The sequence below is a fragment of the Triticum urartu genome, chromosome 2A (genome assembly GCF_056163025.1).
Source record: "Triticum urartu cultivar PI428250 chromosome 2A, HENAU_Tu73, whole genome shotgun sequence".
NCBI lineage: Eukaryota > Viridiplantae > Streptophyta > Magnoliopsida > Poales > Poaceae > Triticum > Triticum urartu.
This window is the reverse complement of record NC_141874.1, coordinates 685,638,575-685,710,663: the sequence shown is the minus strand read 5'-3', so window position 1 is coordinate 685,710,663 and position 72,089 is coordinate 685,638,575.

Below are 72,089 nucleotides of genomic sequence, written 5' to 3'. Positions count from 1 at the left end.
GAGGTTCCCCCCTGCCGCTGTATATAAACGAGCAAGGGGGAGGCCGGCCGACCCTTGTTGGCGCGCCTAGGAGGAGGAATCCTCCTCCTAGTAGGAGTAGGATTCCTCCCTTTCCTACTCCTACTAGGAGGGGGAAAGGCAGGGAGAGAAAGAGAAGGAAAGGGGAGCCCCCCTTCTCCTAGTCCAATTCGGACAGGGGGAAGGGCGCGCTGCCTGCCCTAGGCCGGCCCCTCTCTCTTTCCCTTATGGCCCAACAAGGCCCATTAGTCCCCGGGGGGTTCCGGTAACCCCTCCGGTACTCCGGTAAAAGCCCGATTTCACCCGGAACTATTCCGATGTCCAAATGTTGGCTTCCAATATATCAATCTTTATGTCTCGACCATTTCGAGACTCCTCATCATGTCCGTGATCAAATCCGGGACTCCGAACTACCTTCGGTACATCAAAACATATGAACTCATAAAACAAATCGTCACAGAACTTTAAGCGTGCGGACCCTACGGGTTCAAGAACTATGTAGACATGACCGAGACACGTCTCCGGTCAATAACCAATAGCGGAACCTGGATGCTCATATTGGTTCCTACATATTCTACAAAGATCTTTATCGGTCAAACTGCACAACACTATACGTTGTTCTCTTTGTCATCGGTATGTTACTTGCCCCAGATTCTATCGTTGGTATCCCAATACCTAGTTCAATCTCGTTACCGGCAAGTCTCTTTACTCGTTCCGTAATACATCATCCGGTAACTAACTCATTAGTTATCATGCTTGCAAGGCTTATAGTGATGTGTATTACCGAGAGGGCCCAGAGATACCTCTCCGACAATCGGAGCGACAAATCCTAATCTTGATCTATGCCAACTCAACAAGTACCATCAGAGACACCTGTAGAGCACCTTTAATCACCTAGTTACGTTGTGATGTTTGGTAGCACACAAAGTGTTCCTCCGGTATTCGGGAGTTGCATAATCTCATAGTCATAAGAACATGTATAAGTCATGAAGAAAGCAATAGCAGTAAACAAACGATCAAGTGCTAAGCTAACGGAATAGGTCAAGTCAATCACATCATTCTCCTAATGATGTGATCCCATTGATCAAATAACAAGTCATGTCTATGGTTAGGAAACTTAACCATCTTTGATCAAGGAGCTAGTCAAGTAGAGGCATACTAGTGATACTATGTTTGTCTATGTATTCACACATGTATTATGTTTCTGGTTAATACAATTCTAGCATGAATAATAAGCATTTATCATGAAATAAGGAAATAAATAATAACTTTATTATTTCCTCTAGGGCATATTTCCTTCAGTCTCCCACTTAAACTAGAGTCAATAATCTAGATTACACAGTAATGATTTAAACACCCATGGAGCCTTGGTGCTGATCATGTTTTGCTCATGGAAGAGGCTTAGTCAATGGGTCTGCAACATTTAGATCCGTATGTATCTTGCAAATCTCTATGTCTCCCACCTCGACTTGATCCCGGATGGAGTTGAAGCATCTCTTGATGTGCTTGGTTCTCTTGTGAAATCTGGATTCTTTTGCCAAGGCAATTGCACCAGTATTGTCACAAAAGATTTTCATTGGAGCCGATGCACTAGGTATGACACCTCGATCGGATATGAACTCCTTCATCTAGACTCCTTCATTCACTGCTTCTGAATCAACAATGTACTCCGCTTCACATGTAGATCTCGCCATGACGCTCTGTTTAGAACTGTTCCAACTGACAGCTCCACCGTTTAATATAAACACGTATCCAGTTTGCGATTTAGAATCGTTCGGGTCAGTGTCAAAGCTTGCATCAATGTAACCATTTACAATGAGCTCTTTGTCACCTCCATAAATGAGAAACATATCCTTGGTCCTTTTCAGGTACTTCAGGATGTTCTTAACCGCTGTCCAATGATCCACTCCTGGATTACTTTGGTACCTCCCTGCTAGGCTAATAGCAAGGCACACATCAGGTCTGGTACACAGCATTGCATACATGATAGAGCCTATGGCTGAAGCATAGGGAACACTTTTCATTTTCTCTCTATCTTCTGCAGTGGTCGGGCATTGAGTCTTACTCAACTTCACACCTTGTAACACAGGCAAGAACCCTTTCATAGCTTGATCCATTTTAAACTTCTTCAAAACTTTATCAAGGTCTGTGCTTTGTGAAAGTCCAATTAAGCGTCTTGATCTATTTCTACAGATCTTGATGCCCAATATTTAAGCATCTTCTCTGAGGTCTTTCATTGAAAAACTCTTATTCAAGTATCCTTTTATGCTGTCCAGGAATTATATATCATTTCCAATCAATAATATGCCATCCACATATAATATTAGAAATGCTACAGAGCTCCCACTCACTTTCTTGTAAATACAGGCTTCTCAAAAAATCTGTATAAAACCATATGCTTTGATCACACTATCAAAACATTTATTCCAACTCTGAGAGGCTTGCACCAGTCCATAATTGGATCGCTGGAGCTTGCACACTTTGTTAGCTCCCTTTGAATCGATAAAACCTTTAGGTTGCATCATATACAACTGTTCTTCCAGAAATCCATTCAGGTATGCAGTCTTTACATCCATTTGCCAAATTTCATAATCATAAAATGCGGCAATTGCTAACATGATTTAGATGGACTTAAGCATCGCTACGGGTGAGAAGGTCTCATCGTAGTCAACTCCTTGAACTTGTCAAAAACCTTTTGCAACAAATCATGCTTTGTAGACAGTAACATTACCGTCAGCGTCCGTCTTCTTCTTGAAGATCCACTTGTTCTCGATGGCTTGTCGATCATCGGGCAAGTCAACCGAAGTCCACACTTTATTCTCATACATGGATCCCATCTCAGATTTCATGGCCTCAAGCCATTTTGCGGAATATGGGCTCATCATTGCTTCCTCATAGTTTGTAGGTTCGTCATGGTCAAGTAACATGACCTCTAGAACTGGATTACCGTACCACTCTGGTGCGGATCTTGTTCTGGTTGACCTACGAGGTTCGGTAGTAACTTTATATGAAGTTTCATGATCATCATCATTAGCTTCCTTACTAATTGGTGTAGGTGTCACAGGATCCGGTTTTTGTGATGAACTAATTTCCAATAAGGGAGCAGGTACAGTTACCTCATCAAGTTCTACTTCCCTCCCACTCACTTCTTTCGAGAGAAACTCCTTCTCTAGAAAGGATCCATTCTTAGCAACGAATATCTTGCCTTCGGATCTATGATAGAAGGTGTACCCTATAGTTTCCTTTGGGTATCCTATGAAGACACATTTCTCTGATTTGGGTTCGAGCTTATCAGGTTGAAGCTTTTTCACATAAGCATTGTAGCCCCAAAATTTAAGAAATGACAACTTTGGTTTCTTGCCAAACCATAGTTCATAAGGCGTCGTCTCAACGGATTTTGATGGTGCCCTATTTAACATGAATGCAGACGTCTCTAAAGCATAACCCCAAAATGATAGCGGTAAATCAGTAAGAGACATCATAGATCATACCATATCTAGTAAAGTATGATTACGACGTTCAGACACACCATTACGTTGTGGTGTTTCGGGTAGCGTGAGTTGCGAAACTATTCCGCATTGTTTCAAAAGTATGCCAAACTCGTAACTCAAATATTCTCCTCCACGATCAGATCGTAGAAACTTTATTTTCTTATTACGATGATTTTCCACTTCACTCTGAAATTCTTTGAACTTTTCAAATGTTTCAGACTTATGTTTCATTAAGAAGATATACCCATATTTGCTTAAATCATCTGTGAAGGTGAGAAAAATAACGATACCCACCGAAAGCCTCAATATTCATCAGACCACATACATCAGTATGTATGATATCCAACAAATGTGTTGCTCACTCCATAGTTTCGGAGAACGGCGTTTTAGTCATCTTGCCCATAAGGCATGGTTGTAAAGTACCAAGTGATTCCAAAAATCCATCAGTATGGAGTTTCTTCATGCGCTTTATACCAATATGACCCAAACGGCAGTGCCACAAATAAGTTGCACTATCATTATCGACTCTGCATCTTTTGGCTTCAACATTATGAATATGTTTATCACTACTATCGAGATTCAACAAGAATAGACCACCCTTTAAGGGTGCATGACCATAAAAGATATTACTCATCTAAATAGACCAAAACCATTATTCTCAGATTTAAATGAATAACCGTCTCGCATCAAACAAGATCCAGATATAATCTTCATGCTTAACGCTGGCACCAAATAACTATTATTTTGGTCTAAAACTAATCCCGAAGGTAGATGTAGAGGTAGCGTGCCTATGGCGATCACGTCGACTTTGGAACCATTTTCCACGCGCATCGTCACCTCGTCCTTAGCCAGTCTTCGCTTAATCCGTAGTCCCTATTTTGAGTTGCAAATATTAGCAACAGAACCAGTATCAAATACACAGGTGCTACTGCGAGCTCTGGTAAGGTACACATCAACAACATGTATATCACATATACCTTTTTTCACCTTGCCATCCTTCTTATCCGCCAAATACTTGGGGCGGTTCCGCTTCCAGTGACCAGTCTGTTTGCAGTAGAAGCACTCAGTCTCAGGCTTAGGTCCAGACTTGGGTATCTTCTCCTGAGCATCAACTTGTTTGCCGTTCTTCTTGAAGTTCCCCTTCTTCTTCCCTTTGCCCTTTTTCTTGAAACTGGTGGTTTTATTGACCATCAACACTTGATGCTCCTTCTTGATTTCTACCTCCGCAGCCTTTGGCATCGCGAAGAGCTTGGGAATTGTCTTATTCATCCCTTGCATATTATAGTTCATCACGAAGCTTTTGTAGCTTGGTAGCAGTGATTGAAGAACTCTGTCAATGACACTATCAACAGGAAGATTAACTCCCAGTTGAGTCAAGTGATTATGATACCCAGACATTTTGAGTATATGCTCACTGACAGAACTATTCTCCTCCATCTTGCAGCTATAGAACTTATTGGAGACTTCATATCTCTCAATCCGGGCATTTGCTTGAAATATTAACTTCAACTCCTGGAACATCTCATATGCTCCATGACGTTCAAAACGTCGTTGAAGTCCCGGTTCTAAGCCGTAAAGCATGGCACACTGAACTATCGAGTAGTCATCAGCTTTACTCTGCCAAATGTTCTTAACGTTGTCAGCAGCATCTGCAGCAGGCCTGGCACCCAGCGGTGCTGCCAGGACATAATTCTTCTGTGCAGCAATGAGGATAATCCTCAAGTTACGGACCCAGTCCGTGTAATTGCTACCATCATCTTTCAACTTTGCTTTCTCAAGGAACGCGTTCAAATTCAATGGAACAACAGCACGGGCCATCTATCTACAACAACATAGATAAGCAAAATACTATCAGGTACTAAGTTCATGATAAATTTAAGTTCAATTAATCATATTACTTAAGAACTCCAACTTAGATAGAAATCCCTCTAATCATCTAAGTGATCACGTGATCCATATCAACTAAACCATAACCGATCATCACGTGAAATGGAGTAGTTTTCAATGGTGAAGATCACTATGTTGATCATATCTACTATATGATTCACGCTCGACCTTTCGGTCTCCGTGTTCCGAGGCCACATCTGCATATGCTACGCTCGTCAATTTTAACCCGAGTATTCTGCGTGTGCAAAACTGGCTTGCACCCGTTGTAGATGGACGTAGAGCTTATCACACCCGATCATCACGTGGTGTCTCGGCACGACGAGCTTTGGCAACGGTGCATACTCAGGGAGAACACTTTTATCTTGAAATTTAGTGAGAAATCATCTTATAATAGTACCATCAAACAAAGCAGAATAAGATGCACAAAGGATAAACATCACATGCAATCAATATAAGTGATATGATATGGCCATCATCATCTTGTGCTTGTGATCTCCATCTCCGAAGCACCATCATGATCACCATCATCACCGGGACGAAACCTTGATCTCCATCATAGCATCATTGTCGTCTCGCCAATTATTGCTTCTATGACTATCGCTACCCCTTAGTGATAAAGTAAGGCAATTACAGGGCGATTGCATTTCATACAATAAAGCGACAACCATATGGCTCCTGCTAGTTGCCGATAACTCCGTTACAAAACATGATCATCTCATACAATAAATATAGCATCATGTCTTGACCATATCACATCACAACATGCCCTGAGAAAACAAGTTAGACGTCCTCTACTTTGTTGTTGCAAGTTTTACGTGGCTGCTATGGGCTGAGCAAGAACCGTTCTTACCTAAGCATCAAAACCACAACGATAGTTCGTCAAGTTGGTGTTGTTTTAACCTTCTCAAGGACTGGGCGTAGCCACACTCGGTTCAACTAAAGTTGGAGAAATTGACACCCGCCAGCCACCTGTGTGCAAAGCACATCGGTAGAATCAGTCTCGCATAAGCGTACGCGTAATGTCGGTCCGGGCCGCTTCATCCAACAATACCGCTGAACCAAAGTTTGACATGCTGGTAAGCAGTATGACTTGTATCGCCCACAACTCACTTCTGTTCTACTCGTGCATATAACACCTAAGCATAAAACCTGGCTCTAATACCACTGTTGGGGAACGTAGTAATTTCAAAAAATTTCCTACGCACACACAGGATCATGGTGATGCATAGCAACGAGAGGGGAGAGTGTTGTCCACATACCCTCGTAGATCGTTAAGCGGAAGCGTTATGATAACGCGGTTGATGTAGTCATACGTCTTCACGATCGACCGATCCTCAGTACCAAACGTACGGCACCTCCGCGTTCTGCACACGTTCAGCTCAGTGACGTCCCACGAACTCACAATCCAGTAGAGCTTGGGGAAGAGTTTCGTCATCACGACGGTGTGGTGACGATGTTGATGAAGTTACTATAGCAGGGCTTCGCCTAAAGACTGCTACAGAATGACCGAGGTGGGTTATGGTGGAGGGAGGCACCGCACATGGCTGGGAGAGATCTTTGTGATCAACTTGTGTGTTTAGAGGTGTCTCCTGCCCCTGTATATAAAGGAGCAAGGGGGAGGCCGGCCGGCCCTTGTTGGCGCTCCTAGGAGGAGGAATCCTCCTCCTAGTAGGAGTAGGATTCCTCCCTTTCCTACTCCTACTTGGAGGGGGAAAGGCAAGGAGAGAAAGAGAAGGAAAGGGGGGCGCTGCCCCCCCTTCTCCTAGTGCAATTCGGACAGGGGGAAGGGGCACTCTGCCTGCCCTAGGCCGCCCCCTCTCTCTTTCCCTTATGGCCCAACAAGGCCCATTAGTCCCCGGGGGGTTCCGGTAACCCCTCCGGTACTCTGGTAAAATCCCGATTTCACTCGGAACTATTCCGATGTCCAAATGTAGGCTTCCAATATATCAATATTTATGTCTCGACCATTTAGAGACTCCTCGTCATGTCCGTGATCAAATTCGGGACTCCAAACTACCTTCGGTACATCAAAACATATAAACTCATAAAACTGATCATCACAGAACTTTAAGCGTGCGAACCCTATGGGTTCGAGAACTATGTAGACATGACCGAGACACGTCTCCGTTCAATAAACAATAGCGGAACCGGGATGCTCATATTGGTTCCTACATATTCTACGAAGATCTTTATCGGTCAAACTGCACAACACTATACGTTGTTCTCTTTGTCATCGGTATGTTACTTAACCTAGATTAGATCGTCGGTATCCCAATACCTAGTTCAATCTCGTTACCGGCAAGTCTCTTTACTCATTCCGTAATACATCATCCGGTAACTAACTCATTAGTTATCATGCTTGCAAGGCTTATAGTGATGTGTATTACCGAGAGGGCCCAGAGATACCTCTCCGACAATCGGAGTGACAAATCCTAATCTTGATCTATGCCAAGTCTACAAGTACCATCAGAGACACCTGTAGAGCACCTTTGTAATCACGTAGTTACGTTGTGACGTTTGGTAGCACACAAAGTGTTCCTCGGGTATCCGGGAGTTGCATAATCTCATAGTCATAAGAACATGTATAAGTCATGAAGAAAGCAATAGCAGTAAACAAACGATCAAGTGCTAAGCTAACAGAATGGGTCAAGTCAATCACATCATTCTCCTAATGATGTGATCCCATTGATCAAATAACAACTCATGTCTATGGTTAGGAAACTTAACCATCTTTGATCAATGAGCTAGTCAAGTAGAGGCATACTTGTGACACTATGTTTGTCTATGTATTCACACATGTATTATGTTTCCGCTTAATACAATTCTAGCATGAATAATAAACATTTATAATGAAATAGGGAAATAAATAATAACTTTATTATTGCCTCTAGGGCATATTTCCTTCATGTAGGATTTTTTTGAAATTACTCTATTCCCCAACATCATGTAGCTCATCTTGATCTGCCATATCCATGTTCTCAGTCAGATTGGATGTAGATCTACATAACTAGATTTTCATGAAATTTTACTCGTCGTCATGTGTCATTTGCAGGAAGGCCATTGCTAGAGATGGATCCAAATAAATTTTCCTGGCATGTCTCCACATTTCCGACTGATGGTTTTATGTCATATGGCGCTGGAGCATATCCTTGATTTCCTTTTGTTCGGTCATATGAATTCTTATGAAAAGGAGCACTGTTGTCACAAGGGGTATCACGACATATAAAATGCAGTCAACTACTACAGAAAGTATACCGGTGTAGTGACTATCTAGGTACATCAGAGATCCCTCATCAATTAATGTGTATAAAAATGTTACCTATTGATCTATTTTTCCCTGATACAGTGTGTTTGCGTACAACATTAGATTTTATCAACCATGTTACTAAACCATTGAGGAAGACAATGCTATCATCCTCTTAATGCAACTCATTTTCTTTTGTTTCCCTTTTTAGGTTCACATTTGCACATATCTTACTACCATGCATCACGGAAGATGTCTAATGATATTTCTTTGTGAAAGTGCACGTGATGATGTAGATGAAAATGGTTATACACAGAAAGAAATTTACATGTTTTGAACAAAATGTTTACCCATACTATGTAACGTTTTAATCATTTTCTCTCTTTCTCACTCTTGCTCATGTCTCAAGTATAAATTCCCCCGATGAGGAATGGTTGGGAAGTAAAATTTACTACGCACTCAGTGTGGTCTGGAGCTACCTTCTGAGTTCTTTACTACGGTGAGACCAGTTTCATTTCTTAATATAGTCGACAAGGTAGATGAACACTTCGTAAGTTTGGCACCACCTGAATTATGCCATTTTTAAAGGTAATGCAAGATAACTGGATGTTCATTTTTCTCCATAGTTCCAATCCATAATATGTTTAGAAGGCAGAACCTTACTATTCTATTTGGACTAATGACATTTGTCTACCTACTGTTGCGAGATGAATCAAAGTAAATTCACATGTGAGTTTTGATGGAGATTTTGCACAATCAAGACATGTGTGATATCTAGGTGGTGATGTTTTAGTTGAAGCGTTGAAAGTTGCTCCGTGGGTTATTATGACCATATAATCCTTAAATTTGATTATTCGCCTATTCTCCAAACTTTGAATGATACAATTTCGGACGATCAATCTTTCCTGTGTACCACTACAGTAATATCATTCTAACTTATGGCTGTCAAAAGAGAATCAAACTATTTTGCTGATCCTTTTAGGAGAGTTGGTTTGTGGAGTAAAACATCAATTTTTGGCAATAGTTCCCACAACAACGCGCGGGGAATCATCTAGTTTAAATTGTGTGCGTTTTGTTAACCATTCACACGACACAACGTCTCACTATTTTAGTGGCTAGGAGGTGCCGTGCGGACAGGTGCTTGAGTGCTTGACTAAATGGGAGGCGTGCGAGCAGTATACTCCATTGCGGAGGATAACCGGGAAGCGTGCGAGCTGTACGCCGCGCAGACTCACCAGGAAGCGAGCCCTTTGACTTCCATGGCTGCCCGCCTTGCTCACATCCTCTCCATTAATGGTGCCCAAGCCGCAGTTTAATACGGTTTTTAAATATAGAACACTCATCGCAAACATTTTAGTTAGAACACCGGTATGCAAACCGACAACTTCCCTAGGAAGCCAAGGGAAAATGTGCCTAGCGGGATTTGTGCAGCTCTTGATTGCAAACGTTTTAGTTAGAACACCCGTATGCAAACCGACAGCTTCCCCAGGAAGCCAAGAGAAAATGTGTTGAGTGGATTTCTGCAGCTCTTGATCGCAAATGTTTTAGATAGAACACTCGTATGCAAAGTGACAGATATGTTCTTCCCCCTTAAGTCGAGGGAAAATTCACAGCGCAGGATTTGTGCATCCCTTCAACGCAAACGGTTGTTTTGAATGACCCGTGTGCAACCACGTACAAACAATTTGGTAAGATTTTCCTATGTCATATTGGGTATGTTGCCATTTGTTAAACTGGAAAGATTGACATTTGTTGATCTAGTAACATTGCCATTTTTCAATCATTGTAACACTGCGATTTGTCAAAATATGCAGCTAAAAATCACTAGCACTATCTAATTTTTGCAACCAAAATTTAGTAATTAAGCATATAGTTCATTCATAGATTAAGCAGTCTTTTTTAATTTATACAAACAATTCAACTCGACAGCTGAACCGACCAAATTTTTCCCCAATTGTTGCCAACCACATACTGAAATAGCTAGTTCAATTATATATAGTAGCTAATTTTAAGTACGTTGTATAGTCCCACCACATCTATAGTCATATGAACTAAACAAAATAGCCACTAAATACTACTACTACGGAGGGGCTTTGTGCTACTTCCGGCAGCCTCTCCTCCGCCGAGCGCACTTAGTAAGAAGCAGAGGAGGAGGAGCCTACCGACGAGCTGGAAAAATGCAATACGGTGTCTGCCGCTGCTGCACGTTCAGCGACGCTCGCCAGCTCGAACGCCCACTGCCGCTCTAGACGATCCCTCTCGAAGCGACCGGACTGCTCGTAGATCTCATGATTCCTCGTCTCTACGTCAGCGTGTGTTGCGTCCATGGCTGCGGTAAGGCTCTTTGCATGCTCGACGAGGCGTCCCTCCTCCTACCGCAGGAACTCGATGTAGCGCGCAAGGTCGCTGACACACGTGGGGGCCTCCACCTCCGCCTACCTCCTTCAGGCGGCGGTGGCGGAGCGGGTGATGATCCCGGTGGTCGACGGTGGGCTGGCGGCCACGGCGGCCAATGATGGGGTGGTGGCCTCGACGGCCACCTCCCACCTTTTGCCATGGTGGCAGAGCTGGTGATGGCCGGCAGTGGGGTGGCGGCCACGACAGCCACCTCCCGCCTTCGGGCCGCGGTGGTGGAGCTGGTGATGGCCGGCAGTGGGGTGGTGGCCCCGACTGAGGGAATCCTGGATTAGGGGGGTCCTCGGACAACCGAACTATATCCTTCGGCTGGACTATTGGACTATGAAGATACAAGATTGAAGACTTCGTCCCGTGTCTGGGTGGGACTCTCCTTTGCATGGAAGGCAAGCTTGGCAATTCAGATATGTAGATCTCCTCCCTTGTAACCGACTCTGTGCAACCCTAGCCCCCTCCGGTGTCTATATAAACCGGAGGGTTTAGTCCGTAGGACAAGAACAATCATAATCATAGGCTAGCTTCTAGGGTTTAGCCTCTACGATCTCGTGGTAGATCAACTCTTGTAATACTCATATCATCAAGATCAATCAAGCAGGAAGTAGGGTATTACCTCCATCGAGAGGGCCCGAACCTGGGCATTGTGTCCCCTGCTTCCGGTTACAATCTGCCTTAGACGCACAGTTCGGGACCCCCTACCCGAGATCCGCCGGGTTTAACACCGACATTGGTGCTTTCATTGAGATTTCCACTGTGTCGTCACCGTAAGGTTGGATGGCTCCTTCGATCGTCGGCAATGATGCGATCTAGGGTTTTCTCCCCAAACAGATCTTCGTATTCGGCGGCTTCGTGCTACGGGCCAACTTGCTTGGCCCTCTGGAGCAGATCGAGAGCTACGCCCCTGGCCGTCAGGTCAGGTTTGGAAACTTAAACTATACTGCCACATCTGCGGAGACTTGATCTTCGATGGATTCGATCCCGTATCAGGTGCGTTGCACAGTCACGTGATACGTCTCCAATGTATCTATAATTTTTGATTGCTCCATGCTATATTATCCACTGTTTTGGACTTTATTGGGCTTTATTATCGACTTTTATATTATTTTTGGGACTAACCTATTAACCGGAGGCCCAGCCCAGAATTGTTGTTTCTTTTGCCTATTTTAGGGTTTCGAAGAAAAGGAATATATCAAACGGATTCCAAACGGAATGAAACCTTCGGGAACGTGATTTTTGGAACGAACAAGACCCAGGAGACTTGGACCCTACGTCAAGCAACCAACAGGGAGGCCACGAGGTAGGGGGCGCGCCTACCCCCCCCCCCCAGGTGTGCCCTCCACCCTCGTGGGCCCTCTGTTGCTCCACCGACGTACTCCTTCCTCCTATATATACCTATGTACCCCCCAAATGATCAGATACGGAGCCAAAACCCTAATTACACCGCCGTAACTTTCTATATCCGTGAGATCCCATCTTGGGGCCTGTTCTGGAGCTCCGCCGGAGGGGGCATCCATCACGGAGGGCTTCTACATCAACACCATAGCCTCTCCGATGAAGTGTGAGTAGTTTACCTCAGACCTTCGGGTGCATAGTTATTAGCTAGATGGATTCTTCTCTCTTTTTGGATCTCAATACAGTGTTCTCCCCCTTTCTTGTGGAGATCTATTCGATGTAATCTTCTTTTTGCGGTGTGTTTGTTGAGACCGATGAATTGTGGGTTTATGATCAAGATTATCTATGAACAATATTTGAATATTCTCTGAATTCTTTTATGTATGATAGGTTATCTTTGCAATTCTATTCGAATTATCAGTTTGGTTGGGCCTACTAGATTGATCTTTCTTGCAATGGGAGAAGTGCTTAGCTTTGGGTTCAATCTTGCGGTGTCCTTTCCCAGTGAGAGTAGGGGCAGCAAGGCACGTATTGTATTGTTGCCATCGAGGATAACAAGATGGTTTTTTTATCATATAGCATGAATTTATCCCTCTACATCATGTCATCTTGCTTAAGGCGTTACTCTGTTTTCATGAACTTAATACTCTAGATGCATGCTGGATAGTGGTCGATGAGTGGAGTAATAGTAGTAGATGTAGGCAGGAGTCAGTCTAGTTGTCTCGGACGTGATGCCTATACACATGATCATACCTAGATATTCTCATAACTATGCTCAATTATGTCAATTCCTCAACAGTAATTCATTCACCCACCGTAAAATACTTATGCTCTTGAGAGAAGCCACTAGTGAAACCTATGCCCCCGGGTCTATCTTCATCATATTAATCTTCCAATACTTAGTTATTTCCTTTGCCTTTTACTTTGCTTTTATTTTGCTTTGCATCTTTATCATAAAAATACCAAAAATATTATCTTATCATATCTATCAGATCTCACTCTCGTAAGTGACCGCGAAGGGATTGACAACCCCTTATCGCGTTGGTTGCGAGGAGTTATTTGTTTTGTGCAGGTACGAGGGACTCGCCCGTAGCCTCCTACTGGATTGATACCTTGATTCTCAAAAACTGAGGGAAATACTTACGCTACTTTGCTGCATCATCCTTTCCTCTTCAAGGAAATCCAACGCAGTGCTCAAGTGGTAGCAAGAAGATTTCTGACGCCGTTGCCGGGGAGTCTACGCAAAAGTCAACATACCAAGTACCCATCACAAACCCCTATCTCCCGCATTACATTATTTGCCATTTGCCTCTCGTTTTCCTCTCCCCCACTTCACCGTTGCCATTTTACTCGCCCTCTCTTTTCCATTTGCCCTTTTTCCATTTTCTTTAATGTCTTACTTGGCTCGTTTGCTCGTTTGGTTGGAATAGTTATTTATTTATTGCTAAATAGAGAACCTAAGATCTATGGATCCTCATCCGCTTGCTAATATTTTTAAGAGATCCAATTATGATGAACCAATTGCTAGTGAGTTTTGTGCACTAAATTATCTTTATGAGGTTTTGCTTGAAATTCATGAATCTGAAAAGTGTGATGAATTACCTTATGAAGCGATTCACGATAGATCTTTGAATAAAAAGAATGATTGCAATGATTTTATTATAAATTCTATTTTTGTAAATTGTGCTAATAATATGCAAAACCCTAAGATTGGGAATGCTAGTTTTGCTATGTCCTCTACTTGTTGCAATGATCATGATTGGGGTGATTATTCTTTTGATCTTGAAAATTTATTTACTCCCCATGATGATTATGAGATTGATAATAGTGTTTCTAGTAATACTAAAAGTGGGTTTGGAAGAGTGTCAACTTTAGATCCCACATATTTGGATAATGTTCAATCTTATGAAGTTTTTGATAAAAGTGGGTTTGAAGAGGTCATGACTTTAGTTAATGTTAATCCCACTATTTTGGAAGAGGGTCAACTTTGCATGCATTGGGATCGTGTTGAAAATATTTTATGTGATAGCTATTTTGTTGAATTTGCTTATGATCCTACATGTAATTATTACGAGGAGGAAAATATGGTGGTAGAAATTTTCATGTTACTAAATTACCTCTCGTTATGTTGAGATAGCTATTGTTTCTTTCCATTTCCTTGCATATGCTAGTTTTTGCTTGCCTTGATAAGTTGTTTGCCTATAAGATGCCTATACATAGGAAGTATGTTAGACTTAGATGTGTTCGTCACGTGCTTTATGATGCTCTCTTTGTGCTTCAATTCTTGTCTTTCATGTGAGCATCATTGAAATATTATGCCTAGCTATAAGGCTTTAAAGAAAAGCGCTTGTTGGGAGACAACCCAATATTTTTCCTTGCTGTTATTCAATAAATAATTTACCTAGCATCTGTTTTGGTTGTGTTTTTTGTGTTTAATTAGTGTTTGTGCCAAGTAGAACCGTTGGGAAGACTTGGGGAAAGTCTTGTTATCTTGCTGTAAAAAAACAGAAACTTTAGCGCTCACGAGAACTGCTGCAATTTTTATTTGGAAAGTGATATTTAGTTAATTATTTTTGCATATTATTAATAGATAAATTCCTCACGTCCAGAAATTTATTTTAGAATTTTTGGGGTTCCAGATCTTGCGCTAGCTACAGATTACTACAGACTGTTCTGTTTTTGACAGATTCTGTTTCTCGTGAGTTGTTTGCTTATTTTGATGAATCTATGGCTAGCAAAATAGTTTATAAACCATAGAGAAGTTGGAATACATTAGGTTTAACACCAATATAAATAAAGAATGAGTTCATTACAGTACCTTGAAGTGGTCTTTTGTTTTCTTTCGCTAATGGAGCTCACGCGATTTTCTACTTTAAGTTTTGTGTTGTGAAGTTTTCAAGTTTTGGGTAAAGATTTGATGGATTATGGAACGAGGAGTGTCAAGATCCTAAGCTTGGGGATGCCCATGGCACCCCCAAGATAATCTAAGGACACCTAAAAGCCAAAGCTTGGGGATGCCCCGGAAGGCATCCCCTCTTTCGTCTACTTCTATCGGTAACTTTACTTGGAGCTATATTTTTATTCACCACATGATATGTGTTTTGCTTGGAGCGTCTTGTATGATTTGAGTCTTTGCTTTTTAGTTTACCACAATCATCCTTGTTGTACACACCTTTTGAGAGAGCCATACAAGATTTAGCATTTGTTAGAATACTTTATGTGCTTCGCTTATATCATTTCAACTATATAGTTTTGCTCTAGTACTTCACTTATGTTTTTTTAGAGCACGATGGTGGAATTGTTTTATAGAAACTATTGATCTCTCATTCTTCACTTAGATTATTTTGAGAGTCTTAAATAGCATGGTAATTTTCTTAAATAATCCTAATATGCTTGGTATTCAAGAATAGTAAAAACTTTCTTATGAGTGTGTTGAATGCTATGAGAAGTTTGATGCTTGATAATTGTTTTGAGATATGAAGATGGTGATATTAAAGTTGTGCTAGTTGAGTAGTTGTGAATTTGAGAAATACTTGTGTTAAAGTTTGTGATTCCCGTAGCATGCACGTATGGTGAAGCTTATGTGACGAAGTCGGAGCATGATTTATTTTTTGATTGTCTTCCTTATGAGCGGCGGTCGGGGACGAGCGATGGTGTTTTCCTACCAATCTACCCCCTAGGAGCATGCGCGTAATACTTTGCTTTGATAACTTGTAGATTTTTGCAATAAGTATATGAGTTCTTTATGACTAATGTTGAGTCCATGGATTATTATACACACTTTTCTTCCTTCCACCATTGCTAGCCTCTCTAATACCGCGCACCTTTCACCGGTATCATACACTCACCATATACCTTCCTCAAAACAGCCACCATACCTACCTATTATGGCATTTCCATAGCCATTCCGAGATATATTGCCATGCAACTTTCCACCGTTCCGTTTATTATGACACACTCCATCATTGTCATATTGCTTAGCATGATCATGTAGTTGACATCATATTTGTGGCAAAGCCACCATTCATAATTCTTTCATACATGTCACTCTTGATTCATTGCATATGCCGGTACACCGTCGGAGGCATTCATATAGAGTCATATTTTGTTCTAAGTATCGAGTTGTAATTGTTGAGTTGTAAGAAAATAAAAGTTTGATGATCATCATTATTAGAGCATTGTCCCAGTGAGGAAAGGATGATGGAGACTATGATTCCCCCACTTAGTTTCTTTTGTTGAGCTTTCATATACTTATAGCTCTAGTGCATCCGTTACATGGCAATCCCTACTCACTCACATTGATATCTATTGATGGGCATCTCCATAGCCCGTTGATACGCCTAGTGTCGGTGGTTGGGTGCGACATATGCCAATGGATGGCTTATCATGGTGGGGGCGAGTAGAACGTCGCCGGTGCCTGGAAACGGGATGAGGCGTAGATACGTACGCCGACGAACTTTACCCAGGTTTGGGGCTCTCCTAGGAGATAACACCCTAGTCCTGCTCTGCGGGGTCTCCACATGATCACTAAGGCGAAAGTGAGTACCATGGTGCTCCTCGAGCTGTATATGTGGACAGGAGGAGGCTAGGCCAGCTCTCTTGCTTCTCTAAGGTCTGATCTAGTTCTAATGGGTCGGAACCCTTTGCATGGATGCCCCGGGGGTTTATATAGGCCTACCCCCCAGGGGTACAATGGTAAACCGACTGGGCGCAGGGCCCAGCCGTCAGTCTCTTCGTCCGCCGGCTTCTCTGCCGACTGCTGGGGCCCGCCGACTGGTGGGCCCCGCCGACTGGTCTGGTACGGAGCCGACAGGCCGTACCCGCCGCTCGCAGGTCTTGCCGGCTGTTGATTACTGTAGCCGTGCTTCTAATGACGCAGGCTTGGTCATGGGGTCGTGGCTACAGCCCTGCTACCGGGCGGGTGATTACTGTAGCCACTCCCCGTCTCGTCTGATTAATGGCGCGTGGGACCCGTGGGAGGGGCAGGCCGACTTCCAGGGGGGCGGCTGCCTTCGGGTCCGACTGGTGGCGCTCTTGCCGTCTTCTGGACTCTTGCTAACCGGTAGGGCCCATCGTCCGTAGACCGTACCAACAGGCCGTCGTGGGTGCAGGACTCTGCCTACTGTTGCTGATGTCAGGGACGGCACGACAACAGTGCCCCGCCGGATGGAGATCTCCACTGGTACGGCACACTGTGGCCTTGCCATCCCATGAAAAGGGGAGGGAGTGGGCTTCACTGTTGCCACTCCCCATCCCATCCCCCCTTATGTGGGCATGTGCTTTGTTGGTGTCGTGGGCCAACTCCCCGTGGCCGGCTCCTCTGGGAGCCGCCAGGTGGGAGTCGGCCTATCTTGACCTTGCCTCCAGGACTCGGCCGTATGCGGGCTGTCGGTTGCTCCTTTAGCTGGCCTCTGGAAGGCGGCTCGCCATCCTGGTGTCTTGAGGGGCGCAGTCAGCCCCGATGTCTTGAAAGGTTCTGGGCCTCGGGTTAGCCTACCCGTGGCCCGTTACTCCGACAGTAGTCCCCGAAGCTGGTGAGGCGCCACGGACGATCAGCCGATGAGCCTCAGCAGTTTGTTTCTCCGAGTGCTTGAGGTGAGACCTTGTTTGACTTCTGCCGCGCCGACTGGTAGGAGTCGGAGTCGCCTGACTTTAACTAGTTCAAAAAATGCTTTCGAATCCCCCGGCGGGAACTCGGTAGCGTATGAGCTAAGCTTTCTGACTGCCATCCACTCTGTGCCTGCCATGTGGCAACCAGTCACCGGGCCAGCCCGCCTACCCATCCGCGAGATAGGACATGTCTGCAGGTGGGGCCCGCCACTACCATGCCTCGGCATGCGAGCGGATCCGCTGCGGCCGTGGGGGCGGTTGAGGTTCCCACGGAATTAAAGCGCGCAGTAAGTTTGCGTGACAAACATGGGGGGCATGGAGTAGTGGGTGCAGTAAATCCCACTACTGCCCCTCGGCTTCGCAGCCCACTGGGATATAAATAGGGGGAGGAGGGGAAGCGGCGGAGCACGCACGTCCCACCTCCCCACTGCTTCTTCTGCTTCTTCTCCCTCTCCGCTCCTCGAACCTCGTCGAACGTCGCGGCGGTCCGCTCATGATGAGCTCTACCTGCGCCGTTACGCCCCCGACGGCGCACTCCGACACCTGGGATGGTTTGGAGGTCCACAAGGATCACATCGACTTCCTCCGCAAGACACGTCGACTGCCTGGCGAGGACCTCGTGAAGGTCCGCCTCGTGCGGAGGGGAGAGATCTCGCCGGCGCCACAGGAGGGCGAGCGGGTCGTCTTCCGCTCGCACTGCCTGCACGGTCTGGGCCTGCCGGTGAGCAACTTCTTCCGCTCCTTCCTTGAGTTCTACGGACTCCAGCCTCACCACCTCAACCCCAACACGATGGTGTTGCTGTCCGCCTTCGTCACCTTGTAAGAGGGCTTCATCGGCGTTCTCCCCACCATGGAGCTCTGGGGGGAGTTCTTATTTTCCAAGCTCAGCATCCAGGCCGCGGGCGTGCCGGCTCAGTGCGGCACGTTCATCGCCGTGCGGAGGTCGGGGGCCGACAACCCGTTTCCCTCCATTAAGCTGATCAAGTCGGTGAAGATGTGGCAGCGGTCGTACTTCTACGTGAAGAACGTCTCCGTGGAGGGCGACTGGATCAACCTGCCGGCCTTCGTAGCCGGCCGCCAGCTGGGAGGCAACCCAACTGGTCGTACCGGGCCGGGACATTGACGCATGCGGGAGCCGGTGCCGTTGCACGGCTTCGAGTACTGGTGCAGTCGGAGGGCCTGACCGGGCCGGACTTGCTGGCCGCCTTCGTGGCGCGCCGCGTGCTGCCCCTCCAAAGTCGCCCCCACATGATCTGTTAGATGAGAGGGCACCGAGACCCGAGCCGAATGTGCACCAAGGTGATGCCTCACGAGGAGGTAGCCTACATGGTGAACTACCTTGCGAGCTGCGACCTCAACGAAGAGTGGCAGTTCGGCAAGGAGACTTATTCACGTGCCGCCCCTCCGCCTCTGGTGAGTCGTTTTCTTTTTCTCTTTCTCTCTGACTTCTTCGTTGCCGAGTCTGTTTTGTCCGATCTGACCAGCCGGCTTTGGTCCGAACCCCCTCCTCCAGCAGTAGCCGGCACCGCGAGGCCGGACCACGAATTCCTCCCTGACCAGGCGGAGAGTGATGTTGACGACCCTGACCTGGGGGCGGCGGCCCTGGAGGACGACGCCGAGGGAGGAGGCAGTGCAGCGGGCAGCCTAAGACTTGGGGCCAGTCTCGAGGACTGGCCCGATGATGACGAGGAGGTCGTCCCACGCCACCAGCCAGGAGCCGGCCAGTCGGGCGCGGGCTCGTCAGTTCCGCCGGACGCACAAGGCGGCAGCAAGAAGCGCAGGGCCGGGGCGAGCCTGTTTGGCAGCCGGCCAAAGAAGCCCAAGGGCTCAGCCGCGGCGACCAAGCGGGACGAGGCGGCCGCAAAGGCCAACCGCTTCCACAAGCTGGTGAAGACGCCGCAGCTTATTTCAGCGTAAGCACCACCTCCTCTCGTATCTTCATATTTCTTTATTGAGTCTGTCTGAAATTTCTTTTACTTTGTTTTCTGTCTTTAGGGCCCCTCTCTCCCTTGAGAAGTCGGCCGCCGGCTCCGTCGTGAAGTCGGCGGAGACCTCCTCCACCACCCTGCGGGTTGACCCCGCCGCCGACCTCCGGGAGGCGACGGAGCGGAACGCGCGGGAGGCGCGTGAGGCGCGGGAAGCCGCCCGCCTGAAGAAGGCGGAAGCCGACAAGGCGGAGGCTGCCGCCCTGAAGAAGCTGGCGGAGGCCGAGGCTGCTGATGCGGAGAAGAAGCGCGAGGAGGAAGCCGCACGCCGCCAGTCGGCGGTGTTTGTCGTCCCCTTGAACTCCGCACCACCGCCACCGGAGTTCTCGACGCAGACTAGGGAAGCCGGCGACGAGAACCCGGTCATGGGAGGGACGTCGACGTCGCCGCTACGCCGGAGGTCATTGTGCTGCCACCGCCACCATCCGGAGGCGCGCCAGGCAGACAACCGGCGGATCCGCCAGTGCCGCCAACCGGAGGCGCGACGGTCGCGGGCCTGGCCCTCGAGGTCGGTACACCGACGCGCCGCCGTCTCGCGAAGGCGGCCTCAGCGCCGCGTCCTCTGGAGACCGGCGCTGCGAGCTCCTCGATCCCGGACACCGAGGTGTGGGGAGGCGGGACGGGCCCGTTGAACCGGGCGCTCTTGGACGTCCAAGCCAAGCTCCGGGCCAAGGGCGATGCCATCAAGGAGTGCACCAAGGCATACCTGGAGTCACGAACGGCCATCCGGGTACGCATCCTTTCTTTGCTTTGCTTCCTTGTTTTTTCTTTGTGGGGGCGCGCCAGCGCACCCACTGGGTGTAGACCCCGAGTTTTGGGCCGGCTGTTGAGCAGGCGGCTCGGAACTCTAATTGGTGAGTTCCAAGTACCAATGTTTTTTTTTCTAAAATTTTGATGCAGGATTACCACAATCTTCGCGTGACCTCCTTTAACGCCAATGTTGAGTAGCTGGCCAAGCGGACCGCCGACTTGTCGGACAGCCGGGGTGAGTTTTCTTCTTTCTCTGCAGGGGCGCGCTGGCGCACCCGCGGGTTGTAGTCCCCGAGATTCGGGCCGACTGCTGAGCAGTCGGGCCGGATCTCCCCGGCGACCTTTCTTCTTTGCTGACGACTGACATCCCTCCCCCTCTTTTTTCAGAGGCCAACACCGCCCTTCAGCAGCAGCTGGACGAAGTCAAAACCGCGCTGCGCGTTAGGGAGGAGGAGTGCGGCCGGCTGACGAAGGAGCGCGACCGGCTGGCTACGCAGCTGGCGGAGCAAAAGGAGCTGCTCCAGAGGGCCCAGAAGGAGGCGGAGGACAAGGAGACCGCCCTTCTTGCTGATTTTGCGTCCGAGCGCTCCTCCTGGACTGACAAGGAGGCGACGCTGGTCTCCGGCTTCCAGGCAATCGATGATCTTGTCGATGGTGATCTTCCATTTGCTTCCTTTTCCGGGCTGCCGACTTCTAGTCGAGTTGGCCTCAAATTTTTAACTTTGTTTCTTTGCTCTTCTTCCTTAGCAGACTTCTTCCCCGGACATTCTGACGCCGCCAATCAGGCCATCGAGGCTGATCGTGAAGCACGGAGGGCGGACGGCGCATAGGTTGCCGCCGACTCCCCCCGAACTCTTAACGAGCAGATTCTGAGCATCAAGGCCCATCTTCGGCCTGCCCATTGGATGCTGCGCCGGCTTCAATGCGTCGGCGCCCAGGCGATTGCCGCCCTGTGGCCGGACATGCAGGCGCCGCGCACCCCCAGCCAGACTGCCGACTGGTTGGTGGTGGCAGCCGGCTGTCTTGAGGCCTTAAAGGGTTCTGCAGCCCGGGCTGGAGCCCGCCGGGCCTTGGAATTCGCCAAGGCGTGGTATCCTGGGCTGAGTTTAGCCAGTTAGCCACGTTCCGGCTGGAAGCTCAGGCAGAGCTGGCAACGGTGGAGGACGATCTCGTCAGGCGCGCCGCATCGATCGCTGAGTACACCGACACCAGTGTCTTTGTCCCAGAGCGGGCTGAGAACGGCGAGGAGGCGCCGCCGGAGTGGTTTGGGCTGAACCCGGACGATGACGAGGACTCGGCGGAGGTGATCGACTCCAGTGGCGAAGAGGAAGGCGAGGAGGAGGCGCCAGAGGTCGAGGCAGACGGCCAGCCCCAGCCCGACCGCGCCTCCAGCAACGAGCCGCGCACAATTGAGTCAGCTGTCGCCAGGGGTGATCAGGCGGAGACCAACCAGCCGACTGCCCGGCCAACTGGCACCGCCGACCCCTCTGGTCCTCCGAGTCCGTCCGCGGCTTCCTAGGCTGCCACTTTATCTTTGTTTTTCCTGCTTAGTAGTCTCAACGAAATTGTTATTTTGCACAATTCCACCCACTCGGTGTGGGTGTATTTTGAACTCCTATTTGATGATTCGGCCAAGGGACTTTCTATGTAAATATTTATCCGTGTTCTATCTCTTCTTGCTTATTGCTCTTTAGCTTTTACCTTTGCCGCCTTCCCTTGGTTGCCGTTTGGCTAGTCGGACAGTTGCTCTGCGGACTGCCGCTAGATCAAATACTTGGCTTCTTTGGGAGGCAAGTACTTAGCCATTTAGAGTTTTTAGCAAGTTAATTTAGAAAACGGCGAGCCGGCTACTCGAGGGTCAGTTGCAAAAGGCTGGAAACCGGCTTAAACTATGTGCATGCTTTGAGTCCTTAGCCATTTTTCATATGGACACCCATCCTACCTTACTCCTACTTGCCAGTCAGTCGCTCTGCGATCTGTAGCTTCTAACACGAGACGGCTTGAGTGCCACACACTACTTGTCCGGCTGCAGGAAGTCATTTCATAGCTCAAGACGGCAAGTCCCCGGGCCGACTAGTCGAAACCGGTGCCAGGCGATAAAGAATAACATACTCATAGGCATAACTCATTATCATATAGATAAAAGAAGGCAGTCCCGAGATCTTCTCGAGGGGCCCGAAGTCTTCGTACTTTAATACAAAAGGTAGCGTGATACATACTGCATTAACTGTAAAATCTTCGGAGGAGATTTGCATTCCATGGTCACTCCGTCTCCTTGCCGGAGTCGCCTCTTTTGCGTGCTTGGGGCTTCTGAGCGTCGATCAGGTAGTAGGAGTCATTGCCCAACACCTTGCTGATGATGAAGGGGCCTTCGCAAGGTGCTGAGAGCTTGTGCTGGCCAGCTGTTCGCTGAATCAGCCGAAGCACAAGGTCTCCTTCTTGGAAATATTGCAGCTTGACCTTCCGATTGTAGTATCGGCGTAGGCTCTGCTGGTAGATGCTGGACCGGCTGAGTGCCAACAGCCAGCCCTCTTCCAGCAGATCGACGCCGTCTTGACGTGCTTCCTCTGCTTCCTCCTCGGTATACATGGTGACTCGAGGGGAGTCGAACTCTATGTCCGTTGGGATGACAGCTTCGGCACCATAGACGAGGAAGAAGGGCGTGAAGCCGGTTGACTTGTTTGGAGTCGTGCGTAGGCTCCAGAGGACGGCTGGCAACTCATCAAGCCAGCAGCCTGCCGAGCGCTCCAGAGGCTCGACCAGCCGGGGCTTGATGCCGGACAGGATTAGGCCGTTTGCTCGCTCTACTTGGCCGTTGGACCGCGGATGGGCAACGAATGCTAAGTCCAGTCGGATGCCCTGCGTCGCGCAAAAACGGGCCGAGGCACCTTTTGGCGAAGTTTGTGCCGTTGTCGGTGATGATGCTGTGTGGTATGCCATACCGAATTGTGATATCGGAGATGAAGGTCACAGCAGTCGGACCATTCAAACTCTTTATTGGTTTTGCTTCTATCCACTTAGTGAACTTGTCCACTACAACAAGTAAATGAGTCAAACCACCTCGCGCCGTCTTGAATGGTCCGACCATGTCTAGGCCCCAAACAGCAAAGGGCCAGGCAATAGGAATTGTTTTGAGTGCTGAAGCCGGATGATGAGGCTTAGAGCAGAACTTCTGGCACCCCTTGCATTTTTGGACTAGAGACTTGGCGTCTTCAAGAGTAGTCGGCCAGAAGAAACCATGGCGGAAAACTTTGGCGACGAGTGCTCTTGAAGCCGCATGATGGCCACATTCGCCTTGATGGATGTCTTTGAGGATTGCCTGGCCTTGCTCTGGCTCCACACACCGCTGATGAATACTAGTGATGCTGCGCCTGACGAGCTCTCTATCGATGATGGCGTACGCTGTCGCCCGGCATTGTACTTGCCGAGCCGAAATCTCATCGGCTGGTAGCTCTTTGTTCACCAAGAATTTGAGGATCGGTTGGGCCCATGAAGGTGCTGCAATTTCTGCAACCGCCAAGACTGCGACTTGGACGAGGGTGGGTGGGCCGAGAAGTGGCGGGTTGGAGTCGGCAGCCGCTTGTTGCGTCGATGAAGTCCCCGGGCAAATTGGCGAAGTCCCCGGGCCGGGTTCTGAAGTCTCCGGGCCGGCCGCCGCAGTCCCCAGGCCGGGTGCGACTGCCACGATCCCCGCGCCGTCTGCCGAAACTCTCGCGCCGTATGTCGGGCTCTTGAATCGGATCCGACTACTTCAGGAGGAGCTGGCACGAAGATGGAGTTTGACTCCGGTGATGGCTTGACGGACGGCTTGAGGAGGCATTGAAGGGCGACGCCAGACGATATCGCCTGACGGGTGGAGCCGATTCGCGCCAGGGCGTCTGCTTGGTCATTGTCGTTTCTTAGTACATGGAGAAACTCACATCCCTCAAAATACCCACTGAGTTGCTGTACGAGGAAGCGGTAGCTTGCCATGTTTGCGTACTTGGCGTCCCAATCGCCTGAACACTGCTGGACCACCAAGTCAGAGTCACCATAACATAGGATCCGGTGAATGCCGAGCTCTTTGGCTAGCCAGAGCCCGTGAACGAGTGCCTCGTACTCGGTGACGTTGTTGGAGGCGGAAAAATGGATTTGCAGCACATACTTGAGTTTGTCGCCCTTGGGAGAGGTGTGGACGATGCCGGCTCCCAAGCCGGTGCGCATCTTGGAGCCGTCGAAGTGCATTTGCCAATGGGTGGAGTCGGGCGCTGGTGGTAGATACTGGGTTTCGGCCCAGTTGATGAAGAAGTCGGCCAGCGCTTGTGACTTGATGGCAATGCGAGGTTGGTAGTAGATGGTGTAGGGGGCCAAATCTATGGCCCACTTGGCCACTCGTGCCGAAGCGTCTCGGCTGCCGATGATCTCGGCTAGAGGAGCCGTGCAGACCACAGTGATTGGATGCTCTTGGAAGTAAGGCTTCAATTTCTTGGCGGCAAAATGCACACCATAGCACATCTTCTGGTAGTGGGGGTAGTTTTGCTTGGAGGTCGACAGTACTTCACTCAAATAATATACCGGTCTCTGAACTGGTAGTGCTTTTCCTTCCTCCTTGCGCTCTACTACAATGACCGTGCTGACCACTCGGCTGGTGGCGGCGATGTAGAGGAGCATGGGCTCCTTAGGAGTCAGAGCCGCCAGAACAGGTGGAGTCACCAGCATCTTCTTTAGCTGGACAAATTCTTCGTCCGCCTTGTGGTTCCACTCGAAAAAAGTGGTCTTCTTCATGAGTTGGTACAGGGGAAGGGCCTTCTCGCCCAGCCGACTGATGAACCGGCTGACGGACGCCAAACAGCCGATGAATTTTTGTACGTCCAGTAGTTGGCTGGGTACCTCCATCCTTTCAATCGCCTTGATCTTCACAGGGTTGCATTCCATGTTGCGTTCGGAGACCAGGAAACCAAGGAGCTAGCCAGCTGGTACTCCGAAGACGCATTTCTCCAGGTTGAGCTTGATCTGGAATCGGCACAAGTTGTCGAAGGTCTCCTTGAGGTCTTCCAGCAGTGTTCCACGCTTCTCCGTCTTTACCACCACATCATCCACGTAGACGTGAGCATTTCTGCCGAGCTCCTTGAGGAGACACTTCTGCATGCATCGTTGGAAGGTGGCGCCGGCGTTCCTCAAGCCGAACGTCATGGTTAGGTAGCAGAAAGCTCCAAATGGTATGATGAAGGCAGTCTTCAGCCTGTCGGCTGGGTTTAACTTGATTTGGTGATACCCTGAGTATGCATCCAAGAAGCTCAACAGCTCGCATCTGGCTGTGGAGTCTATCACTTGGTCGATCCTTGGCAACGCGAACGGGTCCTTGGGGAATGCTTTGTTGAGGCTGGTGTAGTCAATACACATTCGCCATTGTTTGTTTTTCTTCAGTACCAAGACCGGGTTGGCCAGCCATTCTGGGAAAAATACTTCCATGATGAAGCCGGCTACGAGCAGCCGGGCTATCCCTTCTCCAACAACTCTCCTCTTCTCTTCTGACAAGCGGCGTAAAGGCTGTCTGACTGGTTTGGCATCAGATCGGACGTGTAATTTGTGCTCGGCGAATTCCGTCGGGACACCTGGCATGTCCTTGGGGGACCATGCCAAGATGCCTCGACTCTCACGGAGGAAATCGACGAGCTCGCCTTCCTATTTGTTGTCGAGGTTGGCGCCTACGACAGCGTACCTCTCTGGGTGCTTCGGGTCCAAAGGTATCTTCTTTGTTTCCTTGGCCGGCTTGAACAAGCCCTCAGCTTCCGACTCTTTGGGATCAGGCGACCTCTCTGGCTGCTTGCCTGCCATCGCCACAACTCGATCTAGCAGCCGCTTCTCAGCTGCGATCACGAGGGACTCAGCCAGCCGACTGCTCTTTGATGCGCAGGCGGATGACTTCTTGTAGTCGCCAGTTATGGTCAGAATCCCTTTGGAACTCGGCATCTTCATCTTGAGGTAGGCATAGTGGGGGACTGCCATGAACTTGGCCAAGGCTGGCCAGCCAAGCACTGCATTGTATGGGCTCTCCAGGTCCACCACCTCAAACCATATTGACTCGCGGCGGAAATGATCTTTGTCTCCGAAGAGGACGTCGATCAAGATCTTGCCGATTGGCGAGCAGGAAAGGCCAGGGACTATGCCGTGGAACACCGTCCGGCTGGACTGCAGTTGCCTCTGCCTGATTCCCAACTTCTCCATGGTGTCTTTGTACAAGATGTTGATGCTGCCGCCGCCGTCCATCAGCACTCTGGAAAAACGAGCAGCTCGCTTGTCGGTGGCAAAGGTGGCGTCCAAAACCAAGGCATAGGAGTAGGGTTTGGGCATTACTTCGGGGTGGTCAGCCCGACTCCAGCTGATGGGCTTCTCAGACCAGTGCATGAACTTAGGTGTGTCAGAAGCCACTTCATTCACCTCCTGCTGCTGCAGCCGTCTACTGTGTCGATCGTCGGCCACACTGGTGAACACGACGTATGCTCCCTGCTCTTCCGGGTACTCGTCTTGCACTGCGGCCGACTGGTCTGACCGCCGGCTGCTTGGGCGGAGGGGGAGGCGGCTGCCCAGCAGGTGGGGGAGGCATAAGGCCGTCTCCCTTGGCGATCCTGGTGAGCCAGTGGCATTTCCGAGTGGTGTGGTTGGACGGCTTCGCGCCACTGTGGAACTTGTAGGGTCCATCCAGAGTCTGCTCATATGAGAAAGCCGGCTGCCAGTAGGACTTGTCGCCCTTCTGACGTCTGAGCGGAGGCTGCCCTTCCGGCTGTTGGTCTTCAATTCTTGCCACCTGCCGACTGGTGGAAGTCGGCGGGGGGGAGGGGGGGCTTTACGCTTGTGGTCGTTCTGCTGTTGACGCCGACTGGTGTCTCCGGCTGGGGTTTGGGGAGCCTGAGGAGCCACTTTGCCAGTTGCGCTGACCTGAATCTTTGTATTCATGGAAGAATCGGCCATGGCGTATTTGTCTGCTATGATCAGTAGCTCGTCGAGTATTTCTGGCTCATCGCAGAGAAGCTTGTGCTTGAGGAGGGTGCCTTCTCGGCATCCTACAGTGAAGTACTCAATAGCCTGCACCTCGTGCATGCCCTTGCAAGAGTTGCGGAGCTCGGCCCAGTGCGTGAGGTGGTCGCGAGTTGACTCGCTGGGGCCTTGCACGCACAAGGAGAGCTGGCGGGGCTTGGGAGGTCGCTTATACGTGCTGGTGAAGTTGCGGACGAAGGCGTCGGTGAAGTCGACCGAACTGTTGATGCTGCGAGGCCTTAAGTTGTCCAGCCATGTCCGGGTCGTGCCCTGGAGCATGAGTGGAACGTACTTCACAGCAACATGCTTGTTGCCGTTTGCTATGCTGACGGCCGTGGAGTAGTCGACCAGCCAGTCCTCCGGCTTCACGGAGCCGGTGTACTTGGGTGTGTCTCCGGGGAGCGTGAACCCTTTGGGGAAGGGCTCATCTCGGATGCGGGGGCCAAAACACGGCGGACCCAACTCATCGTCTTCCTCAAGCGCCATGGATCGATGGAGACGGTCGATCCGATGGCGGGCGTCGTTCTCACCGACTCCCTCTCGGCGGCCAAGGCGGTCGCCGAGCGTCGGCTGATCAATAGGAAGCGGGGAGACTCGCCGTTCCCTCTGAGGGGGAGGAGTCGGACAGTCATCCCGTCGTTCCACTGTTCTTGGGCGGCCGTCTCGGTCGTGCTCTATGGTGATGTGAGTCCGACTGCGGCTGGCAGCTGACTCCTTGTATTTTCTTCCACGGACGCCGCCAGTCAGTGTCCGAGACTCCGCGCCTTGGTCTCGGCGTGGGAGCAGGTTGTCATTCCATCGGCGTGGCGCATCAGTGTGGCAGACGGCCACGTTGTGCTTAGCAGCCGTGTCAAGGAGTCGCTGCACGCGCTCCGTCATCAAGCGACGCTCTTCGCCCTCGAACTTGTCCAGCTCGTCCTCCACCGCAGGTGTGGCGTAGACGGGGCGATTCGCCCCGAACAGATCGGCGATAGCCGCACCGCGCTGCTGGACCGTGCCAAGGTGGCTAGTCCCAGCTGGAGCCGGCGTGCCGCCCACCGCGCGGTCCATCTCGCGCTGGTAGGCTTCTGACAGGTGTCTCATGCTGGCCAGTTTTTTGGCGCCTTCGACTAGCTGAAGGCGGCGTGCCTCCAGCGTCTCGGCGTTGGCATCTTCAGGGATGGGCGCTGCCAGGTCTTGCAGCGCCGCATGGAGCGGGTCGTAATCAGCCCCGCCGGAGTGCTCGCCATGATCGATGACAAGCACTTCCGTGATGGTGCTTCCGCCGATCTCCACGCGAGGAAGCGGCTCGTCGTAGACCACCACATTGGTGGGGAACGTGTCAAGCGACACGGTGTCGGAGTCGACCAACATCGGATCAGTGGAGCCTACGGACTCCAAGTCCCTAGCTGGCTCGCTGGCGACGTGAAGTTGATCGAGGAGGCCCGCGAGGAGGCTCTCGGGGCCGCCTGTGCCCTCGTCGGATGCGGGCTCGTCGGAGAGGCGGACCTCGCCTACAAGATCGGCGAGGCAACTGGCCGCGCAGGCGATTTCAGCGCCATGCAGCGCGTTGGTGCAGACTCCGTCTGGCGTGCCGGGCTGGCTGCGCTCGCCAGGGAGAAAAAGGGTTCCCGTCCAGAACAGGTCTCCGGACGACGGTGCACCAGGCCCCACGGTGGGCGCCAAATGTCGGGGGTTGGCTTATTATGGTGGGGGCCAGTAGAATGTCGCCGGTGCCTGGAAACGGGATGAGGCGTAGATACGTACGCCGACGAACTTTACCCAGGTTCGGGGCTCTCCTAGGAGATAACACCCCTAGTCCTGCTCTGCGGGGTCTCCGCATGATCACTAAGGCAAAAGTGAGTACAATGGTGCTCCTCGAGTTTTATATGTGGATAGGAGGAGGCTAGGCCAGCTCTCTTCCTTCTCTAAGGTCTGATCTAGTTGTAATGGGTCGGAACCCTTTGCATGGGTGCCCCGGGGGGTTTATATAGGCCTACCCCCGAGGGTACAATGGTAAACCGACTGGGCACAAGGCCCAACCGTCAGTCTCTTCGTCCGACGGCTTCTCTGCCGATTGATGGGGCCCGCCGGCTGGTGGGCCCCGCCGACTGGTCTGGTACGGAGCCGACAGGCCGTACCCGCCGCTCGCGGGTCCTGCCAGCTGTTGATTATTGTAGCCGTGCTTCTAATGACGCAGGCTTAGTCATGGGGTCGTGGCTACAACCCTGCTACCGGGCGGGTGATTACTATAGCCACTCCCCGTCTCGTCTGATTAATAGCGCGTGGGACCCATGGGAGGGGCAGGCCGACTTCCGGGGGGCCGGCTCCCTTCGGGTCCGACTGGTGGCACTCTTGCCGTTTTCTGGACTCTCGCTGACCGGTAGGGCCCATCGTCCGTAGACCGTACCGACATGCCATCGTGGGTGCAGGACTCCGCCTACTGTTGCTGATGTCATGGATGACACGTCAACAGTGCCCCGCCGGACGGAGATCTCCACTGGTACGGCGCACTGTGGCCTTGCCATCCCATGAAAAGGGGAGGGAGTGGGCTTCACTATTGCCACTCCCCATCCCACCCCCCCTTACGTGGGCATGGGCTTTGTTGGTGTCGTGGGCCGACTCCCCGTGGCCGGCTCCTCTAGGAGCCGCCAGGCGGGAGTCGGCCCGTCTTGACCTCGCCTCTAGGACTCGGCCGTATGCGGGCAGTCGGCTGCTCCTTTAGCCGTCCTCTGGAAGGCGGTTCGCCATCCTGGTGTCTTGAGGGGCGCAGTCAGCCCCGATGTCTTGAAAGGTTCTGGGCCTCAGGTTAGCCTACCCGTGGCCCATTACTCCGACACCTAGTTGATGTGAGACTATCTTCTCCCTTTTTGTCTTCTCCACAACCACCATTCTATTCCACATATAGTGCTATATCCATGGCTCACGCTCATGTATTGCGTGAAGATTGAAAAAGTTTGAGCATGTCAAAAGTATGAAACAACTGCTTGGCTTGTCATCGGGGTTGTGCATGATTTAAATACTTTGTGTGGTGAAGATAGAGCATAGCCAGACTATATGATTTTGTAGGGATAACTTTCTTTAGCCATGTTATTTTGAGAAGACATGATTGCTTTGTTAGTATGCTTGAAGTATTATTATTTTTATGTCAATATTAAACTTTTATCTTGAATCTTTCGAATCTGAATATTCATACCACAAATTAAGAAGAATTACATTAAAATTATGCCAAGTAGCACTTCGCATCAAAAATTATCTTTTTTCTCATTTACCTACTCGAGGACGAGCGGAAATTAAGCTTGGGGATGCTTGATACGTCTCTAACGTATCTATAATTTTTGATTGCTCCATGCTATATTATCTACTGTTTTGGACATTATTGGGCTTTATTATCCACTTTTATGTTATTTTTGGGACTAACCTATTAACTGGAGGCCCAGCCCAGAATTGCTATTTTTTGCCTATTTTAGGGTTTCGAAGAAAAGGAATATCAAACAGAGTCCAAACGGAATGAAACCTTCAGGAACGTGATTTTTGGAACGAACAAGACCCAGGAGACTTGGACCCTACGTCAAGCAACCAACAGGGAGGCCACGAGGTAGGGGGCGCCTACCCCCCCCCCCCAGGCGCGCCCTCCACCCTCGTGGCCCCCCTGTTGCTCCATCGTCGTACTCCTTCCTCGTATATATACCTATGTACCCCCAAACGAAACGATACGGAGCCAAAACCCTAATTCCACCACCGTAACTTTCTGTATCCACGAGATCCCATCTTGGGGCCTGTTCCGGAGATCCGCCGGAGGGGGCATCCATCACAGAGGGCTTCTACATCAACACCATAGTCTCTCCGATGAAGTGTGAGTAGTTTACCTCAGACCTTCTGGTCCATAGTTATTAGCTTGAGGGCTTCTTCTCTCTTTTTGGATCTCAATACAATGTTCTCCCCCTCTCTTGTGGAGATCTATTCGATGTAATCTTCTTTTTGCGGTGTGTTTGTTGAGATCGATGAATTGTGGGTTTATGATCAAGATTATCTATGAACAATGTTTGAATATTCTCTGAATTCTTTTATGTATAATTGGTTATCTTTGCAAGTCTCTTTGAATTATCAGTTTGGTTTGGCCTACTAGATTGATCTTTCTTGCAATGGGAGTAGTGCTTAGCTTTGGGTTCAATCTTGTTGTGTCCTTTCCCAATGACAGTAGGGGCAGCAAGGCACGTATTGTATTATTGCCATTGAGGAAACCAAGATGGGGTTTTTGTCATATTGCATGAATTTATCCCTCTACATCATGTCATCTTGCTTAAGGTGTTACTCTGTTTTCATGAACTTAATACTCTAGATGCATGCTGGATGGCGATCGATGAGTGGAGTAATAGTAGTAGATGTAGGCAGGAGTCGGTCTACTTGTCTCGGACGTGATGCCTATACACATGATCATACCTAGATATTCTCATAACTATGCTCAATTATGTCAATTGCTCAACAGTAATTCGTTCACCCACCGTAAAATACTTATGCTCTTGAGAGAAGCCACTAGTGAAACCTATGGCCCCCGGGTCTATCTTCATCATTTTAATCTTCCAATACTTCATTATTTCCTTTGCTTTTTACTTTGCTTTTATTTTACTTTGCATCTTTATCATAAAAATACCAAAAATATTATCCTATCATATCTAACAGATCTCACTCTCGTAAGTGACCGTGAAGGGATTGACAAACCCTTATCGCGTTGGTTGCGAGGAGTTATTTGTTTTGTGTAGGTACGAGGGACTCGCGCGTAGCCTCCTACTGGATTGATACCTTGGTTCTCAAAAACTGAGGGAAATACTTACGCTACTTTGCTGCATCATCCTTTCCTCTTCAAGGAAATCCAACGCAGTGCTCAAGAGGTAGCATCACGACGAGCATGACTTAGCTCTGCCGCCGGACGGTGTTCGAGAGATTACGCCTGTGGCTACTCCGGCCTCAATCCGGAGCAGATCATGCCATCCAAGGACGGGTGGATGGACCCCACCACGGAGGCAGCACACCCAGCGGCGATAGAGCCAAATACTGACTTCACCCCCTATGAGACCTGTGTTGCCAGACCCTTGGATTCATCCCCGACCATAGGCTCCGAACTACCTGCGTCCATGCCTATCGAATCTGATTGGGCACCGATCATGGAGTTTACCTCCGCGGATATCTTTCAGCACTCCCCTAGGGTGACATACTAAATTCATTGAGGTATCTCTCCTTGCCAGGAGACCCTTGGCCGAACTATGTCCGCCTTGAGTGGAAAGCGGACGACGAAGAAATTCATTCCCCACCCGCCACCCACTTAGTAGCCATTCTCGACGACTTAACCGACATGCTTGATTTCAGCTTCAAAGACATCGACGGTATGGTGGATGACAGTGTCAAAACCGGCGGATCTCAGGTAGGGGGTCCCGAACTGTGCGTCTAAGGCGGATGGTAACAAGAGGCGGGGGACACGATGTTTACCCAGGTTCGGGCCCTCTCGATGGAGGTAATACCCTACTTCCTACTTGATTGATCTTGATGATATGAGTATTACAAGAGTTGACCTACCATGAGATCGTAGAGGCTAAACCCTAGAAGATAGGCTATGGTCTCGTTGTTCTCGTCCTACGGACTAAACCCTCTGGATTATATAGACACCGGAGGGGGCTAGGGTTACACAGATTCGGTTACAAGGAAGAAGATCTATATATCCGTAATGCCAAGCTTGCCTTCCACGCCAAGGAGAGTCCCATCCGGACACGGGACGAAGTCTTCATTGTATCTTCATAGTCCAACAGTCCGGCCAAAGGATATAGTCCGGTTGTCCGGAGACCCCCTAATCCAGTACCCCATAATGACGATGAGTCCGGCGCGCAGATTTGTCTTCGGCATCGCAAGGCGGGTTCTTCCTCCGAATACTCCATAGAAGATTTTGAACACAAGGATAGTGTCCAGCTCTGCAAAACAAGTTCCACATACCACCATAGAGAGAATAATATTTCCACAAATCTAATCTGCTGACACATTTAGAAACATGACATCATGCCATGGCCCGGTCATTATTCGAACCATTTTTCTCAACCAGCACTGCACATATCGTGAGGCGTTTTTCTTGACACATCTTGTCGAAGCAGAGATCGTGTCCCCTTATCACGGGATTCTCATCAATACGGGTATGGGCAACCCAACCGCGCCATCAATTACGGTGTTCGGGGAATAAGCGATATTGCCAGGTAAGTGGGGAGGCGCATCGCATCTTCCGCCCTTATAAAGGGACAAAGATTCACCCTTTTTACCCACGCCTTCTTCCTCCTTGCTTATCCATTCTCGCACACTCGAGCTCCAGCGCCCAAGTTTGCGTCTTTCTCCTTAAACCACTCCAAGCATGTCCGGAGCGGGAGGCAAGTGGATGGTCTCCTCCGTCACGGAGGAGAACATTACAAAGCTATAGGAAGCCGGATATCTGGCCGCGGACATCGCGCACCGGCTGCCAGATGCGGGGCATAGCATCCCTACGCCCGAACCCCATGAGAGGGTAGTTTTCCATACCCACTTTGTCCGCGGACTGGGATTTCCCCTTCACCCGTTTGTCCGCGGGCTCATGTTCTACTACGGGCTGGATTTTCATGATCTGGCCCCCAATTTCATCCTCAACATCTTGGCGTTTATCGTCGTGTGTGAGGCCTTCCTCCGCATCAGGCCCCACTTTGGCCTGTGGCTGAAGACCTTCAATGTTAAACTGAAGGTGGTGGTCGGCCAGCAAGTAGAGTGTGGAGGGGCCATGGTGGGAAATTGCCTAACGTCACCTGGCTCGAAGGCTCCTATGTGGAGACCATAAAGGGGTGGCAATCGGGGTGGTTCTACATCACCGAGCCGCGCGACACCAACTGGGTGGCGGCCCCCGAATTTCGATCCAGAATCCCCACGCGGCTCACTTCCTGGAAAGAGAAGGGCCTGTCCTGGGGTTCCCCGGTAGAGCTGACCGGACTCCAGACCTGCATCAAGAACATGATGAGCAAGAAAATCAAGCTCGTCAACATGGTCCAGGTCATGCTCTTCCGCTGGATCCTCCCGTGTCAACGACGGGTATTCAATTTGTGGGAGTTCGACCCGGCCAAGCACCAGATGCTGTGAGAGCTCCTCGACAGGACGCACAAGGACGTCTAGAAGGTGCTGTTCAAGGGCGCCAAGGTACCTCATCCCCTTACCGAGGACCGCGGACTCAGCGCAAAGCGCCATGCCAATCCGGTAAGTTTTTATATCTCACACGATATTTATTTGCCCCAGTTTAATCATGTGCGGGGTCTAAGCTTCCATGCCATTAACAGGACTGGGTAGAGACAGCGGAGCACATCGATTTCCCAGCCCTCCTGCCCGAAGATCCTGCAGATGCTCTCCTAACGGAGATGCTGGTTCCGGCGCCTTACGAGGTGCCGTTGAAGAAGGCCAAGAAGAAGGCCATGGGGACCCGAAAGGGTCTCCGGCGCAAGGTTATATCGGACTCATCGTCCGATAACTCTGAAGCACACTCCTCCCACGAAAACGAGGAGGAGGAAGAGGAAAGTCCCCCCCCCCAGCCGAGGGAGACAAGAAAAGGAAGGCCGCCCCAACCGGGGAGGCCGAAGGGTCCAAGAAGGGAAGGACCCTCCTTCCGGACTGCTCCACGACGGCCGCCTACAGCGGCGACGAGTGGTTACCCAGGGACAAGCCCCTGGCGAAGTCGTAAGTATCCGGATACCATAGTAATTCATGGTATGTTTTATTGCACTACTTCTCCTTACGCCGAATATGATTATGCCGTCCGTCCCGAGCCCGTCTCGACGTATCTTCGTCGGACGGTTCTTTGGACTCGTCGGATATGAATAGCGATTCACATCCGACCGCTTCCACCCCTTGCCCTATGGACAACGTCGAGGTGTTGTCTCAAAAGGCACCGAGCCGAGGGGAGGTAGTCCTGGGGGCGCCTCGAGGCGACCTTCCGGACCCTGGGCGCAAAGGGAGCAAGACTCCCACGGGCTCCAAGTTCGGCCCCCAACCGAACACTGCGCCGGAACCTTCGGTGGTTCCGGACTCCGGCAGGCGACCCCCCGTTAAGAGGGGAAAGCCGCCCGTGTCAGTGGCCTCTGTCCATCCAGAGGCACCGGGCAACTTGCTGGAAGCGCTTCGTGGTGCTTCCATCGACGAAGAGCACCGCACTATCATGAGTGCCGTGATCGAGAAAGTTTAGTCCGCCGAAAACGGACTAACCGAAGCTTGTGCCAGCCCCCTAATAGGCTTTCAGGTAAGCAATCAAAATATAGGAAAATATTACCGCATAGATAGTAGCCCCTGATGCTCTGTTTGGCGTTCGCGAAGAAAGGCTGAATAGAGGATCAAATAATGACTAAGGAGTCTAATTAGAATATGTCTATGTGCATATGCAGGCTTCATTGCTGCCCGCTGCCGCATGTACTGCGGAGGTCGCTGCACTGAAGCAGGACCTTGAGCGGTCCGAGGAAGAGCTCGGCCTTACCAAGAGGCAGCTCGACGAGAGCAAAGGTAAGAAATACCTTGTCTATATATTAAAAAGAAATTCGGTTGTAAAGTAATAGGATCATCATGAATTTGCCAGGGGCCACGACCGAGGTGGCGACCCTGAAGAAGGCGCTGTCCTAGGACGAAGACAAAGCAGCCAAGGAGCGCATTGAGCGGGAAAAGCAAGAAGCCCGGGTAGCCGAGGTGCAGCAAGAGCTCAAGGCTCCCGCCAAAAAACACGAGTCCTTGGAGCTTGACTCTAAGACAGGAGAGTCCGAGCTTGCGAAGGCGCTCGAAAGCGCACGGAGCGCCAAGGCTGAAGCCCACAAGGCCCTCCAGGAGATTGATGTGGTGAAGAATACTGCAGCGGGTAAGGCATTCATTATGCAAAGCAAGCACATGAAGGATACTTTCCTTTTACTTTCCCAAGTTTGGAGCTCTCCAAGAGCGTTCGCAGATCTTCCCCGCAGTGTACTGGATGCCGCGGAGTTTTACCGAGGTGAGGAGGGGAGCTCGACGGAAAAGTTGTTCTGGTCTCAGTATACTGGGACCGAACACCCTATGCCCTTGAGCGACCAGCTGAAGCAACTGGTCGAGCTTCACAAGGCGGCCGAATAGGCCATGAAGGGTCTTATAGTCCGGATGTGGCCTGGCGATCCCCTGCCTAGGAGCTACTTTGGTCTGGTGAGGCGGCTTGTGGATGCCTACCCACGGCTTGAAGTCATAAAGTGGCCCGTCTGAATCGAGGGTGCGCGCAGGGCTTTTACCCGGGCGAAGGTGCACTGGGCGAAGTTGTACGCCGTAAAGATGGTGAAGGAGGGGCCGCCGGAGGGCAAGGAGCATCGCTGCCCCAAAATGTATTATGACAGTGTCCTGAAGGGTTCCCGCCTTGTGGCGGAGGAATGTGCTAGAGATGTAATTTTTGAATGAACATGCTCATGTGATCCTATAATGTGAAACGAGTTCATTTGTGCTATGCAACGCTTTTTGAATTTAAAATATTACTTTCTGTGCGGCCATTTATAAAATCGGAGAGTTGGCCAGTCGTCGGCTTTTGCCCCCATGTAACTAGTACTGGGGTGTTCGGGATAAACCAGAGCACTCTTTATCCCAATTTTGGGTCCTTCGAGGGAGGTGTTCAGCTCAACGAACCAGACAATCAGACTATAAGGCTTTATCAGTGTCACTTAGCCATAGAAGTCTACAATTTTAAATTTGGGCGAAGCCCCTAGTATTCAGAAGGCCGAATTTGGGGCGCTATATACGCCTAAGTCGGGCAAGGCCGACTCCTCGCCTGAAGCGGAAAAAGTCTTTAAGGACTTGAGACCTCTCGAACAGCGACCAGCTCTCACCTTATCATGACAGTCAGTTTTCGGCTTTCTCTACTTAGGTGCTCGTCCGAAAGATCCGGGACACAATCGCAGTAGTTCTCCCAGCGTTACCTTAGCCGATATAGCGGAACGCAAGGTACCAAAACATGGGAGCCGGGCAAACCCAACTATTGACCCTAGACATGATTCAGAGCTGATGCATATAATGCTATAAGTTCGGGGTGCCGCACTGTCGAAAGTGTTCATACTTCTCAGGCCGTATTATGGGCTAAACGAAAGCCCCTGGCGTACTGACCGTACCAGAATGTATGGGTGCAAGTTGTCGTAAATGAACATATAAGAAAAAAGGGATGGATAATGCAATAATAGACTAATGCTATGAATTGTTATTTAAATAATACGTCGAAGTGTACTGATACAAGTAGTGCAATAAGCAAAAAAAATAGGACTATTTCACATGTCCTATCCAAGGGCAAGCTGTGTATGGGTAGTAAAAAGCGGGTATATCAATTGTTATAAGAGACCACCTGGGGGTTCCCTTGTACATCTTAGCTTCTTGCCTCCTTGGTTGTTCCTTCCCGTAATGTGTCCGGCAATCATACTGCCGGAAAGGGCTTCCAGAGAGTAAGGTCCTGAAAGAGAAAAAAATGATAAAGGTATGCAGCCCCTAGGGCGGTTAAGCCGCATTGCGGGACGTGCCCTGATTGTCCCCCCGCCTATGCCCATGGTATTTTCAGTGCGTAATTATGTACGTGCGGCGCGGATTTCGTCGCTTGACTGGGACTGGGACGGGGGCCAAATTGCTAGGCGAGCTCTAAACGTGCCAGACGATCCTGTTGCAGGTTACTCCAGACTCGCTTGATGGTGTCCGGGGGCTGTATCGCCAAATTGGCGGTTTGCCTTAAAAGGCTGCTTTGTGCTTCTGCTGCGAGGGCCGCAGTGTGCTCTTCCATGTGGAGCGAGCGTTTTGTGTTTCCATTGACTGTTATGACCCCCCTAGGTCCTGGCATCTTGAGCTTGAGGTATGCGTAATGCGGTACCGCATTGAATTTTGCAAATTTGGTTTGCCCGAGCAGTGCATGATAGCCACTGCGGAATGGGACGATATCGAAGATTAACTCCTCGCTTCAGAAGTTGTCCGGAGATCCGAAGACCACTTCCAGTGTGATTGAGCCCGTGTAATGGGCGTCTACACCTGGGATGACGCCCTTAAAGGCGGTTTTTGTGGGTTTGATCCTCGGGGGATCTATACCCATTTTGCACACTGTATCCTGATAGAGCACGTTCAGGCTGCTGCCGCCGTCCATAAGGACTCGAGTGAGGTGAAATCCAACGATGATGTGACCTAGGACCAATGCGGTGGATCCGCCATGACGGATACTAGTGGGGTGGTCCCTGCGATCGAAGGTGATCGAACAAGAGGACCATGGGTTGAACTTTGAGGCGACGGGCTCCATCACATAGACGTCCCTTAGTGCACGCTTCCGTTCCCTCTTGGGAATGTGGGTTGCGTATATCATGTTCACCGTCTTTACTTGTGGGGGGAACCTCTTCTGTCCTCCCGTGTTCGGCAGCCGGGGCTCCTCCTCGTCATCACTATGCAGCCCCTTGTCCTTGTTTTCGGCATTCAACTTGCTGGCCTGCTTGAACACCCAACATTCTCTGTTGGTGTGATTGGCTGGCTTATCAGGGGTGCCGTGGATTTGACACCAGCTATCAAGTATGCGATCCAAACTGGACGGGCCCAGAGTACTTCTTTTGAATGGCTTTTTTCGCTGACCGGATCTAGAGCCTCTGAATCCGGCATTGACTAATGTATCATCGGCGTTATCGCCGTTGTTGCGGCGCTTGTGTCTGTTACGACATGGTCTGCCGTTGGCATCTTTGGTATCCGAAGTGCCCGGATTCCTTGATGTGTTGTTGCTGCGAGCCAGCCAGCTATCCTTGCCCGCACAAAAGCCGGTCATGAGTGTCGTGAGGGCTGCCATAGACTTCGGCTTCTCCTGGCCGAGGTGCTGGGCGAGCCACTCGTCATGGATGTTATGCTTGAATGCCGCTAAGGCCTCTGCATCCGGACAGTCGACAATTTGGTTTTTCTTAGTTAGGAACCGTGTCCAGAATTGCCTGGCCGGTTCCTACGGCTGCTGAGTTATATGGCTCAAGTCATCAGCATCCGGTGGTCGCACATAAGTGCCCTAGAAGTTGTCAAGGAATGCGTCTTCCAAATCCTCCCAACTACCGACAGAGTCTGCTGGCAAGCTATTCAGCCAATGTCGAGCTGGTCCCTTGTGTTTTAGTGGGAGGTACTTGATGGCATGGAGATCATCACCGCGAGCCATGTGGATGTGGAGGAGGAAATCATCAATCCATACAGCAGGATCTGTTGTACCATCATACGATTCGATATTCACGGGTTTAAAACCCTCTGGGAATTCGTGATCCATAACTTCATCAGTGAAGCATAGGGGGTGTGCGGCGCCTCTGTGCCGGGCTATATCACGATGCAGTTCATATAAGTCTTGTCTGCTGTATTCGGCCCGGCCGGATTTACTTTTAGTGTATCCGGCGTGACGGTCATCATCCCGCGTTGGCGCGCGCCCCCGTGACCCGTATATCGACCTTGCATGTTTTGCCCTGGTTTCCAATATGTCTCGCAGGTCCCGTGTGTTGCCCCGGGCCTTGGTATTTTTCTTTGAGTGGCCGCGGGGTGCAGGCTGAACTTCAGGCTGAAACGCCTCTCTGGCTCGGCCACGAGGTGGCCTGTCAGCCGCATCGTACACTGGTGATGTAGGTTTCAATGCTTCCTCCTCGAGTCGGGGTAGCGACCTGCACTTTGGGTAACTCTTGGAGGGGCGCTCGATTTCATATTCCTCGGCCGCAAGGACTTCGGTCCATCTGTCTGCTAGCAAATCTTGATCAGCTCGAAGCTGTTGTTGCTTTTTCTTCGAGCTATTTGCTGTGGCTATAAGCCGGTGCTTGAAGCGCTCCTGCTCGACGGGATCCTCAGGCACGATAAATTCTTCGTCACCGAGGCTCACCTCGTCTTCGGAGAGAGGCATGTAATTGTCCTCCTTCGATTCTTTGTCTGCTGCCCGCTCTGGAGGGCTAGCTTGTTCACCCTCCCACTCTAAATCGTGCTGGAGGGGATTGTTGTCATCTTCGACACTATCCAGAGTGTTATTGTCTCTTGTGCCGGTATCACTACTTTTGCTATGGCGGGACTTAGAGCGGCGCCGCTGACGTTGGCGCTTAGGTTGCTTCTTGGAGTGGTCATCCCCCGCTGTCTCGTCGCCATTGCCTTCTTTGGGGGTGTCCACCATGTATATATCATATGATGAGGTGGCGGTCTAGCGCCCTGTGGGCGGTGGTTCCTGTTCGTCTCCTGCATCGTCGTCCATATCGTCCATGTCTTCGCAGTCGAAGTCGAGTATGTGGGTTAAATCTTCAATAGTGGCTACTAAGTGGGTGGTGGGTGGGGAGCGAATTTCTTCGTCGTCCGCATCCCATTCTAGCCGGACATAGTTCGGCCAAGGTTCTCCTGACAAGGATAGATACCTTAATGAATTTAGCACGTCACCGAAAGGTGAGTGCTGAAACATATCCGCGGAGGTGAACTCAATGATCGGCGCCCAATAGGATTTGATAGGCACGGACGCAGGCGGCTCGGAGTCCGTGGCCGGAGACAAATCCAGTGGTTTGACAACACGACTCTCGTAAGGGGTGAAGTCAGTATCCGGCTCCATCGCCACCGAGAGTGCGGCCTCCATGGCGGGGTCTATCCACCCGTCCTCGGATGGCACAATTTGCTCCGGATTGAAGGCCGGAGTAGTTGCAGGTGTGATCTCCCGAACACTGTCCGAAGGCAGAGCTAAATCATGCTCGTCATGATCGTGCGGCGCACCTGGTATAGGCTCGAATCCGTCGAAGATCAAGTCTCCGCGGATGTTGGCAGTGTAGTTCGAGTTTCCGAACCTGACCTGATGGCCACGGGCGTAGCTCTTGATCTGCTCCAGATGGCCAAGCGAGTTGGCCCGCAGTGCGAAGCCGCCAAATACGAAGATCTGCCCGGGGAGGAAAAGCTCACCCAGGACCGCATCGTTACCGATGATCGAAGGAGCCATCAAGCCTTACGGTGAAGGCACTGTGGAACTCTCAGTGAAAGCACCAATGTTGGTGTTAAAACCGGTGGATCTCGGGTAGGGGGTCCCGAACTGTGCGTCTAAGGCGGATGGTAACAGGAGGCGGGGACAGGATGTTTACCCAGGTTCGGGCCCTCTCGATGGAGGTAATACCCTACTTCCTGCTTGATTGATCTTGATGATATGAGTATTACAAGAGTTGATCTACCACGAGATCGTAGAGGCTAAACCCTAGAAGCTGGCCTATGGTCTCCTTGTTCTCGTCCTAAGGACTAAACCCTCTGGTTTATATAGACACAGGAGGGGGCTAGGGTTACATAGAGTCGGTTACAAGGAATAAGATCTACATATCCGTATTGCCAAAATTGCCTTCCACGCCAAGGAGAGTCCCATCCGGACATGGGACGAAGTCTTCAATCTTGTATGTTCATAGTCCAACTGTCCGGCCAAAGGATATAGTCCGGCTGTCCAGAGACCCCCTAATCCAGGACTCCATCAGACGATGATGCAGGAGAAGAACAGGAACCACCGCCCACAGGGCGCTGGACAGCCACCTCATCATATGACATATACATGGTGGACACCCTCAAAGAAAGCGATGGCAATAAGGCAAAGGAGGATAATCGCCTCGAGAAGTAATTTAAGCACCTGCGTCATCGGCGCCTCTCTAAGCCCCTCCATAGAAAAAGCAGCGATACCAGCACAAGAGACAATAACATTGCGGACAATGCCGAAGACGAAGACAATCCCCTCCAGCCAGACTTCGAACAGGAGGATGGCAAGCTAGCCCCAAGGAACAGGCGGCAGACGGAGAATCAGAGGATGACAATTACATGCCCCTCTCCGATGACGAGGTGAGCCCCGGCGACGAAGAATTTATCATGCCTGAGGATCCCGTCAAACAGGAGCGCTTCAAGCGTCGGCTTATAGCCACAGCAAAAAGCCTGAAGAAAAAGCAATAGCATCTTCAAGCTGATCAAGATTTGCTAGAGGATAGATGGACCGAGGTGCTGGCAGCCGAGGAATGCGAACTCTTGCGCCCAACCAAAACTTACCCAAAGCGCAGGTTGCTACCCCAACTCGAGGAGGAAGCATTAAAGCCTACACCACCAGCGTATGATGCAGCTGACCGGCCACCTCGTGGCCGAGACAAAGCGGCATATCAGCCTGAAGTCCAGACCACACCCCGTCGCCAGTCAAACAAAAATACCAAGGCCCGGGGTAACAGCAGGACCTGCGAGAAGTATTGGAAAACAAATCAGGACATAAAAGATCGATCTACGGATCACGGGGGCGCGCCCCAATGCACGACGACAACCTTCACGCCGGATATACTAAAAGCAAACCCGGCCAGGCCGAACATAGTAGACAAGACTTGTATGAACTGCGTCGTGACATAGCCCGGCACAGAGGCGCCGCACACCCCCTATGCTTCACTGATGAAGTAATGAATCATGAATTCCCAGAAGGGTTTAAACCCATAAACATTGAATCATATGACGGCACCACAGACCCCGCGGTATGGATAGAGGATTTCTTCCTCCACATTCACATGGCCCGCGGGGATGATCTACATGCCACCAAGTATCTCCCGCTAAGGCTCAAAGGACCGGCTCGGCATTGGCTGAATAGCTTGCCGGCAAACTCCATCGGAAGCTGGGAGAACCTGGCAGACGCATTCCTGGACAACTTCCAGGGCAGTTATGTGTGGCCACCGGATGTTGACGATTTAAGTCACATCACATAGCAGCCCGGAGAGTCAGCCAGGAAATTCTGGACTCGGTTCCTAATTAAAAAGAACCAAATTGTCGACTGTCCGGATGCCGAAGCCCTAGCGGCTGAGGGAGTCCTGGATTAGGGGGTCCTCGGATAGCCGGACTATATACTTTGGCCGGACTGTTGGACTATGAAGATACAAGATTGAAGACTTTGTCCCGTGTCCAGGTGGGACTCTCCTTTGCGTGGAAGGCAAGCATGGAAATTCGGATATGTAGATCTCCTCCCTTGTAACAGTCTCTGTGTAACCCTATCCCCCTCTGGTGTCTATATAAACCGGAGGGTTTAGTCCGTAGGACGACAACAATCAGAATCATAGGCTAGCTTCTAGGGTTTAGCCTCTATGATCTCGTGGTAGATCAACTCTTGTAATACTCATATCATCAAGATCAATCAAGCAGGACGTAGGCTATTACCTCCATCGGGAGGGCCTGAACTTGGGTAAACATTGTGTCCACTGCCTCCTGTTACCATCCGCCTTAGACGCATAGTTCGGGACCCCCTACCCGAGATCTGCCGGTTTTGACACCGACATTGGTGCTTTCATTGAGAGTTCCGCTGTGTCGTCGCCATAAGGCTTGATGGCTCCTTCGATCATAGGCAACGATGCGATCCAAGGTGAGGTTTTTCTCCCAGGACAGATCTTCGTATTCGGTGGCTTTGTACTGCGGGCTGACTCACTTGGCCATCTGGAGCAGATCGAGAGCTATGCCCCCGGCGATCAGGTCAGGTTTGGAAGCTTAAACTACACTGCCGACATCCACGGAGACTTGATCTTCGAAGGATTCGAGCCCATGTCAGGTGCGCCGCCCAGTCTCGACAAGCATGACTTAGCTCTGCCGTCGGACGGTGTTCGGGAGATCACACCTGTGGCTACTTCGGCCTTCGATCCGGAACAGATCGTGCCTTCCGAGGACGTGTGGATAGACCCCGCCATGGAGGCCGCACACTCAGCGGCGTTAGAGGTGAATACTGACTTCACTCCCTATGAGACCTGTGTTGACGGACCCTTGGATTCATCCCCGGCCACAGGCTCTAAACCGCTCGTGTCCGTGCCTATCAAATCTGACTGGGCACCGATCATGGAATTCACCTTCGCGGATATCTTTCAGCACTCGCCCTTGGGCGACTTGCTAAACTCATTGAAATCTCTCTCCTTGTCAGGAGACCCTTGGGCGAACTATGTCCGGCTTGAGTGGGAAGCGGACGACGAAGAAACTCATTCCCCACCCACCACCCACTTAATAGCCATTGTCGACGACTTAACCGACATGCTTGATTTCGGCTCCGAAGACATCGACGGTATGGACGACGACGTAGAAGAGCAGGAACCACCGCCCATAGGGCGCTGGACCGCCACCTCATCATATGATATATACATGGTGGACACCCCCAAGGAAAGCGATGGCAATAAGGCAGCAGAGGATATTCCCACCGAGAAGCAGTCTAAGCACCAGCGTCAACGACGCCACTCTAAGCCCCGCCATAGCAAATGGCGATACCGGCACAAGAGACAATAATGTTGCGGATAGCGCCGAAGACGAATACAATCCTCTCCAGCCAAGCCTCGAGCGGGAGGATGGGCAAGCCAGCCCTAAGGAATAGGTAGCAGACGGAGAATCAGAGGATGACAATTACATGCCTCTCTCCGAAGGCGAGGTGAGCCTCGGCGACGATGAATTTATCGTACCTGAGGATCCCGCCGAACAGGAGCACTTCAAGCGCTGGCTTATAGCCACAGCAAAAAGCTTGAAGAAAAATCAATAACAGCTTCAAGCTGACCAAGATCTACTAGCGGATAGATGGACCGAGGTCCTGGTGGCCGAGGAATACGAACTCGAATGGCTAACCAAAAGTTACCCAGAGCGCAGGTTGTTACCCCAACTTGAGGAGGAAGCATTGAAGCCTACGCTTCCAGCGTATGATGCGGCTGACCGACCACCTCGTGGCCGAGACAAAGCGGCATATCAGGCCGAAGTCCAGCTCGCAGCCCTCATCAGTAAATTAAAAACACAAAGGCCTGGGTCAACACGCAGGACCTGCGAGACGTATTGGAGAACAAAGCAGGACTTACAAGATCGATCTACGGATCACGGGGCCGCAGCCCAACGCGTGACGACGACCATCATGCCCGATACTCTAAAAGCAAATCCGGCCAGGCCAAACACAGCAGACAAGACTCATATGAACTGCATCGTGATATAGCCCGGCACAGAGGTGCCGCACACCCCCTATGCTTCACTAATGAAGTAATGGATCACGAGTTCCCAGAAGGTTTTGAACCCGTGAATATTGATACATATGATGGCACAACAGACCCCGCGGTATGGATCCAAGATTTCCTCCTCCATATCCACATGGCCCGCGGTGACGATCTACACGCCATCAAGTACCTTCCATTAAAACTCAAAGGGCCTGCTCGACATTGGCTCAATAGCCTACCGGCAAACTCCATTGGCAGTTGGGAAAATTTGGAAGATGCATTCCTCGAAAACTTCCAGGGTACTTATGTGCGACCACCAGATGCCGATGACTTGAGTCACATAACCCAACAGCCAGGGGAATCAGCCAGGAAATTCTGGACTCAGTTCCTAACTAAAAAGAACCAAATTGTTGACTGTCCAGATGCCGAGGCCTTAGCGGCATTTAAGCATAATATCCGCGATGAATGGCTCGCCCGACACCTCATCCAAGAAAAGCCGAAATCCATGGCAGCGCTCACGACACTAATGACCCGCTTTTGTGCGAGCGAGGATAGTTGGCTGGCTCGCAACAACAACACATCAAGAAACCCTGGCAATTCAGATTCAGAAGATAGCAATGGCATGCCACGTCGTAACAGGCACAAGTGCCGCAACAACGGCGACAACGCCGAAGACACGACAGTTAAAGCCGGATTCAGTGGCTCTAAATCCGGTTAGCGGAAAAAGCTGTTTAATAGAAGCAATCCAGGACTGTCCAGCTTGGACCGCATACTCGATCGTTCATGTCAAATTCACGGCACCCCTGATAAACCAGCCAACCACACCAACAGAGAATGTTGGGTGTTCAAATAGGCCGGCAAGTTGAATGCCGAAAATAAGGAAAAGGGGCTGCATAGCAACGACGAGGAGGAGCCCCGGCCGCCGAACACCGGAGAGCAGAAAAAATTTCCTCCACAAGTGAAAACGGTAAACATGATATACGCAACCCATATTCCTAAGAGGGAACGGAAGCGTGCACTAAGGGACGTCTATGCGTTGGAGCCAGTCGCCCCAAAGTTCAACCCATGGTCTTCTTGTCCGATCACCTTCGATCGTAGGGACCACCCCACCAGTATCAGTCATGGCGGTTCTGCTGCATTGGTCCTTGACCCCATCATTGACGGATTTCACCTCACTCGGGTCCTTATGGACGGTCGCAGCAGCATGAACCTGCTTTATCAGGATACAGTGCGCAAAATGGGTATAGACCCCTCGAGGATCAAACCCACCAAAACCACCTTTAAAGGTGTCATCCTAGGTGTAGAGGCCTGTTGCACGGGCTCAATCATGCTAGAAATGGTCTGTGGATCTCCGGATAACTTCCGAAGCGAGGAATTAATCTTCGATATCGTCCCCTTTCGCAACGGCTATCACGCACTGCTCGGACGAACCGCATTTGCCAGGTTCAATGCGGCACCATATTATGCATACCTGAAGCTCAAAATGCTAGGACCTCGCGGGGTTATAATAGTTAATGGAAACACAGAGAGCTCACTCCGCACGGAGGAACACACTGCGGCCCTCGCAGCAGAAGCGCAAAGCAGCCGTATGAGGCAAACCGCCAATTCGGCGAAAAAGACCCCGGACACCTTCAAGCGAGTCTGGAGTACCCTGCAAGAGGATCGCCAGGCACGTTTAGAGCTCGCCTAGCAATTCGGCCTCCATCCTAGTCCCATTCAAGTGGCGAAATTAGTGTCGCGCGTACATAATTACACACTCAAGATACCATGGGCATAGGCGGAGGCACGGCCACGGCACAGCCCACAATGCGGCTCAACCGCTTCAGGGCCCATATACCTTTAACATTTTCTTCCTTTCAGGCCCCTCCTCTCCAAAGGCCCTCTCCGGTAATCTAATCATCGGACCCGTCACGGGAAGGAAACACCAAGGAAGCAAGAAGCTTTGACGTACAAGGGAATCCCTAGGTGGTCTTTGGTAACGATCACTATACCTGTTTTACATACCCACACGCAGCTTGCCCTTGGATAGGACATGTCAAATAGTCCTATTTTTGCTTATTGCACTACTTGTATACATACACTTCGACGTAATTTCAATAACAATGTACATCGTTAGCTTACTATTATATTTCTTCATCTTTTTTTCCTGTCTGCCTATTTAGGACAAATTGCACCTATACGTTCTGGTACGTACAGTGCACCAGGGGCTTCAGTGTGCCCCATAACACGACAAGAAAAGTCCGAACACTCATCCCGAACTTATAGCATTATATGCATCAGCTCCAAATCATGTCTTGGGTCAATAGTTGGGTTCGCCCGGCTCCCATGTTTTGGTACCTGATGTTCCGCTATATCGGCTAAGGTAGCACTGGGAGAACTACTGCGATTGTGTCCCGGTTCTTCCGGACGAGCAACTCAGTAGAGAAAGCCGAAAACTGACTGTCATGATGCGGCGAGAGCTGGTCGTTGTTCGAGAGGTCTCAAATCCTTAAATATTTTTTCCGCTTCGGGCAAGGAGTCGGTCTTGTCCGACTTAGGTGTACATAGCGCCCCAAGTTTGGCCTTCCGAATACAAGGGGCTTCGCCAAAATTTAAAATTGTAGACTTCTATGGCTAAGTGAGAGTGATAAAGCTCTATAGTCCAATTGCCTGGTTCGTTGTGCAGAACATCTCCTTCGAAGGACCCAAAACTAGGATAAACAGTGATCAGGTTTATCCCGAACACCTCAGTACTAGTTACATGGGGGCAGAAGCCGACGACTGGCCAACTCCCAAATTTTATAAACGGCCGCACAGAAGGTAATATTTTAAATCAAACAAGCACTACATAGCGCATATGAACTTGGTTCATGTTACAGGATCAGAAAGTACATTCATTCAAATATTACATCCTTAGTACATTCCTCTGCCACAAGGCGAGCACCCTTCAGGACGCTATCATAATACTTTTCGGGGTGGCGATGCTCCTTGCCCTCAAGCGACCCTTCCTTCACCAGCTTTTCGGCGTCCATCTTCGCCCAGTGCACTTTCGCCCGGGCAAAAGCCCTGCGCGCACCCTCAATGCAGACGGACCGCTTTATGACTTCAAACCGGGGCATGTGTTCACGAGCCGCCTTACCAAGCCGAAATAGCTGCCAGGCAGGGGCTCACTAGGCCACATCCGAACTATGAGGCCTTTCATGGCCAGTTCTGCCGCCTTGTGAAGCTCGACCAGTTGCTTCAACTGGTCGCTCAAGGGCATCAGATGTTTGGTCCCAGTATATTGAGACCAGAATAACTTCTCCGTCAAGCTCCGTTCCTCGGCCCGGTAGAACTCCACAGCGTTCGACACACTGCAGGGTATATCTGCGAACGCTCCTGGAGAACTCCGAATTCGTGTAAGTAAAAGGAAAGTTTCCTTCACATGCTTGCTTTGCATAATGAATGCCTTACCCGCTGCTATCTTCTTGACCTCCTCAATTTCCTGGAGGGCCTTTTGGGCTTCGGCCTTGGCATTTTGCGTGTTCTCGAGGGCCTTCGCAAGCTCGGACCCTTGTGTCTTAGAGTCACGCTCCAAGGACTCGTACTTCTTGACGAACTCCTGGAGCTCTTGCTGAACCTCGCCAACTCAGGCCTCTTGCTTATCATGCTCGGCGCGCTCCTTGGCCGCTTTGCTTTCGGCCTCAGACAGCTCCTTCTTCAGGGCTACCACTTCGATCGTGGCCCCTAGCAAAATTCATGACGATCCTGTGATCCAATGACAAGTTTCCTTTCTCTTTATCAATAAACAGACGAGGTATCAGTTACCTTTGTTCTCTTCGAGCTGCCTCTTGGTATGGCCGAGCTCTTCCTCAGACCGCTCAAGGTCCCGCTTCAGTGCGGAGACCTCCACTGTGTGAGCGGCAGCGGCCAGCAGTGAAACCTTGTTATTCACATAGACATATTCTGATTAGACTCATGTGGTTATTATTTGACCCTCTGTTCGGCTTTTCTTCCGAACACCAAACAGAGCATCAGGGGCTACTATCTATGCTATGACATTTTATCATAATATGATTAGTTACCTCAAAGCCTGTTAGGAGGCTGGCACAGGCATCAGTCAGTCCGCTTTTGGCGGAGTGAATCTTCTTGACCACCGCACTCATGATAGTGCGGTGCTCTTCGTGAATGGAAGCGTCGTGAAGCGCTTCCAGCAAACTGTCCGATGACCCTGGATGGACAGAGGCCATCGGCACAGACTTGCTGCCCCCGGCGTTAGAGCCCATGGGAGTCTTGCCCCTCGTGTGCCCAGCGTCCGGAATGTCGCCTTGGGGCGCTTCTGGAACTGTCTCCCCTTCGTTCGGTACCCTTTGAGACAGCACATCGATGTCATCCGTAGGGCGGGGGGAGGAGGCGGTCGGGAGTGAATCGCTATTCATCTCCGACTGGCCCAAAGACTCATCCAAAGAGGATACATCAATATGGGCTTTGGATGGGCTGCATGGTCATGTTCGGCATGATAAGAAGTAATAAAATAAAACATACCAAGAACTATTATGGTATCCGGATACGTACGACTTTGCCAGGGGCTTGTCTATGGATAACCACTCCTCGTCGCTAACAGCGGCCACCGTGGAGCAGTCCGGGAGGAGAGTTGTCGGTGTCAAAACCGGCGGATCTCGGGTAGGGGGTCCCGAACTGTGCGTCAAGGCCGGATGGTAACAGGAGACAAGGGACACGATGTTTTTTTACCCAGGTTCGGGCCCTCTCGATGGAGGTAATACCCTACTCCTGCTTGATTAATATTGATGATATGGGTAGTACAAGAGTAGATCTACCATGAGATCAAGGAGGCTAAACCCTAGAAGCTAGCCTATGGTATGATTGTTGTGTATGGAGTTGATTGCCTACGGACTACAACCCTCCGGTTTATATAGACACCGGATAGGGTTAGGGTTACATAAAGTCGGTTACAATGGTAGGATATCTTGAATATCCGCATCGCCAAGCTTGCCTTCTACGCCAAGGAAAGTCCCATCCGGACACGGGACGAAGTCTTCAATCTTGTATCTTCATAGTCCAGGAGTCCGGCTGAAGGTATAGTCCGGCTACCCGAACACCCCCTAATCCAGGACTCCCTCAAGTGTCCTTCCCTTCTTGGACCCTTCGGCTTCCCCTGATGGGGCGGACTTCCTTTTCTTGTCTCCCCCGGCTAGGGGGGAGAACTTTCCTCTTCCTCCTCGTTTTCGTCGGAGGAGGGCGCCTCGGTGTTATCGGACCATGAGTCTGATATGACCTTGCGCCGGAGACCTTTCCTGGTCCCCGTGGCCTTCTTCTCTGGCGCCTCATAGGGCACCGGAGCCAGCATCTTAGTTAAGAGAGCACTTGCTGGATCCTCGGGCAGTGGGGCCGGACACTCGATCTGCTCCGCTGTCGCGACCCATTCCTGTCAAATGGCATGGAGGCTTAGATCCCCCACATGATTATACCGGGGAAAGAAACATCTTATGATTTATAAAAGGCTTACCGGATTGGCAGGGCGCTTTGCGCTGAGTCCGCGATCCTCGGTAAGGGGAGGAGGTACCTCGGCGGCCTTGAATAGCACCCTCCAGACGTCTTGGTGTGTCGTGTCAAAAAGCTCTCGCAGCGTCTGGTGCTTGGCTGGGTCGAACTCCCACATATTGAATGCCCGTCCTTGACACGGAAGGATCCGACGGAAGAGCATGACCTGGACCATGTTGACGAGCTTGATTTTCTTGCTTATCATATTTCTTACGCAGTTTTGGAGTCCGGTCAGGTCCAACGATGAACCCCAGGATAGGCCCTTCTCTTTCTAGGAGGTGAGCCACGTGGGCATGCTAGATCAAAATTCGGGGGCCGCCGTCCAGTTGGCGTCGCGCGGCTCGGTGATGTAGAACCACCCTGATTGCCACCCCTTCACAGTCTCCACATAGGATCCCTCGATCTAGGTGACATAAGGCATTTGTCCCACCATGGCGCCTCCGCACTCCACTTGCTGGTCGACCACCACCTTCGGTTTCATGTTGAAGGTCTTCAGCCATAGGCCGAAGTGGAGCTTCATGCGGAGGAAGGCCTTGCACATGACGAGAAACACTGAAATGTTGAGGATGAAATTGGGGGCCAGATCATGGAAGTCTAGCCCGTAGTAGAACATGAGCCCATGGAAAAAACGGGTGGAGGGGAAATCCCAGCCCGCGTACGAAGTAGGGGAGGAATACAACCCTCTCATGGGGTCTTGGAGTAGGGACGATCTGCCCCTCGTCTGGGAGCAGGTGCGCGATGTCTGCGGCCAGGTATCCGGCTTCCCGGAGCTTCGTAATGTTCTCCTTCGTAACGGAGGAGACCATCCACTTGCCTCCCGCTCCGGACATGTTTGGAGTGGTTTTACGAAGAAAATGCGAACTTGGGCGCTGGAGCTCGAGTGCGCAAGAATGGATGGGCAGGGAAGAAGAAGGCGTGGGTGAAAAGGAGGACTCCTTGTCCCTTTATAAGGGCGGAAGAAGCTATGCGCCTCCCACCTGCCTGGTAAACTCGCTTATTCCTCAAGTGCCACAATTGATGGCACGGTTGGGTTACCCACACCCTTATTGATGAGAATCCCGTGATAAGGGGACACGATCTCTGCTTCGACAATACATGCCAAGAAAAACGCCTCGCAATACGCGTAGTAGCTGGTTGAGACAAATGGTTTGCATAATGACCAGGCCATGGCGTGACGTCACATTATGAAAAAGTTGTCAGCAGATTGGATTTGTGGAATAATATACTCTCTACGGTGGTATGTGGAATTTGTTTTGCAGAGCCGGACATGATCGTCGTGTTCAAAATCTTCTATGGAGTATTCGGAGAAGGAACCCACCGTGCAATGCCGAAGACAATCTGTGCGCCGGACTCATCATCATTGAAGCCTGGTTCAGGGGCTACTGAGGGAGTCCTGGATTAGGGGGTCCTCGGACAGCCGGACTATATACTTTGGCCGGACTGTTGGACTATGAAGATAAAAGATTGAAGACTTCGTCCTGTGTCCAGGTGGGACTCTCCTTTGCGTGGAAGGCAAGCTTGGTAATTCAGATATGTATATCTCCTCCCTTGTAACCGACTCTGTGTAACCCTAGCCCCCTCTAGTGTCTATATAAACCGGAGGGTTTAGTCCATAGGACGACAACAATCAGAATCATAGGCTAGCTTCTAGGGTTTAGTCTCTACGATCTCGTGGTAGATCAACTCTTATAATACTCATATCATCAAGATCAATCAAGCAGGACGTAGGGTATTACCTCCATTGAGAGGGCCCAAACCCAGGTAAACATTGTGTCCCCTGCCTCCTGTTACCATTCGCCTTAGACGCACAGTTCGGGCCCCCTACCTGAGATCCGCCGGTTTTGACACCGACAGCGGCCTTTAAACATAACATCCGTGATGAGTGGCTCGCCCGACATCTCGGCCAAGAGAAGCCAAAATCCATGGCAGCCCTCACGACACTCATGACCCGCTTTTGCGCGGGCAAAGATAGCTGGTTGGCCCGTAGCAACAACACAGCAAGCAACCCTGGCACATCAGAAGCCAGGGATAGCAACGGCAAACCCCGACGCAACAAGCGCCGCAAAAATGGTGGAAACACCAAAGATACGGCAGTTAATGCCGGACTTAGGGGCTCTACGTCTAGTCAGCAGAACGGGCCACTCACAAATGACAATTCGGGTCCGTCCAATGTGGACCGCATACTCGACCGCCCATGCCAAATTCATGGCACCCCAAGAACACCAGCCAATCATACCAACAGAGAATGTCGGGTCTTCAAACAAGCCAGCAGGTCAGGTGCCAAAAACAAAGATAAGGGGTCTCAAAGTGACGATGGCGACGAGGAGCCCAGATCACCAAGTACAGGAGGGCAAAAGAAATTTCCCTCGCAAATCCAAATGGTGAACGTGGTAAACGGCACCTACACTCCCAACCGGGACCGGACGCACACCCTTAGGGATGTCGACTTAACGGAACCAGTCATCCCACGATATAAACTAGGGCCGATCACCTTCAACCGCACAGATCATCTGGTCAACACCAATCAGGGCAATCCAGCCGCACTAGTCCTCGACCCAATAATTGAAGGGTTCCACCTCACACGAGTCCTTATGGACAAAGGTAGCAGTCTAAACCTGCTTTACCAGGACACAGTGCGCAAGATGGGCATCGATCATTCGGTGATCAAGCCCACTAAAACCACCTTCAGCGGTATTATACCAGGTGTGGAGGCCAGCTGTACAGGCTCCATCTCCCTTGAGGTAGTCTTCGGATCACCAGACAATTACCGTGCCGAAGAGTTAATCTTCGACATCGTCCCCTTTCGTAGTGATTATTAGGCACTGCTCGGACGAACCGCGTTCGCTCGATTCAACGTAGTACCACATTATGCCAACCGTAAGCTCAAGATGCCCGGTCCACGTGGCGTCATCACGGTTAATGGCAGGGCCGAACTTTGCCTCGGCACCAAGGAGTATACCGCTGCTTTAACAGCAGAAGCCACAAGTGGCACCTTCCAACCGAACCTCGGGTCGACGGTCCGGCTCCCGGACACCGCCAAAGGACTTCGAACTACTTCGTGGCAAGATAGCCCAGCTCGTCCAGCGCTCAATTAAACACTCCAGCGAAAGCCAGGACAGGCCACATACCGCAGCTCAACTGCTCTGCGGCACACAAGCATTTCTTACATTTTGTTTGCAGGTTCAACTTTGCGCAGACCAGGACTGGTGATATGGAAGCAGCTCGAACGCGCAAGGGAATCCTCAGATATTCCCCGCGATGACCATCGGACTATACTCCGGATCCGCACACATCTTCTTCCCCCTGCTCTCAGCAGGTTCCACGGTCATATTTCTTTTTTACATTACCTGTACTCACACACATCGACGTACTATTCAAATACAACATGTGGATTTATATAACGCTTATCTGCTGTTATTTCTTATTGAAATTCTTTTGTCAAGTGGCATTTGTACACCGCGATACGCTTTAAATATGCCAGGGGCTTCGTTTTCCCATAATACGGCAATAAAGACCGAACACCTTCATGGAAGTTCGGCACCCCGAACTTATAGCATTATATGCATCAGCTCCGAATCATGTCTTGGGTCAAATGTTGGGTTTGCCCAGCTCCCATGTTTTGCTGCCTTACGTTCCGCTATACCAGCTAAGGCGGCACAGGGAGAACTACTGCGATTGTGTCCCGGTTCTTCCGGAAGAGCACCTCAGTAGAGAAAGCCGAAAACTGACTGTCATGATACGGCGAGAGCTGGTCAGCTGTTCGAGAGGTTGTAAAATCATTAAGGATTTCTCCCGCATAATGCCATAACCAATGCAGCGTCCGATGGATCGGCTTTTCTTCCGATCAAGTGCTTATATAGCCCCTCGTGCGGTCTTCTGAACACCAGGGGCTGCGCCTACCTTCCTTTTATAAAGCTCCTATGGCCAAGTGAGAGTGATAAAGACCTATAGTCCGATTGCATGGTTCGTTGTGCTGAACACCTCCTTCGAAGGACCCAAAACTGGGATAAAGAGTGATCAGGTTCATCTCAAACTCCCCCGTACTTCCTATGTGGGGGCAGAAGCCGACGACTGGCCAACTCTCAGGATTAATATATTTAAAACGGCCGCGCAGCAGGATAAACTTTCATATAACAGGCAATAAATGATAGAAATGACCTTGTTCAACATTACAAAGGACAACATAATTGTATTCATAAAAATATAATGTCCTTGGTGCATTGCTCCGCCGCTAGACAGGATCCTTTCAGGACACTTTCATAATATAATTCGGGCTTGCGGTGCGCCTTCCACTCTGGTGGTCCCTCGGTCATCAGCTTTTCAGCATCCATCTTCCCCCAGTGCACCTTTGCGCGGGCGAAGGCCATTCGCGCACCCTCTATATAGACCGACCTCTGGATGACATCAAGTCGAGGGCAGGCACATACAAGCCGCTTCACGAGCCCGAAGTAGCTGCCTGGAATCGGCTCGGCAGGCCATAGCCGGATAATCAAATCCTTCATGGCTACTTCGGCCGCCCTATGCAGTTCGATCAGCTGTTTTAGTTGGTCGGCAAAAGGCACCGGATAATTCGGTGCCAGATACTGCGACCAGAAGAGCTTATCCGCAGTGTTCCCTTCTTCGGCTCGGCAGAATTGGGCAGCATCCGATATGCTGCAGGGCAGTTCCCAAATACCCCTGGAGAAATCCGAACTCAAAATTAAAAACATGATTTTTTGCTCAAGTACTTGCTTTACATGGAAAACAGCCTTGCTCGCCTCGATCGTCCTCGCCTCTTGGATCTCCTGCAGGGCACCTTGGGTTTCCCCCTGGGCATCGCGCGCGGCCTGATGAGCCCTGGCGAGTTCGGATTTCTTCTCCGTTAAACTCTGCTCCAAGGTCTCGCATTTCTTCACGGACTTTTGAAGCTCTTGCTCAGCTTCAATAACCCTGGCCTCGTGCTTCTCACAAAGAGCCTACTCTGTGGCTGCCTTTTCCTCGGCTTCGGCAACAGCCTTCCTTGGAGCCTCGACTTCGGTCATCGCTCCTGGCGCAAATAACGAAACATATTTTATCATACTAAAATTTGTTCGCACTGAACACGAACAAGGCTTGCGCATACCTTGTTTATCTTCCAACTACCTTTCAACTGGCCAAGTTCTTCTTCGGCCCGCTCCAAACTTTGATTCAGTCCGGAGACCTCCGCAGCATGAGAAGCAGCAGCCGCTGCAGACGCCTGCTTATAAAAGAAGAGAGATAGATGTCATCAAGTGAGTGTTTGTTAACCCACAAGTATAGGGGATTGCAACGGTTTTCGAGGGTAGAGTATTCAACCCAAATTTATTGATTCGACACAAGGGGAGCCAAAGAATATTCTTAAGTATTAGCAACTGAGTTGTCAATTCAACCACACCTGGAAACTTAATATCTGCAACAAAGTGTTTAGTAGCAAAGTAATATGATAGTAGTACTAATAGTAGCAAAAGGTAATGATAGCAAAAGTAATGTTTTTGGTATTTTGTAGTGATGATAGTAATAGCAACGGAAAAGTAAATAAACGAAGAACAATATATGGAAAGCTCATAGGCAATGGATCGGTGATAGAGAATTATGCTGGATGCGTTTCATCATGTAACAGTCATAACATAGGGTGACACAGAACAAGCTCCAATTCATCAATGTAATGTAGGCATGTATTCCGAATATAGTCATACGTGCTTACGGAAAAGAACTTGCATGATATCTTTTATCCTACCCTCCCGTGGCAGCGGGGTCCTAGCGGAAACTGAGGGATATTAAGGCCTCCTTTTAATAGAGTACCGGACCAAAGCATTAACACATAGTGAATACATGAACTCCTCAAACTACAGTCATCACTGGGAGTGGTCCCGATTATTGTCACTTCGGGGTTGCCGGATCATAACACATAGTAGGTGACTATAGACTTGCAAGATAGGATCAAGAACTCTCATATATTGATGAGAACATAATAGGTTCCGATCTAAAATCATGGCACTCGGGCCCTAGTGACAAGCATTAAGCATGGCAAAGTCATAGCAACATCAATCTCAGAACATAGTGGATACTAGGGATCAAACCCTAACAAAACTAACTCGATTACATGATAAATCTCATCCAACCCATCACCGTCCAGCAAGCCTACGATGGAATTACTCATGCACGGCGGTGAGCATCATGAAATTGGTGATGGAGGAAGGTTGATGATGACGATGGCGACGGATTCCCTCTCCGGAGCCCCGAACGGACTCCAGATCAGCCCTCCTGAGAGGTTTTAGGGCTTGGCGGCGGCTTCGTATCGTAAAACGTGATGAATCCTTCTCTTTGATTTTTTTTCTCATTGAAAGTAAATATATAGAGTTGGAGTAGAGGTCGGAGGAGCTCCAGGGGGCCCACGAGGTAGGGGGCGCGCCCCCCACCCTCGTGGACAGGGTGTGGGCCCCCTGGTCTTCATCTTTTGCAAGGATTTTTTTATTATTTCCAAAAAGATGTTCCGTGAAGTTTCAGGTCATTCCAAGAACTTTTGTTTCTGCACATAAATAACACCATGGCAATTCTGCTGAAAACAGCGTCAGTCCGGGTTAGTTCCATTCAAATCATGCAAGTTAGAGTCCAAAACAAGGGCAAAAGTGTTTGGAAAACTAGATATGACAGAGACGTATCAACTCCCCCAAGCTTAAACCTTTGCTTGTGCTCAAGCAATTCAGTTGACAAACTGAAAGTGATAAATAAAAACTTCTACAAACTCGGTTTGCTCTTGTTGTTGTAAATGTGTGAAGCCAGCATTCAAGTTTTCAGCAAAGATAATGAACTAACCATATTCACAATATCGCTTAGGTCTCATGTTTACTCATATCAATGGCATAATCAACTAGCGAGCAATAATAATAAATCTCGGATGACAACACTTTCTCAAAATAATCATGATATGATATAACAAGATGGTATCTCGCTAGCCCTTTCTGAGACCGCAAAACATAAATGCAGAGCACCTTTAAAGATCAAGGACTGACTAGACATTGTAATTCATGGTAAAAGAGATTCAGTCAAGTCATACTCAATGTAAGCTAACAGTAATGAATGCAAATGAAAGTGGTGCTCTCCAACTCATGCTTTTTAATAAGAGGATGCTGACTCAACATGAAAGTAAAAAGATAGGCCCTTCGTAGAGGGAAGCAGGGATTTGTAGAGGTGCCGGAGCTCAGTTTTGAAATAGAGGTGAATAATATTTTGAGCAGTATACTTTCATTGTTAATATAACAACCAAGGAATGGTGATATCTTCCATGCTACACACATTATAGGCGGTTCCCAAACAGAATGGTAAAGTTTATACTCCCCCTCCACCAACAAGCATCAATCCATGGCTTGCTCGAAACAACGAGTGCCTCCAACTAACAAGAGTCCCAGGGGGAGTTTTGTTTGCAATTATTTTTATTTGATTTGCATAAAGCATGGGACTGGGCATCCCGGTGACCAGCCATTTTCTCGTGAGTGAGGAGCGGAGCCCACTCCTCTTGAGAATAACCCACCTAACATGGAAGATACGGACAACCCTAGTCGATACATGAGCTATTCGAGCATACAAAATAGGATATTTATTTGAAGGATTAGATTTTGGCACATACAAATTTACTTGGAACGGCAGGTAGATACCGTATATAGGTAGGTATGGTGGACTCATATGGAATAACTTTGGGGTTTATGGAGTTGGATGCACAAGCAGTATTCCTGCTTAGTACAGGTGAAGGCTAGAAAAAGACTAGGAAGCGACCAGCTAGAGAGCGACAACAGTCATGAATATGCATTAAAATTAACCAACACCGAATGCAAGCATGAGTAGGATATAATCCACCATGAACATAAATATCGTGAAGGCCATGTTGATTTTGTTTCAACTACATGAGTGAACATGTGCCAAGTCAAGTCACTTAAATCATTTAGAGGAGGATACCACCCTATCATACCACATCACAACCATTTTAATAGCATGTTGGCACGCATGGTAAACCATTATAAGCTCCTAGCTAATTAAGCATGGCACAAGAAACTATGATCTCTAGTTGTCATTGCAAACATGTTTATTCATAATAGGCTGAATCAGGAACGATGAACTAATCATATTTACAAAAACAAGAGATGTCGAGTTCATACCAGCTTTTCTCATCTCAATCAGTCCATCATATATCGTCATAATTTCCTTTCACTTGCACGACCGAATGATGTGAATAATTTTAAGAGTGCATGTGCATTGAACTAAGCTGGAATCTGCGAGCATTCAATAAATAGGAGAAGACAAGGCAGTATGGGCTCTTTTGTCAGATCAACAATAATTCATATAAGAGCCACTTCAACAATTTAATCATGGTCTTCTCCTATCGACCCCCAAAGAAAAGAAAAGAAATAAAACTATTTGCACGGGAAAGCTCCCAACAAGCAAAAGAAGAATAGGAAATCTTTTTGAGTTTTATTTTTTTTTATTACTACTATGAGCATGGAAATTAAAACTAGCTAAAAGCTACAACTAATTTTTTTTGGTTTTTCTTCAGGTTTATTAAACACACAAGAAGAAAGCATAAAAAGAAAATAAACTAGCATGGATGATACAATGAAGAAGTATGAACACCGACACCTAACAATGAGTGTGTGAACATAAATGTAATGTCGGTGAGAAATACATACTCCCCCAAGCTTAGGCTTTTGGCCTAAGTTGGTCTATCGCCACGGCTGGCCTGGCGGATATCCATAGTAATAGTTGGGGTCGTACCGTGAAGAAGAAGACTCTGATAGCCACTGGTTGGCAATCATCTCTGGATTCCACTGGTAATTAGACTGTCGTGGAGGATCAACTTGTGGTTCTGACTCTGGCTCGGTGGCTGATGTAGGGTTCCGGTAGGCGTGAATAGCCTCTAACGGAACAAGGTACTTGCCTGCAGATAAATCAAACAAGGAAGGAGCAGGCAGGGTAATAGTCTCAGGATGATGTTTATCAAAGAACAATTTGTATTTAAGCTCCCCTTCCCTATTCTTAACAATAAAATCGCGTGCCACCATACTCTTATAATCTAAATAAACAGGGGGCAGCAATTTTTCTTCCTTCTCATAATTCCTAATAGGTATGTTAAAATGTGCAGCTAGGCATGAAGCATAGATGCCTCCAAATATGGGGCCCTTTGTATGGTTCAGACTTAACCGTTTAGCAATAATACCACCCATACTAACAGAGTTATCACAGAATAAACCATGGAACAAAATAATAATATCAGGAACACTAAGTTTTCCATAGTTCTCGTGACCAATTAAGCAATGACTAGCAAATATTGCAAAGTAGCGTAAAACAGGAAAATGTATGCTAGTGATTCGTGCATCGGAAACCTTCCCCATTTCCCCTATAGTGATGGTATCAATAAACCCATCCACATCACTGCAGTGTGGTTCCTCTATTGGGACCTCGAAAGGGACCAAACAAACCCGACAAAAATCATAAAGTGACATCTCCTTATGCTCATCATATAAATAAAACTCCACTGTAGGTGGTGAGCTCCAAGCATGGAAATGAAAGTTTTTCACAAAGATATTGGTGAGTAAGAGATACTGCTCACGTTGGTCGTGGAGGAAGGCAGTGAGGCCTGCATTCTCAGCCAATTCATAAAAATCATCATAAATCCCGGCTGCTCTCAAGAAATCATTGGAAGGCCATTCACACGACCGAACCTCCGCGGTGCGAGGCAGATTATATTTGGGCCTCTCCGCTTTTTCATTTTGCTTTTCCTTCGAGCTTCGGCTCGATGAGCCCCTCAAAAATCTCTTCATTATTTTCTGAAAAATTCTGAAATTTTTAGTAACTTCAAATAAAAGTGAGCCAAGCTCAACAATATTGATAGCAACTACTCCTACAATTGCCTGGAGCCTATATCATGCATCAAGACTACTTGGAACCACATGAATTTGACAGGCAAGCTAAAGAACAGGGTCACCTAGGCAACACAAATTTGCAACGAATAAAGCACTATAACAAAAACTAATTGGACCAATGGAGGAGTCACATACCAAGGAACAATCCCCCCAAGCAGTTTTGTGAGAGGTGCTTTGAGCAAGGAGATCGAAAATGGCAGCAAAATGAGCTTGGACATGGGTTTGAACTGGATAATCGTGTTTGTGGGAGGAATAAGAGTGTGTGGGTGCAGGAATAAGTGGAGGAGGGCCACCATGGGCCCACGAGGCAGGGGGCGCGCCCAGGGGGGTAGGGCGCGCCATCCACCCTCGTGGCCAGGTGGATGCCCCCCCCGTGCTGTGTTCTCAGTGCCAAATATTCTCAAATATTCTAGAAAAAATCATGGGCATTTGGAGAACTTTTATTTTCAGGGTATTTTTATATTGCACGGATAAATCAGATAACAGACGGAAAATACTTATTTTTATTTTATTTAATATAAATAACAGAAAGTAAAAGGAGGGTACAGTAGGTTGTGCCTTCTAGTTTCATCCATCTCATGCTCATCAAAAGGAATCCACTAACAAGGTTGATCAATGTTGGGGATCGTAGCAGAAATTTAAAATTTTCTACGCATCACCAAGATCAATCTATGGAGTAATCTAGCAATGAAGGGAAGGAGAGTGCATCTACATACCCTTGTAGATCGCTAAGCGGAAGCGTTCAAGTGAACGGGGTTGATGGAGTCGTACTCGTCGTGATCCAAATCACCGATGATCCTAGTGCCGAACGGACGGCACCTCCGTGTTCAACACACGTACAGCCCGGTGACGTCTCCTATGCCTTGATCCAGCAAGGGGAGAAGGAGAGGTTGGGGAAGACTCTATCCAGCAGCAGCACGACGGCGTGGTGGTGGTGGAGGAGCGCGGGACTCCAGCAGGGCTTCGCCAAGCACTACGAGAGACGAGGAGGAAGAGGGGTAGGGCTGCGCCAACAGGGGAAGGACTTCATGTATTGGGCTGCCCCTTTGCCTCCACAATATATATGGGGAGAGGGAGGGCTGCGCCCCCACCTAGGGTTTCCACCCTAGGGGTGGTAGCAGCCCCAATCCCCATCTGGGGTGGCGGCCAAGTGGAGGGGGAGAGGGAGGCGCACCAGGCATGGGCCTTAGGGCCCATCTGCCCTTAGGGTTTGCCCCCTCTTCCCCTTGGGCGCATGGGCCTTGGTGGGGAGGCACCCCAGCCCACTTAGAGGCTGGTCCCTTCTCACACTTGGCCCATGTATGCCTCCGGGGCTGGTGGCCCCTCCCGGTGGACCCCCGGACCCCTCCGGTGGTCCCGGTACACTACCGGTGATGCCCGGAACACTTCCAGTGGCCAAAACCATACTTCCTATATATCAATCTTTACCTCCGGACCATTCCTCCTTGTGACGTCCGCAATCTCATCCGGGACTCCAAACAACATTCGGTAACCGCGTACATACTTTCCCTATAACCCTAGCGTCATCGAACCTTAAGTGTGTAGACCCTACGGGTTCGGGAGTCATGCAGACATGGCCGAGACAACTCTCCGGTCACTAAACAACAGCGGGATCTGGATACCCATGTTGGCTCCCACATGCTCCACGATGATCTCGTCGGATGAACCACGATGTCAAGGATTTAATCAATCACGTATACAATTCCCTTTGTCTAGCGGTACGATACTTGCCCGAGATTCGATCGTCGGTATCCCGATACCTTGTTCAATCTCGTTACCGGCAAGTCTCTTTACTCGTTCCGTAACACATCATCCCATGATCAACTCCTTGATCACATTGTGCACATTATGATGATGTCCTACAGAGTGGGCCCAGAGATACCTCTCCGTTTACACGGAGTGACAAATCCCAGTCTCGATTCGTGCCAACCCAACAGACACTTTTGGAGATACCTGTAGTGGACCTTTATAGCCACCCAGTTACGTTGTGACGTTTGGCACACCCAAAGCACTCCTACGGTATCCGGGAGTTTCACAATCTCATGGTCTAAGGAAATGATACTTGACATTAGAAAAGCTTTAGCATACGAACTACACGATCTTTGTGCTAGGCTTAGGATTGGGTCTTGTCCATCACATCATTCTCCTAATGATGTGATCCCGTTATCAACAACATCCAATGTCCATGGTCAGGAAACTGTAACCATCTATTGATCAACGAGCTAGTCAACTAGAGGCTTACTAGGGACATGGTGTTGTCTATGTATCCACACATGTATCTGAGTTTCCTATCAATACAATTCTAGCATGGATAATAAACGATTATCATGAACAATGAAATATACAATAATAACTAATTTATTATTGCCTCTAGGGCATATTTCCAACAGTCTCCGACTTGCACTAGAGTCAATAATCTAGTTCACATCGCCATGTGATTAACACTCACAGGTCATATCACTATGTGATTAACACTCAATGAGTTCTGGGTTTGATCATGTTATGCTTGTGAGAGAGGTTGTAGTCAACAGGTCTTGCATATTCAGATCCCTATGTATTTCGCAAAACTTTATATCGTAAATGCTGCTGCCACATTCCATTTGGAACTATTCCAAATTATTGCTCCATTATATGTATCCGGTATCTCTACTCAGAGCTATCTGGATAGGTGTTAAGCTTGCATCGACGTAACTCTTTATGTCGAACTCTTCATCACCTCCATAACCGAGAAACACTTCCTTATTCCTCTAAGGATAATTTTGACCGCTATCTGGTGATCTACTCCTAGATCACCTTTGTACCCTCTTGCCAGACATGTGGCAAGGCACACATCAGGTGCGGTACTTCAGCATGGCATATCGTATAGAGCCTATGACAAGAGCATAGGGGACGACCTTCGTCCTTCCTCTTTCTTCTGCCGTGGTCAAGCTTTGAGTCTTACTCAACTTCACACCTTACAACTCAGGTAAGAACCCCTTCTTTAACTCATCTATTTTGAACTCCTTCAAAAACATGTCAAGGTGTGCGTTCTTTGAAAGTATCATCAGGCATCTTGATCTATCTCTATAGATCTTGACGCCCAATTTGTAAGCAGCTTTATCCAGGTCTTCCTTTGAAAAACACTCTTCAAACAACCGTTTATGCTTTCCAAAAATTGTGCATTATTTCGAATCAGCAATATGTCATCCACATATACTTATCAGAAATGTTGTAGCGCTCCCACTCACTTTCTTGTAAATACAAGTTTCTAGCAAACATTGTATAAACCTAAAAGCTTTGATCACTCCATCAAAACATATATTTCGATTCCGAGATGCCTGCTCTAGTCCATAGAAGGATTGCTGGAGCTAGCATACCTTTTACCATTCTTAGGATCGTCAAAACCTTTTATTGTATCACATACAACTTTTCTTACAAAAACTGGTAAGAAAACTTTTTTTGACATCCATTTGTAAGATTTCATAATCGAAAAATACAGCTAATGCTGACATGATTCCGACGGACTTAAGAATTGCTACGGGTGAGAAATTCTCATCGTAGTCAACTCCTTGAACTTGTGAAAAGACTCTTTCCCACAAGTCGAGCTTCATAGACGGTAACATTACCGCCCACATCCGTCTTCTTCTTAAAGACCCATTTATCTCAATGGCTTGCTGATCATCGGGCAAGTCCACCAAAGTCCATACTTTGTTCTAATATATGGATCCTATCTCGGATTTCATGGCTTCTAACCATTTGTTGGAATACGGGCGCACCATCGCTTCTCCAGAGCTCGTAGGTTCATTGTTGTCTAACAACATGATATCTAAGACAGGATTACCGTACCACTTAGGAGTAGTACATATCCTTGTCGACCTACGAGGTTCGATAGCAACTTGATCCGAAGCTTCATGATCACTATCATTAACTTCCTATTCAACAGATGTAGGTGCCACAGAAAACATCTTTCTGTGTTTCATCATTCTCTGGTTGAAGTAAAGGTTCGACAACCTCATCAAGTTCTATCTTCCTCCCACTCAATTCTTTCGAGAGAAACTCCTTCTCGAGAAAGGACCCGTTCTTAGCGACAAACAATTTGCCCTCGGATCTGAGATAGAAGGTATACCCAACTGTCACCCTTGGGTATCCTATGAAGATGTTTTTGTCCGCTTTGGGTTCGAGCTTCTCCGGCTGAAGCCCTAAGCATCGCATCCCCAAACATTAAGAAACAACAACTTTGGTTTCTTACCAAACCAATGTTCATATGACGTCGTCTCAGCGGACTTAGATGGTGTCCTATCTAAAGTGAATGCAGCTGTCTCTAACGCACAACCTCAAAATGAAAATGGTAGATTGGTAAGAGACATCATAGATCGCACCATATCTCATAGGATTCGATTACGACGTCCGGACACACCATTACCTTGTGGTGTTCCAGGTGGCTTCAACTGTGAAACAATTCCACAATGTCTTAAGTGATTGCCAAACTCATAACTCAGAAAATCCCCTTTTGATCAGATCGTAGGAACATGATCTTATTGTTATGATGATTCTTAACTTCACTCTGAAATCGTTTGAACTACTTGTGCTTCATTAAGTAAATATACCTATATCTACTCAAATCGTCAGTGAAGATGAGAAAATAGCGATATCCACCGCACTCTCCAATTCTCATTGGATCACACACATCTGCATGTATGATTTCCAACAAGTCACTTGCCCGTTTCATTGTACCTGAAAATGGGGTCTTAGTCATCCTGCCGATGAGGCATGGCTCACATGTGTCAAGCGATTCAAAATCAAGTGACTCCAAACATCCATCGACATGGAGTTTCTTCATGCATCTTACGCCAATATGACCTAAGCGGCAGTGCCACAAGAAAGTGGTACTATCATTATTAACTCTACATCTTTTGGCGTGAACATGTGTATCACCACGACCAAGATTCAATGAACCATTCACATAGGGTGCATGACCATGAAAGGTATCATTCATGTAAACAGAATAACCATTATTCTCTAACTTAAATGAATGACTGTATTGCAATGAACATGATCTAATCATATTCATGCTCAACGTAGACACCTGATAACATTTATCTAGGTTCAATACTAATCCCGAAGGCAGATGGAGCGTGCGATGGTGATCTCATCAACTTTGGAAACACTTCCAACACACATCGTCACCTCGCCCTTAGCCAGTCTCCATTTAGTCCATAGCTTTTGCTTCAAGTCACCAATAATAGAAACTGTACCGGTATCCAATACCCAGGTACTACTAGGAGTACTAGTGAGGTACACATTAATAACACGTATATACTTTGTTGAAGTTGCCAGCCTTCTTATCTACCATGCATTTGGGGTAATTCCACTGCCAGTGACCGTTCCCCTTACAATAGAAGCACTTAGTCTCGGGTTTGGGTTCAACCTTGGGTTCCTTCACTGGAGTGGCAACTGGTTTGCCATCCATGAAGTTTCCCTTCTAGCCCTTGCCCTTCTTGAAACCAGTGGTCTTGTTAATTCATCAAAACTTGATGCTCCTTCTTGATTTCTACCTTTTGCGGTCTTAAGCACCGCGAACAGCTCCGAGATCAACTCCATCCCTTGAATGTCATAGTTCATCACGAAGATCTAGTAGCTTAGTGATAGTGGCTAGAGAACTCTATCAATCACTATCTTATCTGGAAGTTTAACTCCCACTTGATTTAAGTGATTGTAGCACCCAGACATTCTGAGCACATGCCCATTAGCTGAGCTATTCTCCTCCATCTTGTTGGCAAAAGAACTTGTCAGAGGTCTCACACCTCTCAACACGGGCATGAGCCTTAAATCCCATTTCAGCTCTTGGAACATCTCATATGTTTTATGGCATTCAAAACGTCATTGGAATCCCGATTCTAAGCCGTAAAGTATGCTGCACTAAACTATCATGTAGTCATGAGGATGTGTCTGTCAGGTGTTCACAACATCCACAGACGATGTTGTAGGGGTTTGCACATCGAGCGGTGCATCAAAGACGTAAGCCTTCTGTGTAGCAGTGAGGACACTCCTCGGACTACGGACCTAGTCCGCATCATTGCTTACAATGTCTTTCAACTTGGTCTTTCTCTAGGAACATATTGAAACAGGGAGCTACAACGTGAGCTATTTATCTACAACATATTTGCAAAGACAATTTAGACTATGTTCATGATAATTAAGTTCATCTAATCAAATTATTCAATGAACTCCCACTCAGATAGACATCCCTCTAGTCATCTAAGTGAAACATGATCTGAGTCAACTAGGCCGTGTCCGATCATCATGTGAGACGGAGTAGTCAACATCGGTGAACATCTTCATGTTGATCGTATCTTCTATACGACTCATGCTCGACCTTTCGGTCTTCCGTGTTCCGAGGCCATGTCTGTACATGCTAGGCTCGTCAAGTCAACCTAAGTGTATTGCGTGTGTAAATCTGGCTTACACCCGTTGTATTCGAACGTTAGAATCTATCACACCAGATCATCACGTGGTGCTTCAAAACGACAAACCTTCGCAACGGCGCACAGTTAGGGGGAACACTTTCTTGAAATTACTGCGAGGGATCATCTTATTTAAGCTACCGTCGTTCTAAGCAAATAAGATGTAAAACATGATAAACATCACATGCAATCAAATAGTGACATGATATGGCCAATATCATTTGCTCCTTTTGATCTCCATCTTCGGGGCTCCATGATCATCGTTATCACCGGCATGACACCATGATCTCCATCATCGTCTCTTCTTGAAGTTGTCTCTTCATCTATTACTTCTACTACTATGGCTAACTCTTTAGCAATAAAGTAAAGTAATTACATGACGTTTATGTTGACACGCAGGTCATAAATAAATTAAGACAACTCCTATGGCTCCTGCCGGTTGTCATACTCATCGACATGCAAGTCATGATTCCTATTACAAGAACATGATCAATCTCATACATCACATATATCATTCATCACATCCTTTTGGCCATATCACATCACAAGGCATATGTTGCAAAAACAAGTTAGACGTCCTCTAATTGTTGTTGCAAGTTTTTACGTGGATACTATAGGTTTCTAGCAAGAACGTTTCTTACCTACGCAAAAACCACAATGTGATATGCCAATTTCTATTTACCCTTCATAAGGACCCATTTCATCGAATCCGATCTGACTAAAGTGGGAGAGACAGACACCCGCTAGCCACCTTATGCAACTAGTGCATGTCAGTCGGTGGAACCAGTCTCACGTAAGAGTACGTGTAAGGTCGGTCCGGGCCACTTCATCCCACGATGCCGCCGAATCAAGATAAGACTAGTAACGGCAAGCAAATTGACAAAATCGACGCCCACAACAACTTGTGTTCTACTCGTGCATAGAAACTACGCATAGACCTAGCTCATTATGCCACAGTTGGGGATCGTAGCAGAAATTTAAAATTTTCTACGCATCACCAAGATCAATCTATGGAGTAATCTAGCAACGAAGGGAAGGAGAGTGCATCTACATACCCTTGTAGATCGCTAAGCGGAAGAGTTCAAGTGAATGGGGTTGATGGAGTCGTACTCGTCGTGATCCAAATCACCGATGATCCTAGTGCCGAACGGACGGCACCTCCGCGTTCAACACACGTACAGCCCGGTGACGTCTCCTATGCCTTGATCCAGCAAGGGGAGAAGGAGAGTTGGGTAAGACTCCATCTAGCAGAAGCACGACGGCGTGGTGGTGGTGGAAGAGCGCGGGACTCCAGCAGGGACGAGAGACGAGGAGGAAGAGGGGTAGGGCTGCGCCAACGGGGGAAGGACTTCATGTGTTGGGCTGCCCCTTTGCCTCCACTATATATAGAGGGAGAGGGAGGGCTGCGCCCCCACCTAGTGTTTCCACCCTAGGGGTGGCAGCAGCCCCAATCCCCATCTGGGGTGGCGGCCAAGTGGAGGGGGAGAGGGAGGCGCACCAGGCATGGGCCTTAGGGCCCATCTGCCCTTAGGGTTTGCACCCTCTTCCCCTTAGGCGCATGGGCCTTGCTGGGGAGGCGCCCCAGCCCACTTAGGGGCTGGTCCCTTCTCACACTTGGCCCATGTATGCCTCCGGGGCGGGTGGCCCCTCCCGGTGGACCCCCGGACCCCTCCGGTGGTCCCGGTACACTACCGGTGATGCCCGGAACACTTCCGGTGGCCAAAACCATACTTCCTATATATCAATCTTTACCTCCGGACCATTCCGGAATTCCTCGTGACGTCCGGGATCTCATCCGGGACTCCGAACAACATTCGGTAACCGCGTACATACTTTCCCTATAACCCTAGTGTCATCGAACCTTAAGTGTGTAGACCCTACGGGTTCAGGAGTCATGCAGACATGGCCGAGACAACTCTCCGGTCAATAACCAACAGCGGGAACTGGATACCCATGTTGGCTCCCACATGCTCCACGATGATCTCATCGGACGAACCACGATGTCAAGGATTTAATCAATCTCGTATATAATTCCCTTTGTCTAGCGGTACGATACTTGCCCGAGATTCGATCATCGGTATCCCGATACCTTGTTCAATCTCGTCACTGGCAAGTCTCTTTACTCGTTCCGTAACACATCATCCCGTGATCAACTCCTTGATCACATTGTGCACATTATGATGATGTCCTACCGAGTGGGCCCAGAGATACCTCTCCGTTTACACGGAGTGACAAATCCCAGTCTCGATTCGTGCCAACCCAACAGACACTTTCGGAGATACCTGTAGTGGACCTTTATACCCCCCAGATACGTTGTGACGTTTGGCACACCCAAAGCACTCCTATGGTATCCGGGAGTTGCACAATCTCATGGTCTAAGGAAATGATACTTGACATTAGAAAAGCTTTAGCATACGAACTACACGATCTTTGTGCTAGGCTTAGGATTGGGTCTTGTCCATCACATCATTCTCCTAATGATGTGATCCCGTTATCAACGACATCCATTGTCCATGGTCAGGAAACTGTAACCATCTATTGATCAACGAGCTAGTCAACTAGAGGCTTACTAGGGACATGGTGTTGTCTATGTATCCACACATGTATCTGAGTTTCCCATCAATACAATTCTAGCATGGATAATAAACGATTATCATGAACAATGAAATATATAATAATAACTAATTTATTATTTCCTCTAGGGCATATTTCCAACAATCAAGTCTTATTAACGAACTCATTCCGAATAACATAGAACCGGAGAAATTTCGAATAACAATATGTTACCTCAACGGGGATATGCACATCCCCAACAATAAGAATATCATATTTCTTCTTGACAGTAGGAAGAGGAAATTAAAAACCACCAAAAATAATCGATGGAATTTTTCCAATAGAATTGATACTGTGGACTTGAGGTTATTTCCTCGGAAAGTGTACCGTATGCTCATTACCATTAACATGAAAAGTGACATTGCCTTTGTTGCAATCAATAACAGCCCCTGCAGTATTAAAAAAGGGTCTTCCAATAATAATAGACATACTATCATCCTCGGGAATATCAAGAATAACAAAGTCCGTAAAATAGTAACATTTGCAACTACAATAGGCACATCCTCACAAATACTGACAGGTATAGCATTTGATTTATCAGCCATTTGCAAAGATATTTCAGTAGGTGTCAACTTATTCAAATCAAGTCTACGATATAAAGAGAGAGGCATAACACTAACACCGGCTCCAAGATCACATAAAGCAGTTTTAACATAGTTTCTTTGAATGGAGCACGGTATAGGGGGTACTCCTGGATCCCCAAGTTTCTTTGGTATTCCACCCTTAAAAGTATAATTAGCAAGCATGGTGGAAATTTCAGCTTCCGGTATCTTTCTTCTATTACTACCAATTTCTTTCATGTACTTAGCATAAGGATTCATTTTAAGCATATCAGTTAATCGCATACGCAAAAAGATAGGTCTAATCATTTCAGCAAAGCACTCAAAATCATCATCATCCTTTTTCTTGGATGGTTTGGGAGGAAAAGGCATGGGTTTCTGAACCCATGGTTCTCTTTCTTTACCATGTTTCCTAGCAACAAAGTCTCTCTTATCATAATGTTGATTAACGACCTTTTCTGTGAGAAGGTCATAGACGTTTACGACCAAAATATGCCCATTGTTTTGTTTTGGTCACTAGCAGCCTGCCCAGGCCACGTAGGCATCCGACGTGGCAATCTGATGTGGCACAAGAATCAGCCCGGCCAATTCGATTTTCTACATGGGCCTAGCCCAACAATTCGGCCTTTTTAATGTATTTTTTCATGTGCTTTTATTAGCTACATGGGTCTGACCCAGTAATTCGGCCCATGTATTATTTTTTAGGCAAGCCCTTTTAATATATGTATTTTATGTTAATTTCGGTTAGCTACATGGGCTTGGCCTACAATTTGGCCTTTTTATTTTCTAGCGCACAACATTTTGCAGTCAATTTATTTTTTATTTCCAGCTTTTTTCCCAACTCCAGTTTACAGATGGGTCCCAAATGTCAGATTTTTCACAGCTTATTAATAGGCAATATATATGTATATATCAAACAGACCAAAGAGAGAAAGCATATGAAAATCTTCAAATTACAGCTAAAATAAGTTTATTACAATGTGCTATACAGAACAGAACACGTGAAACTACATACACTCATTCACATCACAACAACCAGTTTCCATACACTCATTCACATAACATCAACCAGTTTAACCATCAAGTCTTGCATACCCAGGAACTTCAAACTTCACCCAGATCCACACAATCATAAATATTGGGATCTACAAATAGACTGCTCTGCCAGTACAAAAGCTAGCTACTCTTGGATACTACAGAACATGCTCTTCAACATGGGTAGAAGTCCTCAACGGAGTTCTACAAACAACACAAGTTCCATTCACCTACAAGAACAGAATGGAATATC